This window comes from Psammomys obesus, unplaced genomic scaffold (genome assembly GCF_907164565.1).
Source record: "Psammomys obesus unplaced genomic scaffold, mPsaObe1.curated_primary_1811, whole genome shotgun sequence".
Lineage (NCBI taxonomy): Eukaryota > Metazoa > Chordata > Mammalia > Rodentia > Muridae > Psammomys > Psammomys obesus.
Window position 1 is genome coordinate 37,240,669 of NW_026596046.1, and position 71,227 is coordinate 37,311,895.

Below are 71,227 nucleotides of genomic sequence, written 5' to 3' on the forward strand. Positions count from 1 at the left end.
TGCCCAGCCAAATATGTGTGCACATGCCTCATGGACCTGCTTGCCTATAAGGAACCCAGAACACAAAATAATACCGGCATTAAGCGCCCTTGGGACAGTAAAACTGTGTGTGAAAATTAGACAGACTGGGGCCTCTGAAAGCCAGAAGAAAACAGGAAACAACCTTGGAACATGCCACAGAGGGCCTCTGAAAGCCTCTGCAGTATAGACTGTCAAAGCAGATGCTGAGCCTGATGGACAACTGATGGGCAGAGTGAATGGAATTTTATGTAAGAAGTGGGAAATAGTAAGAGCTTGAGGGGACGGGAACTCCACAAGCAGAGCAACAGAACAAGATAATTTGAACACAGGGAACTTCCCAGAGACTCATACTCCAACCAAGGACTATTCATGGAGATAACCTAGATCCCCTGCACAGATGTAGCCCATGGCAGTTCAGTGTCCAAGTGGGTTACATAGTAATGGGAAGAGGGACTGCCTCTGATATAATCTGATTGGCCTGCTCTTTGATCACCTCCCCCTGAGGGAGAGCAGCCTTACCAGGCCATGGTAGAGGACAATGCAGCCACTTTTGATGAGAACTGATAGACTAAGATGAGAAAGGAGAGGAGAACCTCCCCTATCAGTGGACTTGGGGAGTGGCATGCATGCAGAAAGGGGAGGGAGGGTGGGACTGGGAGGGGAGGAGGAGGGAGGGGCTTAAGGGGGGATACAAAATGAATAAAGTGTAATTAATAAAAAATTAAAAAAATATAAGAAATAGATACGGATGCAGAGACATACTCATTCCAACACTTGAGAAATCAATAAAAACATTAAATTGGAAGCAATAATATGTACTAAAGAACCTGTAGTGTAAAAAGAGAAAATATATAAAGAACATAACATAATAAAATAAAGATGGAAAATAAGATAAAATTTTAGAAAGCATTGACACAACATTAGGAAACAATGAACCTCCGACAATGTTGTTGAACTCATTTTCTGCTGGCCGTCTAGTTCAGAGCTCGAACCTACTGTTGAGAATAGTTTGCTTCCCCAGTGAGACTCCCTTGGCGAAAGCTAAATTTTCTTTTTTTAAGTGGTTATCAACTGGAGCTAGATTCTGTGTTAATGACAGGGGCTTGTGTCCTTTCAGCTCTAGGACCTTATCTAGCGCAGACCTGAGTAGACCCTGTGCATTTTGCCTCTGTCTCTGTGAATTCATACACATTTTGATCCTGTTGACTCAGCGGACCTTGTTTTCTTGGTGTTGTCAATCACCTCTGACTCTTACACTCTTTCTGCCTCCTCTTCTGCAGTCTTTGAGCCCTGGGGGGAGGAATTTCATGGTGATATACTCTTTTTAATTTTTTAATTTTCTTTTATTCATTACGCTTTATTCACTTTGTATCCCCCCATAAGCCCCTCCCTCCTCCCCTCCCAGTCCCACCCTCCCTCCCTCTACTTCATTCATGCCCCTCCCCAAGTCCACTGATAGGGAAGGTTCTCCTCTCCTTCCTTCTGATCTTAGTCTATCAGATCACTTCAGGAGCGGCTGCATTGTCCTCTTCTGTGGCCTGGTAAGGCTGCTCTCCCTCAGGGGGAGGTGATCAAAGAGCAGGCCAATCAGATTATGTCAGAGGCAGTCCCTCTTCCCATTACTATGGAACCCACTTGGACACTAAACTGCCATGGGCTACATCTGTGCAGGGGTTCTAGGTTATCTCCATGAACAGTCCTTGGTTGGAGTATGAGTCTCTGGGAAGACTCTTGTGTTCAGATTTTCTGGTTCTGTTGCTCTCCTTTTGGAGTTCCTGTCGTCTCCAGATCTTACTATTTCCCGCTTCTTTCACAAGATTCCATGCATTTTGCCCAACAGTTGGCCATAAGTCAGCATCTGCTTTGATATCTCAGGGCAGAGCCTTTCAGAGGCCCTCCATGGCAGGCTCCTCCACTGCTGGTGGGAATGTAAACTTGTACAACCACTCTGGAAAGCAATCTAGCGCTTTCTCAGACAACTAGGAATAGCGCTTCCTCAAGATCCAGCATACCACTCCTAGGCATATATCCAAAAGAGGCTCAAGTACACAATAAGGACATTTGCTCAACCATGTTTGTAGAAGCTTATTTGTAATAGCCAGAAGCTGGAACCAGCCCAGATGCCCCTCAACTGAAGAATGGATGCAGAAATTGTGGTACATCTACACAATGGAGTATTACTCAGCAATAAAAAATAAGGAAATCATGAAATTTGCAGGTAAATGGTGGGACCTGGAAAGGATCATCCTGAGTTAGCTGTCCCAGAAGCAGAAAGACACACACAGTATATACTCACTCATATAGACATATAACACAGGATAAACCTACTAAAATCTGTACATCTAAAGAAACTATCCAATAGAGAGGACCCTGACAAAAACGCTCAATCCCCATCCTGAAAGGCAAAGAGGAAGGACATCAGAAGAAGAAGAAAACAGGAAACAAGCTAGGAACCTGCCATAGAGGGTGATATACTCTTTTTAAGGTTGAAAGTTCCAAGGTATCTCAATCTCTGCATTCTCTGTTTGGCTGGGGGTCTCTATGCTTGTCTCCATCTGCTGCATGAAGGAGCTTCTCTGGTGATAGCTCAGCAAGGCACTGATCTGTGAGAATATCAGAAATTCATTAGGAGTCATTATATTGTTATTTGTTTTATTGGTATTGTTATCTTTTGTTTTTGAAAACAGTAGTATTTGGTTTTACCCTAGGTCCCTGGGCTTTTTGGTCTCAGTGTCTTGGTCACCCAAGCAATGTTGGGTATGAGTTCCATCTCTTGGACTGAGCCTTAAATCCAATCAATATTGTTAGGTTTTTCACAAGCTTTGCGTCACCACAGCACTGGCATATTTTTCAGTAAGGACGGAATTGTAGATTGAAGGCTTGGTGCATGCTTGGTGTTTATGTTTCTCTTTTGACAGTGTGCACAAGACCTTCCTGTTCAGAACCACTAACGCATAGGAGTGAAGGGCCTAAGAAGGCATTGGTTTGACTTCTCCGTATTTAATGAGCTGTGCAGGTTTCATCTTCAGCAATGGGGCCCTGCCTTCAGTCTGTGAAGAACAACCTGCAGACCTTGCAAGAGCCTAGATTGCCTGGGGTTCCCACGGAACCCTTTCGGCCAGTAACTGAATTGGATGCAACTCCTTCCTGGAATTTGAAGCTTTATTTGGTGACAAGAAATGCCTAGTCAGGGTTTTGTCTCTCCAGTTATTTGGGGGATTTCCTTTAGATCACCTTCATATATGCATATTTTATAAAGCCTCCACTGTATTGAGTTTTCATACTACCCCTCAAATGACCCATAATTATAGCCGTCACTCTCAGCATTTCCTCTCCCCAGTCTCCTTCCCACTTGATCCTCCCATTCCAGCCACCCATCCATCTGTAATTATCTATTCTATTTCCCTTTCCTGGGGAGATGTATTTGTTCCCCCAGTCCCTTCTCTATACCTAACTTCTGTGTTTCTATGGATTGTTGCTTTGTTATCATGGACTTAGCAACTAATTTCCACATATAAGGATATACATATCATAGCCATTTTTCTGGGTCTCAGTTATCTCACTCAGGATGATTTTTTTTCTAGTTCAACCATTTACCCGTGAATTTCTTTATCCATTCTTCTGTGGAGGGAGTGGGTTGTTTCCACTTTCAGGCTATTATGAATAGAGCTGCAGTGAACATGGTTGAGCAATTATCTCTGTGGAAGGATGAAACATCCTTTGAGGGACTGCCCAAGAGTGGTATAGCCATGTCTTCAGGTAGGTTGAGTGCCATCTCCTTGAGGAACTGCTACAGTGATTTACACAGTGATTGTATGAGTTTGTTCTCCTACCAGCAACAGATGGGTCTTTTTCTTATTCACATTCTTGTTAGCATGTGCTGTCAGTTTTTTTTTTAATTGATCTCAGCCATTCTGACAGGTGTAAGATGAAATCTCAAAGTAGTTTTGATTTGCATTTTTCTGGTGACTAAGGGTGTTGAACATTACTTTTAAGTGTTTCTCAGCCATTTGAGTTTCCTCTTTTGAGAACTGTGTTTAGACCTGTACTGTACTTTTTAAAATCGGGTTAGTTTTTTTTTTTTTTTTTTTTGATATCTAGTGTTTTGAATTTTTTATACATTTTGGCTATTAGCTCTCTATTTGATGTTCAGTTAGAAAAAATATCTTCCCATTCTGTAGGTTGCCACTTTGACCAGATGACAGTATACTTTGCCTTGTAGAAACCTTTAAGTTTTATGAGGTGGCATTTATTAATTGTTGATCTTAATGCCAGTGCAATTGGTATTCTGTTCAAAAAGGCTTCTTCTATGTTAATGAGTTTAAGGCTAATCCCTACCTTCTCTTCTATGAGGTTCAGTGTAGATGGTGTATGTTGAGGTCTTTGACCCAGTTGGATTGAGTTTTGTGCAGGCTGATAAATATGTATCTACTTGGACTGTTTTTTTTACATGCAGACATCCAGTTTGTTCAGCAGCATTTGTTGAAGATGCTGTCTTTCTTTTCCATTGTGTGTAGTTGTGCGCATTTGTGTTTGGGTCTTCAACTCTACTGAGTTGATCAGTGTGTCTGGTTTTGGACCAGAACCATGCTGTTTTCATTACTGTAGCTCTGTAGTACAAATTTAAGTTGGGGATGGTTTTACCTCCAGAAGTTCTTTCATTGTTTAGTATTGTTTTGATATCCTGGGTTTTCTGTGTTTCTATATGACACTGAGAACTATCCTGTCAACATCTGTGAAGAATTGTCTTGGAATATTGATGAGGATTTTGTTGAATCTTTAGATTGTTGGTAAGATGGGATATTTTCACTGTGTTAATCCTACTGAGCCATAAGCATGGGAAAATTTCCCATGTGTTATTCTTTTTCTTCAAAGTCTTCACAGCTTTTTCTTTCTTTTTTTTTTTGAATTTTATTTTTTTCTTAATAAAAATAAAAGCTACATTTTATTAACTCTGTATCCCAGCTGTGTCCTGATCCCTCATTCCCTCCCAGTCCCTCCCTCCCTCCCTCATCTCCACCGTGCCCCTTGCCAAGTCCACTGATAGGGGGGACCTCCTCCCCATTCATCTGATCCTGTTTTATTAGGTATTTTCAGGACTGGCTGCAAAGCTCTCCTCTGTGGCCTAACAGGACTACTCCTCCCTTGGGGGGTGGGGAGGCCAAAGAGCCAGTCATTGAGTTCCTGTTAGAAATAGTCCTTGTTCCCCTCACTATGGGAAACCAATTGGTTACTGAGCTACCACAGGCTACATCTGAGCAGAGGTTCTAGGTTATACTCATACATGGTCCTTGGTTGCATGTCAGTCTCAGAAAAGACCCTGTGCCCAGATATATTTAGACCTTGTGGAGCTCCTATCCTTTCCTCATCAGACTAACTCCCCTTCTTTCTTATGATTCCCTGTACTCTGCCAAAGGTTTGGTCATGAGTCTTTGCTTTGAAAACACTGCTAGTTAGAGTCTTTCAAATGCGCTCAGTAGACTCCTGTCATATGTTCAATGCACATCCCATCTGTCTTTCTAAACGAGGATTGATCATCTTACCCCATGTCTGCTCTCTTGATTATCTTTTTTAGGTGTATAGATTTCATTATGTTTATCATATCTTATAGGTCTATATAAGTGAGTATATACCGTGTTTGTCTTTCTCCTTCTGGGATATTTCACTCAGGATGATCTTTTCTAGATCCCACCATTTGCCTGCAAATTTCATGATTTCCTCCTTTTTGATTGCTGAGTGGTATTCCACTGTGTAAAAATACCACAATTTCTGTATCCATTCCTCCGTTGATGGACATCTGGGTTGTTTCCAGGTTCTGGCTATTACAAATAAAGCTGCTATAAACATGGTTGAGCAAATATCCCTTTTGTGTACTTGAGCAAACTTTGGGTATATACCTAGCAGTGGTATAGCTGGGTCTTGAGGAAGCACTATTCCTAATTGTCTGAGAAAGCGCCAGATAGATTTCTAGAGTGGTTGTACCAGTTTACATTCCCACCAGCAGTGGAGGAGGGTTCCCCTTTCTCCACAACCTCTCCAGCATGTGTTGTCCCTTGAGTTTTTCATCTTGGCCATTCTGATGGGTGTAAGGTGATATCTCAGGGTCGTTTTGATTTGCATTTCCCTGATGGCTAATGAGGATGAGCATTTCTTTAAGTGTTTCTCTGCCATTTGATATTCCTCTGTCGAGAATTCTCTGTTTAGCTCTGTTCCCCATTTTTTAAGTGGATTACTTGGTTTGCTGCTTTTCAGCTTCTTTAGTTCTTTGTATATATTCGATATTAGTCCTCTGTCAGATAAAGGGTTAGTGAAGATTCTTTCCCAATCTGTAGGCAGGCGTTTTGTTTTGATGACAGTGTCCTTTGCTTTACAGAAGCTTTTCAGTTTCATGAGGTCCCATTTATTGATTGTTGCTCTTAGAGCCTGTGCTGTTGGTGTTCTGTTCAGGAAGTTGTCTCCTGCGCCAATGAGTTCTAGGCTGTTCCCAACTTTTTCTTCTAACAGATTTAGAGTATCTGGTTTTATGTTGAGGTCTTTGATCCACTTTGACTTTAGTTTTGTGCAGGGTGATAAATATGGCTCTATTTTCATTTTTCTGTATGTGGACATCCAGTTGGACCAGCACCATTTTTTGAAGATGCTGTCTTTTTTCCATTGAATGGTTTTGGCATCTTTGTCAAAAATCGAGTATTCATAGGTGTGTGGGTTTATTTCTGGGTCTTCTATGCGGTTCCATTGATCCTCCTTTCTGTTTTTATGCCAATACCATGCAGTTTTTATTATCATTGCTCTGTAGTACAACTTGAGATCGGGGATAGAGATACCTCCAGATGATCTGTTGTTGTACAGGATTGTTTTGGAGATTCTGGGTTTTTTTGTTTCTCCATATGAAGCTGAGAATCTTTTTTTCAAGGTCTTTAAAGAATTGAGTTGGTATTTTGATGGGAATTGCATTGAATCTGTAGATTGCTTTTGGCAGGATGGCCATTTTCACAATGTTAATCCTACCAATCCATGAGCACGGGAGATCTTTCCATCTTCTGAGATCTTCTTCAATTTCTTTCTTCAGAGACTTGAAGTTTTTCTCAAACAGGTCTTTCATTTGCTTGGTTAGTGTCACCCCAAGGTACTTTATGTTATTAGTGGCTATTGTGAAAGGTGTTGTTTCCCTAATTTCTTTCTTGGCCCTTTTGTCTTTGGTATACAGGAGGGCTTCTGATTTTTTTGAGTTGATTTTGTATCCTGCCACTTTGCTGAAGGTGTTTATCAGCTGGAGAAGTTCTCTGGTTGAATTTTTGGGGTCTCTCATATATACTATCATATCATCTGCGAATAGTGACACTTTGACCTCTTCCTTTCCGATTTGTATCCCCTTGATCTCCTTTAGTTGTCTTATTGCTCTGGCTAGGACTTCAAGTACTATGTTGAAGAGGTAGGAAGAGAGCTTCACGGTTTTTTCATACAAGTCTTTTACCTGCTTGGTTAGAGTTACCCATGATTTATTAATATTTGAGGCTACTGTGAAAGGTATTGTTTCCTTACTTTTTTCAGCCCATTTGTAGTTTGCATTTGTAGTGGGCTACTACTTTATTAAGACATTTTGAAAATGTTTTCTTTCTTTTCTGAACTCAAATAACATTTATAAGCCTTATTTGAAACCTTACTATCCATGGGAAATAATACATTCGCATACAAATAGGAACTTTTCTTAAAATGTAGTATAAAAATTATTATTCTCTAGGTACTTCTATTGTGAGATAATCATGGATAATTATGCAAAGATTATAAAAATCTGGTTATAAAATTTTTAAAGAGAAAAAATCCATGGAAACTTAGCTATTATAAAGATTAATATTTTAGTACCAGCTATGGAAAGCTGAATCCTAATTAAAGTAGGTTGAAATCAGGAAATCTGTAGGATGGGTTAATTGAGAATAAAATATTGAAATCATATTTACCAATGATGTAGATAAAACAGTTTACTGAAGAGGGCGTTGTACCAGACTGAATAAGTTTTCCAGAACTTTTCAGTAATATATGCATTTAAATTTCAGTTCTATAATGTGCTGGCTTTTAGATAAAATTACTTAAAACATCAGATGGAAAGGGAGGAGGACCTCTCTTATCAGTGGACTGGGAGAGGGGCATGGATGGAGAAGAAGAAGGGAGAGTAGGATTGGGAAAAGACAAGAGAAGGGGCTACAGTTGAGATATGAAATGAATAAACTGTAATTGATAATAAATTAAGTAATTGAAAAATTACTCAAAACCTCCCCAGCTGTTAATTTCCTCAGCTGTGAATAAAAATTGAGGATACCACTTAACTTGTAGGATGATTGCGAATGCATATAACAATATATTTTAAAAGTATAATGTAGTTTCTGTATTTATCAAATATTAAATTGTTTATACTTAGGAGCTAAGTAGAAAGCAGGTGTGACTTAATTAGTATGGTTTCCCAGGAAGGGTTCTTGTATAAGAGGAAGGAAAAGGGACTTGTTGGTCAAGTATTAGAACCTGTTAGAGAAAAGGTATATTAGCATCATAATAGAGAAGCCTTGCTTTTTCTATCCCATCCCAATTCATATCTGACATTTAGGGAGCTTCTTCGGCTGAGAATCTGTTGCTCGGGGCTGGGTGAAGAGAAATGGATGCGGTTATCTGGCAAAGGGCGGCTGTTCTTTAGATGCCTGTTACAGGCGGCCTCCAGGGCCAGGCCTTTGCTTCCAGCTGTGATTGATGGGGCTTGTTTGAGCCTGAAAGCACTTGTGTCTGAGATGCTTTGGGGGAACATTTCTTATTGATCTCATCACTCTTGTTTTATCTAGTGTACTTCAGTAATCAAGATTACTGTCGCCTGGTGACTCTAGCAGACTCTCTATATAGTCCCCTCCTTGGGAACTGGTTTAATCTCTGCTATGTGAGGAGGCTCAAGAGATATGTCCAGGTAAGGGGAGTGTGTATAAGGGAAAGGATTGAAGGGGGAAGAATTAAAGAGTGAGAGATGTGAAGAGAACGATGGAAAAAATTAGGAAAATCTTGGAAGATGGTTAATATAGTTGAAGAAATAGAGGGGCATTATTAGATCCTCATAGTTATTGAGACAGACAGAGGACAGGTAGAAAAATATGAAAAAATGAAGGAAGAGTAAATGAGCTTGAAATCAGAACTTTCTTTTTTATGAGCATAATTATTCTGCAATCAATGTTATTAATCAAAGCTTTCATTTATTCCATCTTAAATCCCTAGTTAGCACTGAGAGATGTAAGCCATACATACCATCTGCATCAAGAAATTAACATTCCATATTGAAATGGTGCCACTTGCTTATACAATTCTCAGTCACTGCTGCCTATCATTGAGAATCTAATCAAATGCCCAAACGTCGTGTTCCCAAGATTTATCAGCAAAGGAGAACTTAATTTACCATGCTCTGGTGTTGTCAACATGTGCTGTGGATTGTGGAAAAAATGTAATACGGTATTGAAAACAAAACAAAACATAGTATCTGGGAACTGTAGAGGTTGGGCTCTGTCAGAGTTAGTGCTGGAAGCAGGGAAGTTAGCTTTTCAAGTACTAAAGAACAGAGCCCAGCGGCTCTCATCTTAGTCATTGAGGAGACAATGACTTGTAAGTGTCAGTGTAACCTCCAGTCTGGTTGGTCAGATGGAGACTTGTGCTGTAATCAGAAAGCACAATCTCTTTTTTTTCTGGTTAGTAGGACATGTGGGGAATAAAAATTCTTCTAAGATAATGCTAGGAATCTTGACGGGCTCCTAAAAACAGTACATGCTGGCAGTATGTGTGTTCAAAGTCACGTGACCTCAGAGGGACGGGATCAACAACAGCACAGAAGTGTAATTAGGAGGAAAGGCTGGAAGCTGGGTGGTTTAATAGGGCTGGGAAGCTGCACAGAGAGGCAGAACCAGAGCAGTGAGAGCATTTTACAAATGTGTGTGGTGGGAAAAGACTTATTGGAATTGTTAAAGTACAGGAAATGAAATAAAGAATCTATGAGACTAAAAATAGAGTAGGAGAGTATGAAGAGAGGGTGACCCACAGTTCAGATGCAAGGGGTCATCTTCACAGCCACGTCTTAAAACATGTGTTAACAGGGCATTTTGTGGTGGGTAGCGTCAGTGGCAGTGTGGTTCCAACGTGCTCTCGTACTATGAACAGCTCAGCCTAGTGACTCAGCGCAAAGTCCTATCAGGTTAAAACATGACTATTGTCGTTCATAGTCTCTGCTAGTGTGATATATGCCTAAAGGATTTTATTTCAAACAAGGACTGATCTGGAAAATAAGATAAGAATACAAGTAGGGAGACTAAGAAATAACTTATAAGGGGGAAGGCTCATTTCATCTTACGATTTCAGTCCACGGTACTTGTCTCGGTTGCTTATGCCTGTGGTGAGGCAGTATACCACGGTGGAAGCCCAAAGTAAACGAACATTGCTCATGTGATGGCAACTAGGGACAGAAAAAAAGAAGAGGCAGGGATTAAAATGCATCCTTCCCTGGCACGCCCTCAGTGACTAACTTCCTCAAGTAGATCCCATCACCTAAATTTTCCTAAACTTCCTCATATCCTATTAAGGTAAGTGGACTAATACAGCCATGTTTTTGGGGATTTTATCATTCAGTCACTTTCAAAAGCTGGGACCAAGAGTTTAACACATGAGCTTTTGAAGATATTTGGAGAGTAAAATGCAAGTGGCCGCTATAGCTAGAGAGTAGAGGCAAGAAGGTGGGGCTAGGCTCTAGCAAGAATGGTTTAAGGCTCTGCAGGAATTAGGTCAGAGGTTTTAATCCCTTTCTGTTATGGAGGTTGGGGGGTTTAAATACAGGATACAGTAGGGTAATTTGAGAAAGATGTGTAAAAACATTGGGGCTTATAAGAAGGACCCGATTTCAATGTTACTATTACTGCTGTTTTTTTTTTTTTTTTTTTTCAGAGTGTGTCTTCAACTTGCCATGCTGAACTTTAATAACACTACAGCCACCTCCTCCAGCTTCCTTCTTACTGCCTTCCCTGGCCTGGAACTTGCTCATGTCTGGATCTCCATCCCTGTTTGTGGTCTCTACGCCGTTGCACTCTTGGGAAACAGCATTATCTTATTTGTCATCATCATTGAACGGAGTCTCCACAAGCCAATGTACTATTTTCTCTCCATGCTCTCTGTTGTTGATCTAGGTCTGACCATCACAACCCTTCCCACAGTCCTCGGCGTCCTTTGGTTTCATGCCCAGGAGATCAGCATTAAAGCGTGCCTCATTCAAATGTTCTTTGTGCATAGCTTCTCCTTCCTGGAGTCTTCGGTGTTGGTGGCTATGGCCTTTGACCGCTACGTAGCCATCTGCAGCCCTCTGAAGTACGCTACTTACCTCACAGACATGATGAGCGTGGTGATTGCGCTGAGCATCTGCATAAGACAAGTGGTTTTCATGTTTCCCTCAATCATGGCGGTGAACAGCGTGTCCTTCCAGGGAGGCCAAGAGCTTTCCCACCCATTCTGCTTCCACCCAGATGTGATCAAATTCACACACACCAACCCATGGATCAGCAGTTTCTGGGGAATGTTTCTTCAGCTCTACCTGAATGGCACTGATTTATTGTTCATTCTTTTCTCCTACGTCCTGATCCTTCGTACTGTTCTCAGCATCGTGGCTCCTCAGAAGCAACAGAAAGCTCTCAGTACATGTATCTGTCACATCTGTGCTGTGACCATTTTCTATGTGCCAATGATCACCCTCTCTTTGGCACACCGTCTCCTTAGCACTACGCCCAGGGTGATCTGCAGTATTTTGGCCAATATGTATTTGCTCTTGCCTCCTGTGCTAAATCCAATCATTTACAGCTTGAAGACCAAGGTTATTCGCCAGGCTATATTCCGGCTTTTCCAGTTCAAGGGCTCAAGGGGCAAAAGTATGAGGAACCTCAGAGGAAGGTGGGATAGAAGAAGTCGATTTTCTAGTACATGAGTTATGGTTAAAGGGAAAGAAGATTGGTTAGTGTTTTCCCGGGCATGATGGTTAATAAGGAAATTTCAACTTGATTACTGGAGGGATAAGGACCACATGTTCTTGAGTCTATGAGAGCTTAAAAAACACTTTTCAAAGCCAATTTGTGAAATGATATTTAAAGCACTTACATAATCTTTCATATGCAAAATGATAATTTCACAGCCAGTGAGATGGCTCCATAGGTAGATGTACCTGCTGTTAGGTATGAAGACCTAGGTTTAGTTCCCTGGACCTACCCCAGGGAGGAGAGAACTAACTTCCCAGACCTACACCATGAAACATATGTACACACACACACACACACACACACACACACACAGACACACAGACACACACACACAACAAAAAAATCAACCCTGAAAATTCTTTCAGTGGATCTACTGTCTGACTGTAAAGCAGGAATAAGCTCTTCTTTTCCCTCACTAAAGGTCATATTCACCAGGGAGTGATGGAGTGTTCTTTTTCCACTAATATTGGCTAAAGGAAAGGTTACTTTATGTGCAAAGATACAGACACAGAAATGTGTAATTAAAAAGTCTAGAAAAATCTTACATGCCTGCTTTACTTAGAGTCAGAGTCCTGTTTTCTTGCACAAGTAACTTATGCTTCTTTTGCTAGTCACTTTTACTTTGCAATTTAAATTGCTTGTATATTTCTTTTTAGGACAATATATAAAGTTATATATTGCCTTCATTGTTGCTGCATAGATTGTTCTCATTCCCCAGCTCTTCCGTAGTGCAGGCTCTGCCTCAAGACAGTAGCCTTTGAAAGTGTCTTCTGCCTTCTACCAAGCTAGCTGCCGCCACCCTTTACTGCACTAGACACAGCGGGCTGGCAGTGACGTCAGGGCCAAGTGATGAGTAACTTTAGGCTGTGTATAATTAATAGTTTTGATGCAATTCTGACATATTGATACCACCTTAATTAAAATTTTTTTTTCTGTATCAAAGTAGCCCTGGATATGGTGTTGATAGGACATTAGAACTTTCTAAACTATTTTTCCACTCATGGAATTACAAAACTTTATTTCCACCTAGAATAAAACATGACTAAATACAGTAAAGCAACTGAGCCATATGCTTCTTTGGAAAGTAGGGAATACCAGCCCTAAACTTTTCTGTTTATCTCAGTTTCCTGGAAAACTCCACCATTCCGCAGAAACTCTGATGGCTTAGTGATTCCGCTTTGCTTTGCTCACATATATTTTCAGCTAATAATTACTGAGCGATGGTCACATTACTTATGATTAATATTATATGTATTGGTTTACTTGAGGCAAAACATTCAGTGTTTCAGTATTTAATGAGGTTCAGAATAAGCAATTTATTATTCATTTTCCACATTCAGTCAATACATTTAGTTATTGAATGTTCTTTCCAACACCAGACTGCAAGATGTTTGACAGCAGGCCCATATCTTTAGGTAATTCCGAACACTGAATTTAGTGGATATCACTTAGTTCATAGAGTGTGACATGTATTCAATCATAATTTATATTAGTAGTTACTACTTTTAATATTTTAATGAATCCCTATATAAATTGTTGCAAACATATATTTGATAAGATATCTTCTTCAATTCTTAAAAACAGAAATTTTAATTTTAGAAAGAAGCAAAATTGTTGAAAATCTGACATAGCATTTAAAGTTGTATGCTTTGGATCTATAGTGTCTGGGCTCAGATTCAATGTGTAAATATTTTAGAAATCTAGTTCTTTGAATGGCTTTTTAAAATTAGTTTTTAAGCTTTATCTTTTTCCTGTGGAGGAGGAATAAGCAATGAACTCTGCTTTCACGTGCTCACACTCTTGGCATTAATGGACTCACAGAGTCCAGTGCCTAAACCTGGTGACCATCAACCTTATCCCATAACCATCCATCGCTTCATCACAGTACATTAAAAGCTATTCATATAATTGATATTTTAAATTAAAAATACCATTTTCTTTTGCATTTTTGCATATTTTCTTATAAAACATATCCTATTTATGTTCATAACCTAAATAAAACATAGTCATCTCTGCAGTTGACTTAACATATTTTATTTTCATATGACAAACATATCAAAGCTACACTTACAACACTTAAGTAAATTTTCATTTGTTTCTCAGCATTATTTGACTAGTCACTTTATTTCCATCATGGGATATTTCTCAGTGTGTTAAGTTTCAGTAATGTATTAGAGTTCTATTCATTTATTTATTTATTAAGGAAAAACAGACATTTACAGCTTTTTAATAAATGCTATTATCATATTAAGCTTAACAGAGTTTCTATTTCTTTTTATTCTTTGTTCATCCTTACACATTTTTATCTTCAGAATTGCTATTGCAAGCTTGTTGGGAAATGTGTGGAGTCTAAGAAAGCGGAGGGGGTAAGACTTGTTTTAGCTTATTTACTCTTTTGGTGCAGAAATAGCTTATCTGATAGGGATTTGAATTTCTGAACACAGTTTAAAAATTAAGAGAGGCATAAACATTTTTTCTTGTTTCTTCTATGACAATGCATTTGCTTTATGATATAACAGAACATGTGACATATTTAGGTGCAAATTTATTGAGTTTAAGATTTAGCTACCCTCCAATCAATTATAATATCATTTTTCTAGGGTGTAGAATTAAAGACTCAGAAATTAGATGTAACAATTAGAGGCTGACCTGGGCTATTCAATGAAGTCAAGGGCAGCCTGAACCATGCTTAAACCATGCCTTAGAAAACCAAGGTGTGGGAGTGCAAACTTGTACAACCACTTTGGAAATCAATCTGGAGGTTTCTCAGAAAACTGAGAATAGATCTATCTAAACCCATATATACCACTTCTGGGCATATACCCAAAAGATGCTCCACCATATTACAAGGACACTTGCTCAACTATGTTTATTATGAATAAAGCTTATTCATAATAGCCAGAAACTGGAAACAAACTAGATGTCCCTCAACTGAAGAATGGATAGAAAAAAATGTGGTACATTTACACAATGAAATGATACTCAGCTATTGAAAACAAAGAAATTTTGCAAGTTTCAGGCAAATGGATGAAACTAGAAAAGATCATCCTGAGTGAGGTAACCCAGACCAGAAGGACACACATGGTATATACTCACTTATAAGTGAATATTAGCCGTAATGTACGGGATACCCATGCTGCAATCCACAGATCTAGAGAAGCCAAAGAGGGCCCAAGGGAGGAGGGCTTGAAGCTCACACAAAAGAGGAAATAAAATAGACATCTGAAGTAGATGGAGGGACGGAGCTTTGCGGGAGGTGGGGAGGGTAGTGGGGTGAGGATCAGGTGTGGGGAGAGGCATGGAGGGGGAAGTTGAGGGGATGACATGGAAAATGAAAATATGTGAGGGAACATCTCTACGACAAGGGAGTGAGCCTGTAGGGGTGACCCTGGCTGAGACTCCAAGCAGCTGGAGAGTATGGAGCCTGAAGTCCACACTTCCTGTAGCCAGTAGGGACTCCCAGTGGCTGGAGGGGGACACCACACATAAAGAGTTCAACCCCAAATGCCTCTTGCCTGCTAGAAGTGCAGGGGTTAAAGTTGGAGCAGAGTTTGAAGGAATGGCAAACCAGTGGCTGGCCCAACTTGAGAACCTTCCCACAGGAAAGAGCCAGCCCCTAACACTGTTAGTGATACTCTGCTACACTCTCAGACAGAAGCCTGGCATAACTGTCTTCTGAGCGGCTTCATCCAGCAGCTGATGGAGACAGATGCAGAGTCCCACAGCCAAACAATAGGCTGAGCTCTGGGAGTTTTGTGGAAGAGTGGGAGGATGGACTGAGGGATTCCAAAGGTCAAGGACAACACAGGAAGACCCATAGAGTAAACTAAGCTGGGTCCATAGGAGCTCATGAGACTGAACCACCAAGCAAGGTGCATGCACGGGACAGACTTAGACCCCCTACACATATGTAACAGATCTGCCGTGGTCATCATGTGGGTCCCCTAATATTGGAAGCAGAAGTTGTCTCTGACTCTGTTAACATGTGTTTGTGTCCTTAGCTGGGCTGCCTTATCTGGCCACAGTGAGAGGGGATGTGCGTATTCCTGCTGTGATTTGTATGCCACGGTGGGCTGGTACCCTTAGGGGCCTCTCCTTCTCTGAGAGGGAGAGAGGGGAAGGAGGAGAGGAGGTGGTGTGAGGGTGGGACTAAGAGGAGGGGAGGGGGCTGGCATCAGGCTTAAAGTGACTAAATAAAAAAGAAAGGGAAACCAAGATGTGAGGAGGGAGGTCAGTGATAAATGTTCATCGCGAATCCACGAGGCCCTCGGTTTGACCTCCACCACAATATATAAAGAATCGATATTCTCTGCCTTTGTGTCTCTTTTACTCTAGCTGATTAAGAGTTGCCCCAACTGTTGGAGCTACAGTAGTAGATATGGCTTGGTCTAACTCTTTAATTAAAACAAAATACAGATTAGAAAGATGAAGTTAAGTATTCCTACTTAACTGGAGAATGTTTGGAAGCACAGGGGAGGAACTGAGCAATGAAATCTAGGAAGAGGCAGACAAGGTTTTGTCCCAGTGATGCTAGGAGTCCCAGTCATGTTCAGACACCCTACAAAAACAATTCGAGTAAACTTACATGGGGTATAAAACCAGGCATATTTAAACATATAAATATAACTTTATCAAAATGATTCTTTAGAACATAAATTATTTGCAAATTCAACCTTAGTAGAAAAACATTGAAATTTATCGACAATTATTTTCTTCCAATTCATATACAAAATTTAAGTGCTGAATTATCTTAAATATTACTTTTTATACTTTGTTTAGTAGCTCATATTCACAAATAAGATCAGAATGGGAAACAAGAAAATTATTGGAGAGGCCAGTCATCTTTAATTAGCTGCTTATTTTGTTTTAATATGAAACTATATATGTATAGTTCACACACACACATACATGCACACACGCATGAATTTCTTCTACTAACATACAAATATTTTCAATTATTTGAAAATAATTTCTAGTTCATTGGGTTACTTGACTATATCATAATTTCAAACACAAAGTATTTTTAAAAACCCACAAAATCTCTTATTTTAATAGACTTTAGACCAGTTAATAGAAATACCAATTGTTAAAAAATTATATATTTGTTTATGTTTTTATAATTCTTATGAACAATGCAGTCTTCCATCTTTATTCATATTTTGGCTATTATTGACAGAAGTTCAGAAATAATGTAGAGAAAAAGATATTTTTCTTAAAGAATAATATATTAGAGAGAAGAAACATAATATAAAATAAAATCTTAAAGTGAATTAAATTAAACTCTATAATTCTCAACTATTCTGATAATCAATATTTGCAAGGGGACAGTAACTACTTCATGCTGTAACCAGTAAAGCCAAGAATATCATATAAACTTGTGAACTCATTTTCAATCATATCATATAACTATTCTCTACTCATGTCAATACCCATGTGAATCTTATGTTCACATAGTATTATAAAAAATCATTAAGAAAGATAATGTGAGCTTATACCCAGACAGACTGCCCCGAGTTCACTTTTACTTGGTAGCTAGAATATTTGTCCTGCTTAGAACTTGAATAAGAAAATGGTACTGATGAATCCTTGAAAATCCTTTGCTTAGAAAGCAATTATCTTCTTTTTTTTTCAAGTTAAAACTTCATTTTCTTTTTTTTTAACAACGATTTTTTTTTAATTTTAATTTTTTTTTTTAGTTACAATTTGTTAACTCCTTGTCCCAGCTGTATCACGCTCCCTCATTCCCTCCCCCTCCCCAACTCCCTCCCTGGTCTCCTCCCTGCCCCTTTCCAAGTCCACTGATAGGGGAAGACCTCCTCCCCTTTCATTTGTCCCTGTTTTATCAGGTATCTTCAAGGCTGGCTGCAAAGTCCTCCTCTGTGGCCTAACAGGACTGCTCCTCCCCTCGGGGGTGGGGGGAGGTCAAAGAGCCTGCCCTTGAGATCCTGTTAGAAATAGTCCTTGTTCCCCTTACTTTGGAAAACTACTTGGTTACTGAGCTACCAAGGGCCACATCCGAGCAGAAGTTCTAGGTTATATCCATAGATGGTCCTTGGTTGAGTGTCAGTCTCAGAAAAGACCCTGTGCCCAGATATATTTGGTCCTTGTAGAGCTCTTATCCTTTCCATATCATACTAACTCCCCTTCTTTCATATGATTCCCTGCACTCTGCCGAGGGTTTGGTTATGAGTCTTAGTGTCTGTTTTGAAACACTGCTAGGTAGAGTCTTTCAGATGCCTTTTGTGGTAGATTCCTGTCATACGTTCAATGCACATCCCATTTGTCTTTCTAAATGAGGATTGATCATCTTCACCCATGTCCACTTTCTAGATTATCTTCTTTAGGTGTGTAGATTTTATTATGTTTATCATATCTTGTAGGTCTATATAAGCGAGTATATACCAAGTTTGTCTTTCTCCTTCTGTGATACTTCACTCAGAATGATCTTTTCTAGATCCCACCATTTGCCTGTAAATTTCATGATTTCCTCCTTTTTGATTGCTGAGTAGTATTCCATTGTGTAAAAAATACCACAATTTCTGTATCCATTCTTCCGTTGATGGACATCTGGGTTGTTTCCAGGTTCTGGCTATTACAAATAAAGCTGCTACAAACATGGTTGAACAAATGTCCTTGTTGTGTACTTGAGCAAATTTTGGGTATATACCTAGGAGTGGTATAGCTGGGTCTTGAGGTAGCACTACTCCTAATTGTCTGAGAAAGTGCCAGATTGACTTCCAAAGTGGTTGTACCAGTTTACATTCCCACCAGCAATGGAGGAAGGTTCCCCTTTCTCCACAACCTCTCCAGCATATGTTGTCCCTTGAGTTTTTCAGCTTGGCCATTCTGATGGGTGTAAGGTGAAATCTCAGGGTTGTTTCGATTTGCATTTCCCTAATGGCTAATGAGGTTGAGCATTTCTTTAAGTGTTTCTCTGACATTTGATGTTCCTCTTTCGAGAATTCTCTGTTTAGCTCCGTTCCCCATTTTTTAAGTGGATTACTTGGTTTGCTGCTTTTCTGCTTCTTTAGTTCTTTATATATACTGGATATTAGCCCTCTGTCAGATAGAGGGTTGGTGAAGATTCTTTCCCAATCTGTAGGCAGTCGTTTTGTTTTGATGACTGTGTCTTTTGCTTTACAGAAGCTTTTCAGTTTCATGAGGTCCCATTTATTGATTGTTGCTCTTAGAGCCTGTGCTGTTGGTGTTCTGTTCAGGAAGTTGTCTCCTGTGCCAATGAGTTCTAGGCTATTCCCCACTTTTTCTTCTAACAGATTTAGAGTATCTGGTTTTATGTTGAGGTCCTTGATCCACTTTGACTTTAGTTTTGTGCAGGGTGATAAATATGGATCTATTTTTATTTTTCTGCATGTGGACATCCAGTTGGACCAGCACCATTTGTTGAAGATGCTGTCTTTTTTCCATTGAACGGATTTGGCTTCTTTGTCAAATACCGAGTATTCATAGGTGTGTGGGTTTATGTCTGGGTCTTCTATTCGGTTCCATTGATCCTCCTTTCTGTTTCTATGCCAATACCATGCAGTTTTTATTACTGTTGCCCTATAGTACAGCTTGAGATAGCAATTATCTTCTCAGTGATCCTGACTATCTCTGACCCAAGTTTCTGCCCTCACCATATTCTTATTTTAGACCTAATATCCCTAGAACTTTTTCACGGATTTGCCGTGTCTTTACACAGTATACAATGGGGTTCATCAGAGGTGGCACTAACCAGAAGATATCAGCAATGAGGATCATGGCCATGGGTGACCTGTGCTTGCCAAAGCGGTGCATCGATGTCAAAGCAATGATGGGCACATAGAAGATGAGCACAGCACATATGTGGGAGACACAGGTATTGAGGGCCTTGAGGCGCTCTTTATGGGATCCAATTCCCATCACGGTCTTCAGGATGAACACATACGAGACAGCAAGGAACATACTGTTAGACATCATGCAGAGTGCAACAAAGAAACCACAGAAAAAATTGACTGTGTTGTCCGAGCAGGCCAGCTTCATGACATCCTGATGGAGACAATAGGAGCGAGAAAGGAGGCTTTTCCTGCAATATGCCAGCCTTTTCAGAGTGAATGGAAATGGGAGCACTAGGAGCATGCTTTTAATGAGAATCACCAAACCCGTTTTGGCAACTCTTACACTGGTGAGAATAGAGCTGTATCTAAGCAGGTTGCGTATGGCCAAAAAGCGGTCGAAAGACATGATCAGGAGCACTGAGGACTCCATGTCTGTGAAGCCGTGGATAAAGGACTCGAGCAAAGCAAGCATTTGGGGAGATTCCTGTGGCATTGAAGACAAAGATCTGGAGCATGGTGGGGAGGGAGGAGAGAGACAGGCCTAAGTCAGAGATAGCCAGATGGAGAGGAAATAGTGCATGGGTACATGGAGCGAGGGCTCAGCCCTGATCACAGAGAGGATGGTACAGTTTCCAGGATGGCCACCGGGCACATGAGGCAGATCGGAATGGATAGCCACACATGAGCCTGCTCCAGGCCTGGGGTTCCAATCAGGAAGAAGGTAGTGATCCCAACTTCAGAAGAATTGAGAATGGGCACGATGGAAGACTTCACAAGCATCTATCTAGAGATCGGTAGTGACACTTCAAACATGAGTGTGTGCTGCCTGTCTTTCCCCTTTTACCATATATGCTGGTGAGAGAAAAAGGGAGGAAATGCAGCTAAAAACAGCAACAACAAGTAGTTTAGTGAGTACAAAGGTTAGAGACAAAGTACTGAGGATGAAGGGGGTGATGTTTTCAGTACTCAACTTATTTTCTGACACCATAAAAATAGCAGATCTCTTGAGCTGTAGAACATTTTCAAAGGCAACTGAATTAACAACGTATTTATAAGATATTTTCTCTTTTTAAGAATTATTATTGTTATTATTTACAATTTATTCTCTTTGTGTCCTAGCTGTAGGTAATCTCCTCCCTCATCTCCTCCCCATCCCACCTTCCCTCTGTCTTCCACCCCTGTACCCCTCCCCCAGTCCACTGATAGGGGAGGTCCTCCTCTCCTACTATCTGACCCGAGCCCATCAGGTCTCATCCAGACTGTCTGGATCCTCTTTCCCTATGGCCTCTTAAGGGCACCTCACCAGGGGGAGGTGATCAAAAAGAGCAGGTAACTGAGTTCATGCTAGAGACAGCTCCTGCTCCCCTTACTAGGGAACCCACATGGAGATTGAGCTGCCATGGGCTACATCAGAGCAAGGGTCTAGGTCCTTTCCAGGCATGGTTCTTGGTTGATTCATCAGTCTCTGCAGGCCCTTCTAGGCCCAGATTTTTTGGCTCTGCTGGTCTCCTTGTGGAGCTCCTGTCCCCTCCAGGTCTTTCTGTCTCCCCCTTCTTCTGATTTAAGTTCATCAAGGGAAATAAATCTCCAAGACACATAGAACAGATAATTTTCCTTTTGGCCTAAAGGAAGCAAGGGCCTCTTTGAGTTATTAGTCTTTGTATTGGGCTCATGAAAACTAAGAGCAGATCTCAAGATTTCATATTGCTCCTTCTCCATAGTGCGTAACTGAGTGCATACGAATCCTCATCCAGGAGATCTGAGCTACTATCCAAAGTAGAGGATACCCCATGATGTGGATATTAGGACAGTGTAACAGCTCCTCAGCACTACAGAGGGAGGAGCTCAGGAGTGGGCTTGCTCATGAAAGCCTTTGCTCTTGATTACTCCAACTGCCGCTCACACTATATCTGTATTACAGCACCTCACCTGTCTTGTGATTATTGTGTCTGTTTTCCACAGCAGACTGGCGCTTAAAGAACAGTTGTTACCGAAGTGATTGTGACATTTTCATGACTCAGGAGCTGTTCCTGGTAAATATATATCCGATTATACTGGGTAGTATACATTCCAACTCATTGAATGGGACACATCGCACTTCATCAAATAACTAAATGGTATTGATTTTCATTTCTTGGAAATTATCTCCTGGCTCTGAGTGGGCAAAGATCAGTCATCATTTCCTTGGGTTTAGCTAAAATTATTATTTATAAAATATTAAAATAAATGAGTTTGTAGATATACAATTATATAAGCAAATAAAATAAATATAAAACTATAATTCTAAGATTGTTAGCTTATCGTAGCATATAAAAGGTATAAATGCATAAGCAGTTAAATACTGTTATTTATGTCTTCCTAGATTCTAGAGCTTGGAAAGAGGAAGAAATGTACTTAAAGAGATGCTTGGAGAGCACAAATGTTAGACACTGATGGCTATGACCTTGCTCCGCATATGGGCTGCTATAAATCTGGCATCTCATTCAGCCTGCACACCACAGCATCATTTCTCGTGTAAAATGTAAAAACTGAAGCCAAAATCAACCAATTTCTCAATATATTATTGCAAACATATATGAGAATAACATGCTGTTTGAATATGAGCTTTGCAAATTAGGTCATAATTTCCATTTCATCTTAGGTAATCTACTAAAGTTACTTAGGTTGCAAAGAAATAGGTTCTATTCCTGGATACGTAAATATTGATGCTGCTATAAAGAATGTGTCAAGAAAGGCTGTTATCTGGAGTTTGGGGTGTCTTGTGGGGGGAAAGACTGAAGGGCTTGGAGAATACAGAATCCCCCAAGAAGACCGACAGAGAAAACTAACCGAGACTGAAGGGGCTCACAGAGACTGAGGCACCAACTAAGAAGCATGTGTGGTCTGGACTTGGGCTCCCTGCACATATGTGGCCAATGGGTTGCTTGTTCTTCATGAGGGTGGCTTGGGAGGTGGAGCTGGGCACAGCTGCTGAGGAGAATGCTTTTAACTATGCAAAGTGGATACATAAATAAGCTTAAAAAAAGAAAAAGAAAGGCAGCTGTCTTTATTTTTATTATGGACAAGTTATACATTGTCCTCCATAGCTGTCCTAGTTGGCACACATCATTTCAATATAAGTCTGACTAAAAAGGGTCAAGTTACATAACACCAGTTGAGATTGTTGGTAGAAAACCCACCAAGCAGTGCCCACTCTGAACAGTAACACAAACAGTAACACATATCATAAATTTCTGCCTAGAAAGACCAGAGGCAAGCAAGGGCTTTTGTTCTGAGAGTGTAGAAAAAAGAGGGTGTAGATTTTTTTAAATTATACTTTGTTTACTTTGTATCCCCCCTCTAGTTCCCTTCCTCCTCCCTTCCCAATCTCTCCCTTCCTCTCCCTTCTCCACACACTCCCCTCCCCAAGTCCACTGGTAGGGGAGAGTTTCTTTTTCTTCCTTCTGATGCTAGTCTGTTAGGTCTCATCAGGAGTGGCTGCATTGTCTTCCTCTGTGGCCTGGTAAGGCTGCTCCCCACTCAGGGAGAGGTGATCAAAGAGCAGGCCAATCAGTTCATGTCAGAGACAGTCCCTGTTCCCATTACTATGGAACCCACTTGGACACTGAACTGCCATGGGCTACATCTGTGCAGGAGTTCTAGGTTATCTCCATGTATAGTACTTGGTTGGAGTATGAGTCTCAGGAAAGACCCCTGTGCTCAAATTTTTTGGTTTTGTTGCTCTCCTTGTGGACCTCCTGTCCTTTCCAGATCTTACTATTATTTCCCACTTCTTTCATAAGATTCCCTGCATTCTGCCCAAAGTTTGGCCATAAGTCTCAACATCTGCTTTGATAGTCTGCAGGGCAGAGCCTTTCAGAGGCCCTCTGTGGGAGGCTCCTAACTTGTTTCCTGTTTTCTTCTTCTTCTGGTGTCCATCCTCTTTGCCTTTCAGTGTGAGGATTGAGCATTTTAGCCAGAGTCCTCCCTCTTGATTAGTTTCTTTAGGTGTACAGATTTTAATAGGTTTATCCTTACACCCATCAGAATGGCTAAGATCAAAACCTCAAGTGACAACACATGCTGGAGAGGTTGTGGGGAAAGGGGAAACCTCCTCCACTGCTGGTGGGAATGTAAACTTGTACAACCACTCTGGAAAGCAATCTGGCGCTTTCTCAGACAACAAGGAATAGCGCTTCCTCAAGATCCAGCTATACCACTCCTAGGCATATATCCAAAAGAGGCTCAAGTACACACTAAGGACATTTGCTCAACTATGTTTGTAGCAGCTTTATTTGTAATAGCCAGAAGCTGGAAACAACTTAGATGCCCCTCAACTGAAGAATGGATACAGAAATTGTGGTACATCTACACAATGGAATATTACTCAGCAATGAAAAACAAGGAAATCATGAAATTTGCAGGTAAATGGTGGGATCTGGAAAGGATCATTCTGAGTGAGCTATCCCAGAAGCAGAAAGACACACACGGTATATACTTACTCATATAAACATATAATATATGTGTAGATATTTTTAAAATGCATACACACACAGAGGACAGAGAAGAAGAAACAGGAAGAATATACATATTGACTTCTCTTATAACATGGTAGATAATTTGTAATTTTTACATTCAAGGTTTGCTTTCTAATAAGTTTGTAATGCTTTTTTTTTATGAACTTAAAAACATATATTTATCTAAGACCCTCACAGTCTGGTGAGCAGGAAATATCACAATAACACATTTACTCTAAGGATGTTCAATAAATTTGGCAAAGTCCTACATTAATCTAAAATATAATAGACTTCCCATTGGCCTTATTTATAACCAGAGTGCTACAGTGTATTTCTAAGTTCTGTATAGAAAAAAAATGTGAATACTAAAAAAAACCTTGACATTCTTGAAAGAATGTCTTAAATTTTATTTTAGCAAGACTGAAAACTCAGGTACCTTTTTCTTAGATAATGCTCTGAGCTCTTTGCATCTATCATTTTATTTAGTTACATGAGAACTATGAATCATGCGCTATCATTAATTCTTTTATTAATTGGGAAGGAAATAAGTAACAAGGGTCACACAACTGCAGTGCAACCCGTCTCTCTCTTACGCCCCTGCTGAAGGCCCAGCACATCCCTGCAGCCCTTCCCTTCTAATTGCTTAAAGTGCATTGGCATCACTGCTATTCTTGCCTTTCAACATCGGCCTTTCAACAATTTGATACTCTGCACTTATCTCACTTGTCACTTCTTTCAACAATGGAGCTTTTCTCCGTAACTCCAGTGTAGCGATATGGATTCTGTTGTGACAATCTGAATTCTGTATTTTGGGACATCTGCCTTAGGTAAATGAATGTCATCCTTTTGTACATGAACTTCGCTGTCTTCCAATCCCTACACCAGAGTTCTGCACACAGCCCACATTTTGTCTAATTGGAAATGAGTGACTGCATGGCTGATGAGGCCATCTCTCTAGACAAAAAAGTGACCATTACTCACATCAAGGAACATCTAAAAGGAATTTCTTCTTGGTTTGATTCTCATGATGGTGTTTCCACGCTCAAGTTAAATTCTTAGGCAAACAGCTTAAAGCAAGGTCTTTTCATTTCATCTCCTGCTTATGTTTGATTTTTGTTTTCTTTGCCTCTGAGGGATTCTCATAGTGAAATCGGAAGCTTCTGCTATTGTCACTTTTATTTACAGACTCCTCTGAGTTCTGGTTCTTGCAGCACCATTGATTCAAGTGTGCCACAGGCCTTAAGAGCACATTCCAACACAGTGTGATGTTATGATCACTCACCGTTCAACCAAACAGCAAAGTAAAATGAGTTTAGACCAGAGTCCTCTCAGCCTGCTGTCCGTGACCTGCCAGCCAAGGCTCATAAATACACACTGTGTGCGTCTAGAGGTGCCTCTGGGCTTTGCTCTCACGGGACACGTATTACATCAACTATACTGCCTTCCCAAAGCAAATTATTTCTCTTACCAATGCAAAAGAACAGAGGATCTGGAAATAAAATGGCAAATCTATGCTCACTTTATTTTGTCAAAGGAGGCAAAAGCATAGAAAATAAAAATATAGCTCATTTAACAAATGGTGCTGGCAAAACTGGTTGTTTAACTGCAGGAGAATGAAATTAGATTTGTATCATTTATTTTGTATAAAAATCAATTAAACTGGATCAAAGACTTTAATTTAAAACACAGTGAGATGGAGACCAGCTTGGGCTATGTGAGACTATAAAAATACATTAACTACAGTTATTAAGAACCTTATTTCCAGAGAGTGGTGCTGCATACCTCTAATCCCAGCTCTTGGGAGGCAGAGATTGGCAGAGTTCTGTGATTTCAGGGCCAGCCTGGTCTACAGAGCTAGTTCCAGGATACCCCAGGATCCCCACACACACAAAGAGAGAGAGAGAGAGAGAGAGAGAGGAAGAGAGAGAAAGAGAGAGAGAAAAAAAAACACTGCCATTGCCAGATGGTAATGTGCATGTCATATCAGCACCAAGGTGCTCACTTCAGCCTGTGATCTTCAGGGAGAACGTCTTGTAGCAGGACACTGTCATCAGAACAAAAGGACAGCCTATGGCCTGAGAAAGGATCTTCACCTACCCTATATCTGACAGGGCTAATATCAAGAATATATAAAGAACTCAAGAAGTTAAAAAGCAATAAATCAAGTAATTCAATTAAAATGGGGTACAGAGCTAAACAGAGAATTTTCAATATCGAATAAATATCTAATGGTGGGGAAACACTTAAAGAAATGCTCAATGTCCTTAGTCATCAGGGAAATGCAAATTAAAACAACCCTGAGATTTCACCTTACACCCATCAGAATGGTTAAGATCAAAAACTCAAGTGACAACACACGTTGAAGCGGATGTGGAGAAAGGGGAACCCTCCTCCACTGCTGGTGGGAATGTAAACTTGTACAACCACTCTGGAAATCAATCTGGCGCTTTCTCAGACAACTAGGAATAGCGCTTCCTCAAGATACAGCCATACCACTCCTAGGCATACACCCAAAAGAGGCTCAAGTACACAGGGACATTGTTCAACCATGTTCGTAGCAGCTTTATTTGTAATAGACTAGGATTAGAAGGAAGAAGAGGAGGACCTCCCCTATCAGTGGACTGGGGGAGAGAGTGTACAAATGGGAGGGGCGAGGGAGGAGGCTACAGCATGGATACCAATTGAATAAACTATAATTTATAAAAATATAAATAAGTTTTGAAAAGTGAAAAAATTACATGTGCTTCACTGTTTAACAACAGTGAATTAGTGAAAAAACATTTGGGGACTTGTAAATTGGTTTCAGAAATGTTTGTTTTTTTGTGTATCACTTACTAGTTTATGAATGATGAAACTAACCTGAAAGTTCAGTAGTATGCCTTGGAGTTTGAATTAGAATATTTGATTAAACCAAGTCCATTATTATTTTTTAATATCTTAAAAATTTAATTTATGTTTATTAATTAGTTTATTAACTTTGTATCCTAGCTGTAGTCCCCTCCCCCTCCAAACCTATGTAAATGTCGCATTTCAAGCTTCATTTTATTTTATTTTTTATTTTTGGTGTCCTTTTTATTATTTTTATTAGTTCTTTAAGAATTTTGTACAATTAATTTGATCGCATCCACCTTCTTTACCCCATTCCTACCCAGATCCACCCTGTTTCCTTATCCACCCAATATTTTATGCTGCCTGTATATTCTTTCCCCTTCCATGGGATTATGACCAACCTACCTGGAGTCACATGAATATCGACTCTTCCCCCTGCTGCTCTCAATTGCCTATAGCTCCTTGGTTAAGGATGGGAATTCACATCCACTCCCTTCTTCATGCTCACATTGTGTGTAGCTAGAGTTTGCCCAGGTTTTGTGTATACTGCCATAACCACTGAGGTCTTATGTGCAGCTGCCCTGCCATGTTTAGGAAAGTTTTAATTGTTTTTTTTTAAATTAAATAATTTATTAATTTAATTATAATTTGTAGCTAATTTAATATACTTTTAAAAAACTTTTATTAATTACTCTTTATTCACTTTGTATCCCCCCATAAACCCCTCCCTCCTCCCCTAATCCCACCTTCTCTCCCCCTTCTTCACGCATGCCCCTCCCCAAGTCCACTGATAGGGGAGGTCCTCCTCTCCTTCCTTCTGATCTTAGTCTATCAGACCTCATCAGGAGTGGCTGCATTGTCATCTTCTGTGGCCTGGTAAGGCTGCTTCCCCCTCAGGGGGAAGTGATCAACGAGCAGGCCAATCAGATTATGTCAGAGGCAGTCCCTGTTCTCATTACTATGGAACCCACTTGGACACTGAACTGCCATGGGCTACACCTGTGCAGAGAGAGGTTCCAGGTCATCTCCACGAATAGTCCTTGGTTGGAGTATGAGTCTCTGGGAAGTTCCCTGTGTTCAAGTTTTCTGGTTCTGTTGCTCTCCTTGTGGAGTTCCCGTCCTCTCCAGCTCTTACTATTTCCCACTTCTTACATAAGATTCCATAAAAAAATATTTATTTATTTATTATTTATTTATTACCATTTATTCACTTTGTATCCACACTGCAGCCTCGTCTCTCATCTTCTTCCAGTCCCACCCACCTTCCCTCTCCCCCCCATTCCCTTTCCTTAGTCCCCTGATAGAGGAGGACCCCCTCCTTTTCTCTCTGACCCTAACTTACCAGGTCTCATCAAGGCTAGCTGCATTGTCTTCCTCTGGTAAGGCTGCATCCACCAGGGGGACGTGATCAAAGAGCCTCCACTGAGTTCATGTCAGAGACAGCCCCTGTACCTCTTAGTAGGGAACCCACTTGGAAACTGAGTAGCTAATGGGGTTCCTTTGAACAGGGGGTCTAGGTCCTCTCCATGCATGGTCCTTTGTTGGGAGTATCTATCGTTCTCTGCAGATCCCCCTGGGCCCAGATATTCTGGCTGTTGTTCTCCTTATGAAGTTTCTCTCCTCCAGCTCTTTCTGTCTCCCTCTTCTTCCATAAGGATTCCAGTACTCTGGCCAAAGTTTGGCTATGACTCAGTATCTTTTTTGATACCCTGTTGGGTAGAGTCTTTTAGAGGTTCTCTCTCAAGCGTCATTTTAATTTCCACTGTTTTCCTCTCACACAGGTACTCATCAGTTGTTAACCTGTGTCTGGCTCCTGCTGATACCTGGGCACTGAGGAGTTAACTCACAGACCGACCATGTTCTTTTTAAGTTTACTGTCAGAACGCCCAGGAGACTTCCCTCAACTCCCAGAGGGCTATACTACCCAGAAACAGAAGAGACTGATCTAGATAAAGAAGAGGGCACAGTAGAAGGCTCTTGCACTTAGCTTTCAGGGACTCCTACTTCTGGTAAGGACAAGGAGCTGAACCTTTCATTGTAGACTTAAAATTAAAGCTTTTCTAAGTGGATTATGTTTGAATATATAATTATGCAAAGAAAGAGGAAGCAGCTTTGGACTGTGCCTGTCTAGGAAAATTTGTGTGTGTTCATGTGTGTGGGTGGTTGGTGGGTTCATGCATGTTTGCAAGTCCAGGTGTTTGTTTTGTATTAGCGTGTGTGTGTGTGTGTGTGTGTGTGTGTGTGTGTGTGTTGAATGATCTGATGGTTAAACAAGGTAAGTACCAGCCTATTTGCCAATATTCTAACATTCATAGCATCTCATTCACTTGATTAAAATATCAAGTATATTTTTATTTAAAATATAAAATACCAAATATAAAATATCAAATTTATTGTGATCAGTAAAATGCAGCTATCTGACCAGTCTCGCATGTGATCAGCCAATTTTCCATGAATTATTTGTGAAAGTAGCTCCTGCTACTGATTAGCGGCACGTGAGAGGCCACATCACGCGTCTAAGGTAGCTCAGGGGCAGAGACTCTGATTCACAATGTTTAAGGAAAGAGATAATATATTTGCTGTCTTAGAATTCCAGAGAGTGAGCTGTCTGGCTGGTCATTTTGTCCAGATGTTCATGCAATCATGCAAGGTCTTGTTTCTTAGCTAAACTATAGATATTCTAAGTGCTCTGGGAAATGCGTGATTGCGTACTATCCTCAAATCATTCTTCCAACTGTTTCCAGCACATGACATTCTCAAAAATCTTGCAGCTCCTAAGGTTATACAAGATTCAAATTTATATTTTGTACATTTTTCCACCTTGGCCATCTCATTTGTTCTTACAGTCCTAGGCACCAACTATTATATCAATGATTCTAATGATCTATTGTTTTGAGTTTTATAAAAATAGTCTATAGCAATCCTGATATAAGCACTTATTAAATGAAGTTATTAGCAAGTTATTTACTAACTTGTTCTTGTAGCTATGCCCTTTTCTTGGTTCTTCTTCATTGTTACAAATTTGGATATATTTAAATTTCAAATTAGCTTGATAATTTTTGTTAACTTAAATATTTATTCAGATATAGTTTTAAAGATAGAATAGTTTATGTTAACTATGTTTTATATTTGCGTTACTTTGAATATTTTAACACTGGATTATCTTGAATCTAAAAAATATAAATTTCAAGATTATATATTGGATCTGAAAATCAAATAACAAACTTTTGGTTAGTGACCCCAAGAATACAATAAGGTTTTAGTTTGTAATGTGGGTGCATCTTTAATATTTATATTTCAAAGGGAAATTACATGGTTTGGATTTGTTTCTGAAATTAGATAATTTTATCTAATCAATCATAGTGATCAGAATAAAATAGTCCAATCAGGTCTGTTACGGTGAGTGGAGTGTATTCATCAAATGACAGCACCGTTCAAATTGCCTTCGAAATAGTAAGATGAAAACCTGAAGTGTGACCCAAAGAAGCTTAAGTTAGGAAATAAGAAAAGCTTTCAGAGTTATTTACCACATCGTGTTAGAAACTAGTGTGTAAGCAATGCTAATATTTTAAAATATTTGTAAAGTGATGTTTTTATATACGTATTTGAATCTTCACGAGTATCTGTAGCATAAAAATCTACTGATTGAATAAACTTTACTGATATAAAATGAGCCTCAGGTCAGTCAGGCAGAGCAGATCAATTAAGACAAATCAAAGAAGAGGTACACCTGCTTGAACAACCTTTGTTGTTTTTATTTTTATAAAATTACTGATAAATATATTAATATACAGATATAGACATATAATATAGATAAGATAAAATATGCATGATGAAACTTGCCTCTTAAGAGTAAGACATTCAAGACAAGACTAAGACATTAATCGCTCACACTTGCTTTCCAAACTATTTTCAGTGATCTCTGAGCATTTTAGTAGACTACTGTTTCAGACTTTCTTCTGTCAAGTTCAGGAACTTGTGGTAAAGTCAACATGGAAATTGCTTAAGGTTGTGTGGGGAAATTAGTGCTTAAGGAAATGTGGGGAATCTTTCAACTGATCCAACAAAAGGAGTTGAACTGTCAGCAATTTAGAAAAGTTGTTAGAGGTGTATTTAGCAAATTGGAGGATGTTAACATGCTGATCGACTTACAGTAGCTTTGGAAGAATGTACTAGCTGCGTATGCTAAATGTGTTTTGTTGCAAAGTACAAAACTCATTCCTGTAAAACGGAATATCGCTTACAAGAATGACTGTCTTTTTCTCACACAGTTTCAGATACAGCTAAGGAGCTCTCATTCCCACACATGTCTGTCTTCAACAACTCCGAGGTCAAGTATTTTCTTCTAATTGGGATCCCGGGACTAGAACATGCACACGCATGGCTCTCCTTCCCCATCTTTCTCATGTACCTCACTGCCATCATGGGTAACTGCATTATCACCTTTGTCATCAAGACGGAGCCCTCCCTTCATGAACCCATGCATTATTTCCTTACTATGTTGGCTGTCTCCTATGTGGGTCTGTCCTTCTCTTCTCTTCCTACCATGTTTAGGATCTTCTTTTTCAATGCCATGGTAATCTCGCCCAATGCCTGCTTTGCTCAAGAGTTCTTTATCCATGGGTTCACTGTCATGGAATCCTCTGTGTTTCTAATTATGTCTTTTGACCGCTTTCTTGCCATTCACAAACCCTTAAGATACAGTTCTATCCTCACTGGCAGCAGAGTTGCTAAAATGGGGCTAATTTTAGCCTTCAGGAGCACAATTTTAGTGCTTCCATTTCCTTTCACTCTAAGGAGATTGAAATACTGTCAAAAGAATCTCCTCTCTCACTCATACTGCCTTCATCAGGATGTCATGAAACTGGCCTGCTTTGACAACAGGATCAACTTCATCTACGGCTTCTTTGTGACACTCTGTACCATGCTGGACTTTGCCCTGATTCTTTTGTTTTACATGCTAATCTTGAAGACAGTACTGAGCATCGCATTTCTGGCAGAAAGGCTTAAGGCCCTGAATACCTGCGTCTCGCACATCTGTGCTGTGCTCATCTTCTACATGCCCATCATCACCCTGGCTGCCATACATCGCTTTGCCAAGAACAAAAGCCCCTTCCTGTAATCCTTATTCAGATATGTTCTTGCTGGTGCAACCCCTGATGAACCCCACCGGGTACCGTAAATACTCGACAAATCCGGGAGAAGGTCCTGGGGACATTGGTTAAATTATGTGTGAGATAAGGACTGGATGATAAAAGTAATAGATCATCTGTCAGTAGGGACTAGCACCAGCTGTTTCAGTCATGGTGGTTATTATCCAGGGAAGGACTGGAGTGAGACACTGAAATTCTGTCATGTACAGAATTTATAACAGCACTGAGAACGTTCTGCATAACTGTAGAAGAAAGAGCTGAGAAATGTGGCATGATTTAGATTAGCATTTTAAAAGGAGTTTAAGTAAAACAGTTATTTAATAACTATGACTAAGCAGTTAAGTCAGTATTTAAAGAAGTGATAACATTTGAGTAGAAATTTCATCTTTCAATTAATATTTATGAGATGTTTCTGTAAAACATAATATTTATACCATTAAGGAAAAAGCAAATTAACAAAGCACATAGTGGTAATTTGGCAAATATTGAGTGAGAGTTTTGGATGAAATGATTAAACTGGGTTTAGGAATATCTAAAAGGAGTTGAACCTTAGAAACATTTGAAAGTCTTTTGGGCTGAAGGGTAGCATCTAGGATCCATGTTCAAGATAGACTAAATCTGGGAGAGACGAGGGGATGTCTCAGCACCCCTGCTGTCAACTTTACTGATATAAAATGAGCCTTCATACATCTCGGGTGGGCAGAGAGAGGTCAGAAGTGTGCGGTTGTTTGCTTGTTATTTTTATTGCTGTAAAATAAAAATGTAATTGATAGAAAGTTACCACATTCTAGAAAGTACTTAAGAGATAGCTTTAAACCCTGTGGTGTTACTGTTTAGGCTTTTATCTATAGCATTTGTGATATTCACATAAAATATAGCTCTTAAAATTATGTTTCTACAGGTCACTGAATTGAGTATCAAGATATTTTTTCATCAAAATTTACTTACTAACATTCTTCATGAAAATAACTATTTTAAGGAGGAAATAAAAGGTAGAGTTTATAGTTGAAAGTGCAGTTAGAAGAAAATCTAGGTGTTAAGGCCATAATGAAATTCTATCTAGGGTGCTGAGACAGCAATCTTGCTCTAAACACATACAAACTTTTCAAAGACAGTAGAAGCTTAGGTGATGGGTCTAATTCTTTTTGAGAATTTGTCTCAGGTGACTGCATACTAAGCACAGCGTCATGGAGAAAGACTGAAACAGGAAGCCAGCAGGCTGTTTACTAATCAAAGGTAAGTTGAAGGATGACAACACTTGTGTGGGTGAATTATACCTGTGTGTAAGTTTGTACTTTACACAAGGTTCAGTCATCAAACTGTGAGGCTCTCTCCTTTACAGACATGCAGCTCTAATGCGCATCATGCATTGATACCCACTGCTATGCTCTTGGTTTATGTTTAAAGTTAGCCCTCATTTAAGATCTTAGACTAGCTCTCAGTAACTGATACTAGAATTCCTGTCTCCACACATTCATCTGCATCATTTATGGATGCTCTGCTCTAGATCAACATTTCTGTCTTGTACTTTGGGCAACATGAATATGCCATTATGCTTGTTAACTTACGTCTTAGCCTCTGGTCTGGTAGACTCTGCAGGGTTAAATTTGTTTTCTAGTACATCAAAAACAATCATACATCACATGGCTAAATGCAATAGACATATTTTCACCCTCTAGTCACTTATCCTAAAACACATAAGCTGAACAGGGCTAAATCAAAGAGCAGACACACCCAGGTTTCTTTCTGAGGTCACTGAGAAAAAGTTCTTCCTCACCTTTCCCAGCTTCTAGACATCATCTGCATTTCAGAACATATGGACGACACTTCCTCTAGCCTCAAAACAAACGGCACTGCACCTCAGCGTGCCTTCAACACAGCCCGTAGCTGCGTTTCCAACACTGGCCGCTGTCAGAAAACCTCTTAAGGATTTGTATTAATCAAGATCCTGTTCCACGCTCAAGATGTGCTGCTGTAATTGTATCTGCAGAGTAGCTTCTGCAGCATGCAGCAACATATTAATTACTCTAGGAGCTAAGACGTGGGGGTTATTGCATAGTGTTTTTTCTCTTCTTACTCTAAATGTATTGCCTTGGCCTCTTTTTCTACCTTTCAAAGCTTTAGTAGGGGATCATAGTCATGGTTATGATATTCAAATTGAAACTAACACTAAATATGGGTTGGTGAATTTGTGAAAATCATGATAATAAATTAATATTAATGTGCATGACACCTTTCTGAAGGTAACACAGTGATATGAAACTAAAAGAACTTATTGAAAAGGTAAGGGTCATCTTTTTTTTACAAATTGCATTATTTTTTTTCAAGCTTAATATAAGAAAGGTGGAATACCAAATGATGCTAAACATGTATTTGATTTATTGCAATAGTGTATTTTGGAAAACCTCAGAAAGTGTGACCGAACTCCAATGAAAATTTAAACAAATAAAAATCTTAGCTATCTTTATACCATTACAAAACAACAACAACAACCAAAACAAAGAAACACCACCACCACCAACAAAACAACAACAACAACTGTGATTTCAGAACCTCTCAGGAACAACCCCGGAATTCCATAAAACTTTGAGAACTTCTTGTTTCCTAAGTGAATCCAAAGCTTATGAAAGAAATAAAAGAGATTCATGGGTACATAGACAAAAGAGATATTAGTCTCATCTCTCAAGACAATCCACATTATCATAGCAGGAGACAGGAGCTGGCCATCCATTCAGTCATGAGTTTATAGTAGAACTGAGCTGAGGCTCTCAAGGTGATTGTGAGACACAGGCAGGAATTAAAACATCACATCTTCTTATGTGCATGTTTTTGTTTGCTTGTTTTTGCTTTTTGTTTATTTTTTTTGCCTGCATATGATGTCACAAGTTAAAAGTACCCACTCATTCCTCCCAGACAAGTAAGAATGACTTCTAATTACTTAGATAGCTTTCACCAAGCATGATCATTATAAAGCAGTTAGTTGTTTATGACCTAGAAATGAATTCTATGTTTAAAAACAAACAAAAAACAAACAAAAAACAAAGCAGGGCTTGAGATAGTCTTCATTCCTTTCACTCTCTTTCTTCCTTCATGTTCATTTTTTCCTTCTAGGAACCATAGAGATCCTTGTACACGGCTTAATAAATCACAATATTCCTCCACAATGGTGTGTAAACTTTATTAGTCTTATTATATTTTGTTTGTTTTTTTTTTTTTTACAATTTATTGATTTTTATATCCTGTTTTGATGTATAAACCCTTTAATGTCAATTTTCAACTAAATTTCATTGTGCCTACTTGGAAGATATAACCATTTACTTCCATTTCTATTATTACCCTTTGCTCCCAACCAGCACCTTTTCTTTCCAGGATTATTACAATAACCGTTAACTTATTTTCCCTTGCTTCCTCCTATAATCAATTCTATATATACTCTATCCATGGCAGCAATTTTCCAATGATTTTCCACCTCATTTTACTTGAAATGCTAAATTGATCAATGACCTACCTACGTGACATAGAAACAGTACCTCTCTTTCTTGATTTTCTCTTCATTCTAAAGGTATTACATGCATGGCATTGTTCATACAAACCCACTCTAGCTCCAGATTTTCCACATAATCTTCTGTACATTTAGAACCTGTACCCCTTCACAATAGCTTCCTGCCATGTGCCACATATCCTTAAATATTTCCTTCTCAGTGAAGATTTCCTCGTTCTTTACAAAATTCAACCTTCTAGAGCATTTCTTACTCAACTTTTAACATTTCTACCGTTGTTTGCTTTTTTTATTAAGATTCATGTTTATTGGTTACCTAACCCTATCAGACGCTCTCAAGGGTAGAGTCTTGTCTGCTTTGTCCACTACTTATTCATAAATCCAGGAAAACTGGTTGGTGTGAGTAGACACTTAATATGTGTTAAACGAGCTACCAAATCTATGCAGCCCTTCAAGTGCTCGTTCCCACGAACTCCTGGCTGTTCCTCCAGGCCTCCTCCTCCTTTCAGCCTACCACTTTATCACACCTGCAGAACTTTTCCGCATTCTTTCTGTAGTATTTAAGGCCTTGCTCCTGCTAAGGAAAGACTGCCACTGAGATAAAAGCCCAGCCCTGAGTAGTTCTTAGCAAGAATTATATTATAATTAAGTTATAAAATTTTATAAATATATAAAATAATATAATCTTATTTATAATATAAATAACAAAATTTATTGCATTTTGACATTTCTTGCTTTGCTTAGAATACAACACCTCTTCCATTTTACCTGGATCATATCAGCATAATGTACAAAACTCAGCTAAAGATCATTCTTTTTTTCATTTTTTAAATTTTTTTTTAAATTCTTTATTAATACACTTTATTCACTTTGTATCCCCCTTGTGGTTCCCTCCCTCCTCCTGTCCCAATCACTCCCTTCCTCCACCTTCTGCACGCATGCCCCTCCCCAAGTCCACTGATAGGGGAGGTCTTCTTTTCCCTTCTTCTGATCCTAGTCAATTAGGTCTCATCAGGAGTGTCTGCAGTGTCTTCTTCTGTGGCCTGGTAAGGCTGCTTCCCCCTCAGGGGGAGGTAATTAAAGAGCAGGCCAATAAGTTCATGTCAGAGACAGTCCCTGTTCCTATTACAATGGAACCCACTTGGATATTGAACTGCCATGGGCTACATCTGTGCAGGGGTCTTAGGTTATCTCCATTCATAATCCTTGGCTGGAGTATCAGTATCAGGAAAGACCCCTGGGCTCAGATATTTTGGTTCTGTTGCTCTCCTTGTGGAGTTCCTGTCTTCTCCAGATCTTACTATTTCCCACTTCTTTCATAAGATTCCCTGCACTCTGCCCAAAGGTTGCCCATAAGTCTCAGCATCTACATTGATAGTCTGCAGGGCAGAGCCTTTCAGAGGTCCTCTGTGTCAGAGGACCTGACTTGTTCCCTCTTTTCTCCTTCTTCTGATGTCCATCCTCTTTGCCTTTCTGGATAGGAACTGAGCATTTTAGCAAGAGCCCTCCCTCTTGATTAGTTTCTATAGATGTACAGATTTTTTGTAGGTTTATCCTATATTATATGTCTATATGAGTGAGTATATACCGTGTGCATCTTTCTGCTTCTGGGTTAGCTCACTCAGGATGATGTTTTCCAGATCCCACCATTTACCTGCAAATTTCATGATTTCCTTGTTTTTTATTGCTGTGTAATATTCCATTGTGTAAATGTACCACAATTTGTGCATCCATTCTTCCACTGAGGGGCATCTGGGCTGTTTCCAGCTTCTGGCTATTACAAATAAGGCTGCTACAAACATGGTTGAGCAAATGTCCTTATTGTGTACTTGAGCCTCTTTTGGATATATGCCTAGGAGTGGTAAGGCTGGATCTTGAGGAAGCGCTATTCCTAATTGTCTGAGAAAGCGCCAGATTGCTTTCCAGAGTGGTTGTACAAGTTTACATTCCCACCAGCAGTGGAGGAGGGTTCCCCTTTCTCCACAACCTCTTCAGCATGTGTTGTCTTTTGAGTTTTTGATCTTTGCCATTCTGATGGGTGTAAGGTGAAATCTTAGGGTCGTTTTAATTTGTATTTCCCTGATGGCTAATGAGCTTGAGCATTTCTTTAAGTGTTTCTCTGCCGTTCGATATTCCTCTATTGCGAATCCCCTGTTTAGCTCTGTACTCCATTTTTTATGTTTCAGATAGTCCCACCCATCTACAAATGCCTATCTAGAAAGCCAGCCTTGACCCTTGACCCTCAGGGCCATTCCAACCTGTCTTATTTGCTTATCATACATTTTCCATGTTATGTTTGACTTTATGCTTCCATGGTTTTTGTTTGCTTAATAAATGAAAGAAACTGAAATTTATTGTAAGTAGAAAAAAATCTGCTAAGAATTTCCTTTGGAACTTTTTTTTTAAGTTGTAAATTTAGAAACCTCAGTGTGCCCCAATCCTTTTATTTTTCTAGTTGGAAGATAAAAATTATACATATTTAGCACATTGGTATTATTTTAAAGAGTGCATACATTGTGAAATAGCTAAATTTAACATGCATTGATTTGCCTATGTTTTTGTTAAGAACACTCAGTATCTATTCTTAGAAATTGTCATGTAAATGTAGACAGCTTTGCAAGATGGAAATTTTTAGCTACAATTAGATCAAATAAGCCTACTGTAATTACCCAAGTCATACAGAAGCCTGAGCCTTCTGAACACACAGCTCTTTAATTCATTGTAAGGTATCAGAGGGTGTAGTTCATTGTACTTGTGGTACTGGAATCACAAATCCAAATACAAGTCTTCATAAACATAGAGTTGCATTGTGGAACGACATCAAGCCTCAGAAATTTCAATTGCTTCATGTTCCTGTGAAGTTGTGTGTTTCCTGACACATATAATACAAAGCACTTACAGTGTTCCATCCCAGATGAGGGAGAGGAAACTGCCATCGCGATGTAAAGTAAGTAAATAAATAAAATTTAAAATAATCTCACATTTCATACTGTTTTCTATACACTGATGTTCTTGGCTTTCTCACATGCTTAAATTACATATATGGAAGTTATTGTAGAAGAGGCTTTTTCATGATAGAAAAGATGAGGCTCTGGTGGTGAGTGCCGTGTGCGTGTGTGTGTGTGACCAGTGTGAGAGAAACGTCCCCCACACACCTCTCACAGGGAGCTCTGTGTTTAGGGGTCATTATTTGAATTCTGTATTATGTACTGATGTGTAGGAGCATGTCATACCCATGCTTTCCTTTAGGTGCTCTAAAATCCCCTTCGCAGCTTCGTATAAGTTCCATTTTTCTCCATAAATATCTCCAATCGAAATCCACAAATATTCTATTAATATATATATATATATTTTTTTTCAGAAAATAGCTTCTAATCTCTAGCAATGCATTGGCAGAATCATGGTGCACCAATCAAAGGACATAATAAATAGTTTTTATTTGTTCATTTAATTTTGACCATTCTGATGTCCTCTATGACTGATCTTTTTCCACTTACCTTTCCTTGTTCTGAACTTTTCCCAGACATACAAGGGAACAGCACCAGCAGCAACAACAATGACAAAAAAAACATACCTCAGACCTGGAGGGACGTCTCAGCGATAAACAGCACTCACAACTTAATTCAGATCCCAACACCCAAGTAAGAAGAGGAGCGTCTCATGAACAGCCTCAACTGCAGCTCTGAGGGACTTGATGCCCTTTGTACATGCAGGAACATACACGTGCATGCACACTCTCACTGTCTATCTCACACAGATAAATATATATAAAATTTAAAAGTTAAAACGAATTAATTCCCTGGATACACTGTTATTTTTCATCTCTTCTCAGCTTCGCACAAGCTGTTCCAGCAACTCAGAATATTAGCCTCTCCCTTCCACAATCTTAATAGCCAAACTATCACATGTCGTCTAAGGTGATTATTATGTCACTGTAAAGAGAGCTTTCTTTATCCTCTCTTTCCTGAAGTGGCCCCTGATTGAAGAACATTTCTCTTTACTGCTATTCATCCTAGTTACATTTTACTTTAAGCAACAAAATTAAAAACTGATCCAAACTTTAGTGTCTTATAATTTTCTTTTGTTTACAAATATGCATTAGGATTAGACTCACACTAGAATTGATTCCTTTACTGATTGCTTACTGGAAAGGCTAGAAAGATGAGGGCTGGAATGATATGAATTACTGTAACTCACGGGTGTGGATTGATTTAATTAATGCTCTCATATGAGCTGGGCGTTTTGGACAGAAATTCTACATATGGTTTCTTCATGGAATTTAGTCTTCTCTGTGTGGTGGTTGGGTTCCACAAGCAGACATTAAGCAGAACATTTACAAATAAAGTTAGAAATGAATGAATAAAAGAAGAGAACAAGTGGACCTTTTGTCTTGATGTTAAGAAATTTCATTTCTTGAACAGAAAGTAACATTAGCCATATTCTGCTGAAAATTTTTGGAAATTATGATTTACCATACTATTCTGTATTATATCCTTCCATATTCATCTGTGAAAACGTTAACTATGTAATCAATTTGTTTAACCTTCTATATCTGTGGAGGAAACAAATAATTATCTCCTCTACTTAAGCATTGGCAGAGATGGCAAATTTATGAACTGATCTAGTTACAAAAAGCATGGGTTACCCTATCCCGGATCTGTTTGGTTTTGACACTGTAGACAATGGGGTTCATCACAGGAGGGAAGAGAAGATACACAAAGCCCATGACCACCTGAACCAGATGGGGTGCCTGCTTCCCAAAGCGGTGGATTACAGACAAGCCGATCATGGGCGTGTAGAACAGAAGCACAGCACAGATGTGTGAAACACACGTATTGAGAGCTTTGAGCCTTTCCGCCCGAGAGGCAATAGACAGCACAGTGCGCAGGATGAGTGCATAGGAGAAGAGGATGAGCAGAGAGTCCACCCCCACTGTAGAAACAATGACGAACATGCCGTAGACGCTGTTTGCCTTGATGTCTGCACAGGCCAATTTCATCACTTCTTGGTGGAGACAATAGGAATGTGAGAGAACTAGGGAGCCACAGTAAGGGAATCGTTTGAGCATAAAAGGCAATGGGAAAATGAGCGCAACGCTACGTCCCAGAGAAGCCAGACCTATTCTCCCTATTACCGTGTGGGTAAGAATGGAAGCGTAATGCAGCGGGCGACAGATGGCCACAAAGCGATCAAAGGCCATAGAGAGAAGCACAGAGGACTCCAAAAAGGACAAGCAGTGAATGAAAAAAAGCTGGGCAAAGCAAGCATCATGACTAATGTCTCGTGCTCCCACCCAAAAGATGCCCAGCACGGTAGGAAGGGTGCAAAGAGAGAGACCCAGGTCTGTCAGAGCGAGCATGGACAGGAAGAGGTACATAGGCTCGTGGAGTGAGGGCTCTGTCTTAATGATGAAGAGAACTGTGCAGTTACCCAGGATGGAAACCAGGTACATCAGGCACAGGGGGAGGGAGACCCAGATGTGCATGTGTTCCAGCCCTGGGATACCACTCAGCAAGAAAGTGGAGGACATGCTTCCATTTCCCAAGGGTCCTGGTGTCATGGTACGTGGAGACGACTCCTGAAACGAATCATAGAAATGTTAGTGACGGATTGAAACTGGCAAAACTGAAATACAAAACCAGAGAGATTAGAAGCAAATAATCCTAGAATGTGTTCAATCTTCTTCATTTGTTGAATAAACAAATAATTACCTCCTCTATTCAAAGCATTGGCAGAGAGCAAATTTATGAACTGATCTAGTTACAAAAGACATGGGTTGCCCATGGGACCTGTATAGTTCCCTCAAAAAATTAGAGATTATTTTAGTCTTTTTTTTTTTTTCTGATTTCCTCTTTTTATTGAAACAGGGTCTCATGTGTGCCAGGCTAGCCTCAAACTTTCTACATAGCTGATGATGACTTTGACTAATTCATAATTTTGCCTCACCTCTGCAGTTCTGAAATTATGGGCATGAACCACATTGCTCTTTTAATTAATGTCTTTTTGAAAATAATATTTTGCAGTCTCACAGTTTCAGTGAGTAGCAAAGACACAGTAGTAAAAGGGCTTTTTATGAACCTGTACAACTTCTAAGAGCTGAAGTAGAGAAGTTATATTGTTGATGAAGTTCCTTTCCCCTTTCACTCTGCTCTGGTTTTCAGACTGGCCTTTTTAACCCATGGATTTTTACTTCTCGAACCTATGAACTATTGCTATATTCTTAGACTAGTTGGTCTTGGCTCTTGAGGTGAAGCAATCCTATTTCTTTGAGTTCATGATTGAAAGTTAAAACTGGAATGTAGCTTCTTAAAGACGCTAAACAACAAGGAGGACCCTAAGGAAGATGCTTAATCCTCATTCAGAAGGGCAAAAAGGATAGACATCAGAAGTAGGAGAAGACAAGGAACAGGACAGGAGCCTTCCACAGAGGACATCTGAAAGACTCTACCCACCAGGGTATCAAAGGAGATACTGAGATTCATAGCCAAACTTCGGTCAGAGTGCCAGAAACCTTAGGGAAGAAGAGGGAGATAGAAAGACCTGAGAAATAAGGATCTCCACAAGGAGATCAACAGAGCCAAAATACCTAGGTCCAGGGGAACCTGCAGGGACCCATACTCCAACCAAGGACCATGCATGGAGAGGATCTAGACCCCTTGTTCAACGGAAGCCCATTGGCTCTCAGTTTCCAAGTGGATTCTCTAATAAGGGGCACAGGGACTGTTTCTGACATGAACTCAGTGGCAGGCTTTTTGATCACCTCCCCCTGTGGGGGAGTGCAGCTTTGCCAGGCCACTGAAGAAGACAATGCAGGTAGCCTTAATGAGACCTGATAAGCTAAGGTCAGACAGAAGGGGAGGAGGTCCTTCCCTTTCAGTGGACTAGGGAAAGGAGAAGAGGGAGGATGGGTGGGACTGGGGGGAGATGAGGGAGGGGGCTGCAGTGCGGATACAAAGTGAATAAATTGCAATAAATAAATACATAAGTAAAATAAAATTAAAAAAGAAAACATGGAATGTGGCATCATCTTTTCTTGGTTCTGAATAGCTGTAATACTTTTCTGTCACATAAATGATAATTTAGTGACAGACATCAGTAGTTAGCATAAAACAGAAGACCTGCTAGACCTTTAAAAATACTGCATCTTTATCAAATCTAACAAACTGATGCTGAAGTTATCAGTTTGGAGCCACTGTGCTATGTTCTCCAGACTTTGCTACTACACAATTAGTTCACATTATACATTAAAGTTAACTTAGAAAAACAGCAGCATAAACTTACTTGTCAGGGACAATAACCCTTCAGTTCCTGAAGCTTTGTTAGTTGAAGCCTGTTGAGGCAGATTGAGTTGATGCTTTTCATGAAAGTGGCCCCTGTTAGGCAGCTCATGCTCCAACAGATGTCTCTATAAGCACGTGTACAAAGAGCATTGATTAGATTCAAATGGACTATGATGAAAAGAAATCAAGAAGATGGGAGGAAGATGTGGCCAAGAAAGGAGGAGATGGATTGGATAAAAGTCCTGAAGCTTCTTTTCCTACTTTTGCAATTCAAGGCAGTAACACTTTCTTGCAAAGCTTTCTAAAATTGTGTTGTGATTATTTGTAGATGGTTCTGGACAAATACTAGTTGTTCATCAGGGATTATATTTACTTCTTTTTCATTCTGCTTCATTTTATCTCCAAAAATATATATTGCTTGTTTCTAATTTTTTAGTTTTGGGTTTTCCTCACTCAGAATTTTTAAGCCATTCATTTTTTTGAAAAGCACATACATGTATATAACGTGTTAATGATCATATCAACTCCTATATCACATATCTGCCCAGCAATAGAGCTCAAATTAAAACTTAAATCCCCAGATCAAAAATGTACATAATAAAAACTGAAAAATATATCAGAGAACATATTCCGGTAGCTGTGCAGCAGCTCAGAATGGGTTGAGGACAAATAAAAGAACAAAACAAACAAAAAAAAAACCCCATACAAATATCATAAGTTTTCCATTCCTACCTTTTATTTGTTGCAAGCTGAAGTCAGATACTCTTTGGAGTTAGAAACTGTTCTTGCTGAAAATGGAGAGGGGGTGGGTCTGTAGAGAAAGGAAGTGTGGGGTAGGAGTGGGGGAAGGGAACCTTGTTGGAACGTACTGTAGGAGAGAAGAATCTATTTGCAATTAAAAATGTTCCTGTCATTGTAAATGCGTAGCACTGAATAGAAATAAGCAAACATGATAGAGGTAAGTTGGAATGGGGGAATAGAAATAAAATAAAAAGGTCAAGATACATTAACTTTAGAATGAATGTCTTTTAGCTTGGTGTTCAGTGGGGACTGGGACCTTAGTAAGGCAAATTAGAATCTCATGGGACCGTTGTCAGAGTGTGCATTTTTCATCTAAGGTGGGGGGGGGTTTCATTGCTTGATTATTTCTAAAATTGTTGCTATAGTTAAGGTTAGAGATTTCTTTCTGATGAAATTTAGCAACTTGAAAGGCTTCTATCATTGCTACTCTGTGTCTGCTCAACGAGTAATCATTTCATGTCACAGAAAAGATTTTTCTTTCAGGAGGCCGTAAGTGTCTTTACTGTTACAAGAGAGAAGGCAACTTCTTGAGCAGAAACTAAGGGAGAGGACGGAGTGTTATCTGCTTTCTGAGCTAGCGTTTGAGATCATAAATGGGATTTCACAGTTATGAAGACCTGGCTACAGCAGCTATCATCTTCAGCAGACATCCTTGCATGCTTTTTGTGGTCAAACCCCTGTTTTCTGCCTCTCCAAACCCCAAGGTGAGTTTTCCATGGTCTCTTCTTAGTGATGCAACCAAACACTAACCACATATCTACTGGACTGACTCATCACGTACCAATGTTTGGTCCAGAGGCTGCAGACCTCCCACCAAGGAAGAAGCAGCTGAAACTAGGGGCCATGAACTTAGAGACTTGAGGCTGCATATGGAAATCTCTGATTTTAAGTAACTGAGCTGCTACTGAGACAACTTCAATTGCCTTTAATCAACTTCCCACTGATACTGGGTTCTTGGGCCTCATTTTCTCAGACTTTGGAAGGGAAAGAAAAGTGAGCAGTGAATGGAGGGTTCTTATGATGTGAGCATCTCAGTGTGTGCCAGACACTTGGACCTGACCCTCTAGGATGTTGAGAAAGTTTTGCACATTCTCCACATTTCCAGCAAAGCAACGTAGGTGTTGCTGATAATACTTTATGCATGAAAGGGCGCACTGCAACTTGGATACATGGAATATGGTAATGGGTGTGTGCTAAGGATAGGTATGCACATGGGATATCTATAAAGGACAGGGTTGCTATAAAGAGGAAGAGTAGGAGAGAGACTTAACCGGAGAAGGGTAAAGGGTAACACAGAAGAGGAGTCAGGCAGGAATGATAAAAACATTAAGGATGTTTGGAAAGGGGTAAACATTTTATAAGCTTATTTACAACTATATTATTCACATAAAATGGAGTTATTCCACACGTGGAGATAATGTTTCACTCAAGAGTCATGAACTAACAAATACCCAGTGCCAGAAAAGGAAAGCTCCATTCAGTTGTTGGTCAGAGGGGTCTAAGGCACACGGAACTACACGGGCTATTGCCATTTCTCATGGTTGGTAAGTCCCTATTGCTGAGACTCCACAAATGCTGGACAAAGGTCTTGGGGAAACTGCACTTGCCCTGAACTGGAAGACTTCCTTGAGGACTACCTTTTTATGAACGAGAAGATGCTATACAAGTTGTCAACAGAAAAATAATCAATAGTCATGTCAAGTGGTAAAGTCCCTATAAACCATAATAATGACCACCCAGGAAGAGACTCTCAATGGTGCAATAGCGACTCTAACATCTTGGAGCTAAACAACAGCTATCTAAATGCACCAAATGTCTGTTAAGTGCTCATGCCTGGCACTGGGTACTGTAAACTGAGCCAACTACCCATGCCTGGGGAGGTCATAGACCCTAGAGGAGAGCCTACTACTGCCATTTTCCTAAATAAATGTATAGTTTCTAACTGGATTCTAATTATCTATCTTTCTACTTACATATAAGTACAGCTCCCACTTCTCATCAAAAGAGCATCCGTTGAACTGCTTTTGAAGCAGTTGGAGGCTACTACAAAGAACTATAACTACTCAAAACGTAGAGAACAAATGACTGAAATGTCTAGCCCCATCTGCTAATTCAACCTGTCAATCTGGAACCTGGGGTCTGCATCTCCTCTGTAGGGAATCCAGGCACTGATGCATTCAGGTGCAGGACACAAAGGAATGAAGGTCAGCCAGGCAGGTGGGTTTGCAGGATCTCAGTCCAGTGGTGAAGGCCCAGAGAGAGAAAGCCTTCTCTGATACAGATCTTTTAGCATCTCAGCTCTTTTACAGCCCTTTGAGTGTCACAGCTCTCCTGGGGATACAGCAACAAAGCTTTTCCAGTGATGTGGCAGCACTTTCTTGGATGAAATAAGGGCTATATAAATCTTGGGGAGGTGGGTAGGGGAGTTCAGGGAGTGAACATTATTGGCTGCAGCTGAGGTGCTGGGAATGCTTCATTTGCATGGAGAGGAATTCCAGGTGCTATGCTTCTTCCTGATTACCTTGAGAATTGTGAGGGTGGGGGCCACATGCCCTGTGTGGCCAGGGCATGCAGGCACAGAACAGGGAGGGAGCCATTCTTACTTTTACTGGTCTCAAGATTGAGATTTTTCAGGGTTTGGACCTCATTCTAGCTCCATACTGGTTAGTCTGGTAACACCGTTCATATTCCCCCAAACAACCCTCCTATCTAAGGCTCAGAGAACAGTGTGGAAGAAAGGGATAGAAAGATTCTAAGAGACAAAAGATGCTTTTTGCTAGATTGTGTCTTGTAGACCTGAGAGAGATGATGAACCCAGACAATATCGATGACATATTTGCAGAGGGTTAGATATAAAGATCGTGGCCAGAGGGCATGCACAGCATGCACATAGACGGGTCCCATCTCCAGAGCTATTAAAAAGAAGAAGAGGAGAAATAAGGTAAATATACGAAACACGTGTGCATGAAGTCAGCGGGACTTCATATGTCATGCAGGACACTCTGAGCAAGAATGCAGGAGGTGAGAATGAGGATGGCATACATTCCAAGCATGCAGCCCAAGTTACAGGGACTTTACTGGAACTGAGAGTTTCAGAGTTGCCTACGTTCATGTGAATTTGGTGTAGGCAGAGAGAAGGGTGTTTTCTTGTAAGAAAGGGATTACTTTATATTAGGGAGGACAACATAAGCTTTGGACTCTAAGCAGCCTTATCTCTGGAATTCTGGCAACAATGAGCATGGAGTATGTCTCAAATGGTGGGAAGTGATCACTTGATGGTCTTAGGTCATTATGAAAAGTGAAGAACCAGGTAGCACAGATAAAGAAAAACTCATTCATCAGGCATTTGCAGTAATTACATGCGGATTGAGCAGAAGGCAGTTGGGTGGAATCCATCAGGCTGTGTATTCACAGGAATCTAGATATTTTAAGTGCTTAGCTCTACCTTTGTCTTTGCTGCTGCCTGTGCCTGTGTTTACCATGTAAACATGATTTGATTACTCTCATAGTTTTCTCTTTTGTTGCCTTCTGAACGTGGAGAAACTTAAACTCAAAACTGATCCCGTTTTAAATGCAGTGAACCTTGTAGAATTGCTAGTTTTCTCTCCTTTCTCCTCATAGTAAAATGTGACATCTTTCTGTTTATCTCATAACAGCTTCTTTTTTTTTTATACCCAGAATTATACTAATACCACTAGACAGAAAGAGAAAGTTAACCAAACCGTTTTGGTTCTCATGACTTTAACTGAAGTACTAGGAGATGAAAATTTGTCCTGTGTCAGAATATGAAGTGTCATAGTTGGTGCTTATGTGTTTGGACAAACATGATAATAGACAAACTATTTCACACAAACCGGACAACAGGGACACAAGTAACAGAGGCTAAGAAGAACAGTAGTGTGCACGTATGTTTGAGAGAGAGAGAGGTAAAGAGAGAGTATCACTGATTTGGCTAGATTCGGAGGATAGACATATCTTCCAGAGAACAAAAATGTTTATTTTCAACTGCTCATCTTTGTTGTACTTTCACTGGCTAAAGGTAGAAGTCAAGTTGCTTGAGTATTTACTTACCGTGAGGGATAAGCCCTTGTTTCCAGGACCTCATCTGAAGATCACCCGTGAACAGATCTTACACTGATTTAACTTGTTATCTTTCCTCAAGATTTGAGGGTATCTGTACTCTTGCTTAATTTGGTGCATGCGTGCATGTACCTGTATGTGTATGTATAAGAAGTATCCTAATGATTGGTCATCACTGTGGGTATGGATACAAACACGTACAAATGAATAAAATTTATCATCATAAGGAGACAGTAAAATATGTAAAAATGTAAATTTAAGAAGAACCATTAATTAAATTCCATAGCCAAGAAAGGATTAAAAGAGGAAACATGTATGCTAATTTGGATTTTCTCAAATTATAAACATTGGTATGCATTGAGACTTATTGTCAGACACAGTGCTAGATATTTCCATGAATATTCTCATTTGATCTTTGCTACATTCCCATAGGAAAGGAAGGTATTATATTTATTTTATGTTCTTTCGATTGTGAAAACTTAAGATCTAGAGAGGCAGGTAACTCCCTCAAGGTCACACAGACTCTCAGTTGCACACTAACTATTTTTATTGTTCTTAATAAGTGAGAGCATAATATTTTCCCACCGCAGAGCTGGAGCAATGATGGCCTATATGGCCAAACTTACCCTGCAAGTTACCCTATTTCTACTCAAAACACCTAGGTGACTTTACAAACTCAAACTTTTTGATGATACGCTGGCGTATTTGCTTGGTCTTGATGCTGTAGACAATGGGGTTCATGAGAGGTGGTACCAACAGATACACATAAGACATCAGAAGGTGCACCATGCGGGGAAGGTGCTCCCCGAAGCGATGCACAAGGGACAAACCAATCATGGGGATGTAGAAGAGCAGCACGGCACAGATGTGGGAGATACAGGTATTGAGGGCGCGAAGGCGCTCCTGACGGGAGGCTTTGCCCAGCACAGCGTGAAGGATAAGGCTGTAGGAGAGGAAGATGAGCAGGGAGTCCACACCCACCGTGCAGGCCACAACAAAGAGCCCGTAGATGTGATTGACAATGATGCTGGAGCAGGCTAGTTTCATGATCTCCAGATGCAGGCAGTAGGCGTGGGCTAGCACGTGCGAGCGGCAGTAGCGGAAACGTTTAAGTAGGAATGGCAGTGGGAGAATGAGGAGCGCGCTTCTCAGCGCCGAGCCCAGCCCCATCTTCACGATTCTTCTGGGTGTCAGGATCGTAGAATACCGCAGTGGGTTGCAAATTGCCACATAGCGGTCAAAGGACATAGACAGCAGAACCGATGACTCCACTAAGGACAAGGTGTGGATGAAGAAGAGCTGAGTAAAGCAGGCAGGGATGCTGATCTCCCTGGCATCAAACCAGAAGATGCCCAGCACAGTGGGCAGCGTGGAGAGGCAAAGGCCCAAGTCTGTGACGGCCAGCATGGCCAGGAAATAGTACATGGGTTCATGGAGGGTGGCATCCGTTCGGATGACATGGAGAATGGTGAGGTTCCCCCAAATAACTGTCAAGTAGATGGAGCAGAAGGGAATGGAGATCCAGCCATGGAGCTCTTCCAGACCTTGAAAGCCTGTTAGGAAGAAAGTGGCTTTCTGGAGGCTGCTATTGTGAAGGACGATCATGGCTTTATAATCTTAGATTCACCAACCTGAGGCATAAAACATACTCCTCATTAGTGAGGGTCAGACTGAAATTTCTCTCATCTAAACGTTCAGGACTAGGGTGTCAAGAAGAGTTTGCAGAGGGGGGACTTCAACTTTTACTTTTTCTAGAGCAGCAGGTGGATGAGCATAACAGATGCTATAGTCTATGGACTCTATGGGCTGTAGCTTTACGTTAGCATGCCCTCTAGTGTTGGTCCAAGATTCAGTGAGATAACCTTATATCTCACTATTTCGGTTTTTATTTTATTATTGTTATTTACAGTTATTCATTTTGTATCCCAGTTGTAGCTCCCTCCCACATCTACTCCCGGTTCCACCCTCCCTCCCTCTTCCTTCCCTATCCTTCTCCCCTAGTCCACTGATAGATGAAGTTCTCCCCTACTGTCTAACTCTAACCTATCAGGTCCCATCAGGACTGCCTGCATCGTCATCCTCTGTGGGCTGACTAGCTCACCCCACCAGGGAGATGTGATCAAGGAGCATGCAACAGAGTTCATGTCAGAGACTGTCTTTTCTCCTCTTACCAAGGGAGCTCACATGGAGACTGAGTTGTCTATAGGCTACATCTGAGCAGGTGGTGTAGGTCCTATGTATGTATGGGGTTTGGTCGATGCATCAGTCTTTGCAGTACACCCCTGGGCCCTCCTCCTTTTAAAATAATTAATTATATATATATTTTTATTTTGGCTTTGTTGGTCTCCTCGTGTGGTTCATGTCCCCTCTGGGTCCTTTTATATCCTGCCTGCCACTCCTGGGCATTTATCCAAAGGATGTTCAGCCATACAACAAGGACATTTGCTCAGCTGTGTTCATAACAGCTTTATTCGTAACAGCCAGAATCTGGAAACAACTTAGATGTCCCTCAGATAAAGAATGGATACAGAAATAGTATACATTTACACAATGGAATATTATTCAGCAATTACAAACAAGGAAATCATGAAATTTGCAGTTAAATGGTGGGAACTAGAAAAGATCATTCTGAGTGAGGTAACCATGCATGAGAGACATGCATGGTATTTACCACTTATAGGTGGATGCTAGACATATCATATAGGATAAACATATTAAAACCTACAGACCTAAAGAAGCTAGGACAAAGGGGATCCTAGGGAAAATGCTTAATTCTCATTCAAAAAGGAAAAACAGGGAAGACACTGCAAGCGGTGGAAGAGAGGAAACAGGACTGGAGCCTACCACAGATGTCCCCTAAAAGACTCCAACCAGCAGGGAGTCTAAGCAGATGCAGAGAGTCACAGCCAAATTTATATATCACTTTGTGTTGTGTTTTTTAAAATAAACGTTTCTATTTAATAACTGGAACATTGACAATTACCTCATATGCACAATGAAAACAGGATGCAGAGATATCTTCTAGGGTTAGCTGTTCTCAATGTGTCTTTATATATGTTAACTTGCCTGAGTGCTTCGCCTCATTCCAAGTTTCCTAGACGACTAAATCTAAAGTAGTGTTTAGATGATGTCTGTTGGCCTCCCTGAACTTGAAGCTTGTCCACATGCAACTGGACAGAATTACATGCACCTTAGGTCTGGAGAGTTCAGTCTTAATCTCCTGTGAGGTCCCAGTGGCCTTCTCCTGACTCTTTGCACAAGGAAATTTTAACGGGCTTGATCTTATAAAGAGGTCTTGCAGGTAAGTATGGTATACTGTGATTTCAAGATGGTCATTGCTTGTCATGCCTGGCGGTAGCTTTCCACAACAGTGGGTAAGGAGGCCTACAGTAGTATATAAATATGAAGCTTACAACTGACTCCCACCTTAGAAGCCAAGGCCTCAGAAATTATCTTAGGAGAGAGAGTTAGTTCTTAGAGGTACCAGGAGAGATTAACTCCAGAATCAGAATGGATAAACCAGTTTTGATGTAGAAACAATTAAGGAAAGTTAAGCATCAACTCTGATGCACACTGTCTCACACACACACACACACACACACACACACACACACACATGCAAACAAACCCAAACAAACAAACAAACAAACAAACAAACAAACAAACAAAGGAAAGACATCTGACCAAACCAGAGGAAGTCTCTGATCTATTGCCTAGAATGAAGAAACTCAGCTCAGAGTGAGCTATGCCTCTTGGGCTTGGATTGACAGGACATTTTGGCATAGTTGTCTATAACATCTGAACAAGGTTGTTTTGTTCTTTCTTCAGAACCAACCACACTGTAAAACAGTCAGTTTTGTCCCATGCACACAAGTGTGGAGTGACTAGCTATTATCCATCACGGGAATACAAAGCTAATGAAATGTTTGCCAAATGGCATTTTACTAGATGCATGCCATTCGACTATGACACAGAAGTTCTATTCTTAGGCACCTAATGCATGTCGGGAAACAGTGACAGGAGCCAAAATGATCTGGGTAAATTTATTGATCAGGAAGGAACTGAGCATGGAATCTTAGCCATAATTACACCCACAGTTAATGTTGGTTTAAATTGATATTGCTGTTGCACAAGAAAATTGGTTGTTAAAAAAGCAGGCAATTCACACATTGCCAAACATTGGGCAGAATTCAGGGAATCTTATGAAAGAAGGGGGAGATAGAAAGAACTGGAGGGGACAGAAGCTCCACAAGGAGAGCAATAGAACCAAAAACTCTGGGCACAGGGGTCTTTTCTGAGACTGATATTCCAACCAAGGACCATACATGGAGATAACCTAGAACCCCTGCACAGATGTAGCCCATGGCAGCTCAGTCTCTAAGTGAGTTCCCTAGTAAGGGGAACAGGGACTGTCTCTGACAAGAATTCAGTGGCTGGTTCTTTGATCACCTGCCCCTGGAGAGGGCAGCCTTAGAGGCCACAGAGGAAGACAATGCAGCCAGTCTTGATGAGACCTGATAGTCTAGGATCAGATAGAAGGGGAGGACCTCTCCTATTAGTGGACTTGGAGAGGGGCATGGGAGGAGATGAGGGAGGAAGGATGGGATTGGGAAGGCATGGAAGGAGACGAGGGCGGGAGCTACAGCTGGGATACAAAGTGAATAAACTATAATTAATAAAAAATCAGGTAATTCAAAATTAAATTTAATGCCTAGTAATTTCCCTACCTTGGATTATTCTCTCTATGGCAGCTGGTAACTTTTATCAAACAAGTAACTATCACTGAACTGAGACGTAAGTGAGGAAACACATTTATGCGATGCAGTTAAGTCGGAGGCACATTTAATTAAAAATTAAAAAGGAATGAATAAAGTGTAATTAATAAAAAATTAAAATAACAATAATAATAAAAAAATTAAAAAAAAGGAATTACTCACAGGGCATATGAGTGTATGTGTGTGTTTGGTTTGGGTGAGAGAGTTTGTAATATAGGGCACCTGTCATCTCTATGGAAAAATTGCTAGGAGATTACAGTGTGGAAAGTGGAGTTTGGGGCATAGATCATAGCTCTAGAGATGTTAACATTAAGATCAGCATGAAATTACGTTAATAAAGATGGGAGTAAAGAATCATAAGGAGGGGGGCAGAGCCAAGATGGCGACTAGCACACACAGTTTCCGAGCTGTGGAAGAGATAAAGTTCTGAGTTGATGAGTGGAAGAACTTCTGAAGCCAGGGAAACAACGGAGAGACTTTCTAAACAACAGGGAACATCGCAGGAGGTGAAAACCTTGGTCTCGAGTCACCCAGGGACTTGTTTGGGGAAGGTGAGAAACGATCCTTTGATCTCTCGGCATTCCCCTCCCCCAGACCTCCCTCCTCCTCCTCGGCACAGCGGACTCGCCTTTCTCAGCACAGACCTAACTGCCTGGGGCCTGCAGCCACTGAGGCGGAGCCCCAAGCCCTTTATCGGCAAAGGCCAGCAGTACTGTGTCTCGGAGCCCCAGATTCACGCGCGGCGGCTGCACCATCCTCCCAGGGCCCGAGTCTGCTAGACGCCATACTAGCTCCGCAGGAGCACCATCACTGACGGTACGGCCCGCCCAATCCCACAGTGACAGAGAATACGCTATATACTCACCAAACCCAGACAGAAACGCCATACACCTAGACACACCAGGTGCTGGGCCTCCGAAGCTTGGAGAGCACAGTGAAGAGACCCCAGGACTTCCCAGAAAGCATCTGGACTAGCAACCCAGTCTCCAGTTACAGCGGGACTTTCTAACCTGGCGGCGGAGCAGCACTGAGCTGGCGGGGCACATCAGCCCTCCAGTTTAAGACTAACCGGGGCCAAACCAGAGAACAGAAAGGCTGGTTACCCCGATTCCCACTGACGTGACCACCCTGAAATCTCCAGCTGCAGCAAGACCTCATAACCTGGCAGTGACAGCAGCATGGAACTGGCGGAGCACATCAAAGAAGCAGGGCCAAACCAGAGAGCAGAGAGCCCAGATACGCCGATCTCTGCCAAGTGTCCTGCCTGTAAGTGAGTGCACCCTTGAGAATCTGCAGTTCCACTGATCCTGGGTTCTTCTAAAACAGAAGCCAGGCATCGAACCCCCTCCCACCCATATACCCACTTTGGGAAACAGAGGGGCACTTGGAACATTGAAGTTCCTGCTCTGTGGGTCTAATTGAGGAGTTAAGGCAGTTAATGCCAGAAATCGCACTGCGATCATCACTAGCGCCTGCGACATATACATTGCAGAGCCCCTCCCACACACTCAAGGGTTCAACATTAGCCATCACTCTGTCCCTCGAGACACACGCCCACACCCACTTACACACACACACACATATACACATGCACGCACGCACGCACGCTTGCATTTGCCTCTGTTTGCGCCTGCGTACTTTCCTCCCACAGGTACAGCTAGTCCTCAGCATACGCTAAGGACACGGGACCTCTCTCAACTTCCTGAAGAATTCTCCAGACTCGAGAGAGAGACAGTACCAGTCTGATCAGCAGAATCCAAAAACAAACAGGGAAGGTCTCAGATAAGCCAATGGCCAGGGGTAGGCGAAAGAACACTTCCAACATAAATCAGGACATCATGACTTCACCAGCAAACCCCAAAATCGATGGATACTCCAATTCATCAGAAACACAGGAAAATGACCTTAAAGCCATGCTTGCTCAAGTATTTGAGGCTCATAAGGAGGAAATGAACAAATCTTTCAAAGAGTTGGCCAGTCAATTGGAGGTAAAGAAAGAAGAAATAGACAAAACCCTTAAAGAAACACAGGCAAACATAGCCAAACAAATAGAGGCACAAGTAGAGAAAAAATTAGTGGCATACAAAAAGGAAATGAACAAAGAAATAGAGTCCATCGTAGAGAGACAGGAATCCAAATTCAAACACATAAAAGAAATGGTGCAAGGCATGAAAACAGAATTAGAATCAATAAAGAAAACACAAAATGAGAAAACTCTTGAGCTGGAGAACTTGGAGAAAAGATCAGGAACCACAAAAGAAAGCATCACCAACAGAATACAAGAGATGGAAGAGAGAATCTCTGGAGCTGAAGACACACTTGCAGAAATTGATACTTCTCTCAAAGAAAAAGTAAAATCAAAAAAATTCCAATCACAAAATATCCAAGAAATCAAGGATGCTATGAAAAGACAAAATCTAAGAATAATAGGAATTGATGAAAAAGAAGACTCCAGGCTCCAAGGTCCAGAAAATATTTTCAAAAAAATCATAGAAGAAAATTTTCCCAACTTAAAGAAAGAGATGTCCATAAATATACAAGAGGCTTACAGAACACCAAATAGACTAGACCAGAAAAGAAACACATCACGTCACATCATAGTCAAAACACTAAATCTACAGAACAAAGAAAAGATATTAAAAGCAGCAAGGGAAAAAGGCCAAGTAACATATGAAGGTAGACCTATCAGAATCACACCAGACTTCTCATCAGAAACTATGAAAGCCAGAAGGGCCTGGGCAAGCATCATGGAGACTCTAAGAGATCACAAATGTCAACCGAGACTACTATACCCTGCAAAGCTTTCAATCAACATAGATGGAGAAAACAAAATATTCCATGACAAAACTAAATTTACGCAATATCTATACAGCAAACCAACCCTACAGAAGATACTAGAAGGAAAACTCCAATCCAACGAAAACGAATTCACCCAAGAAAACAGGACATACAGATAATATCCCAACAAAAAGGAAAAGAAAACAAGCAATGAAACAAGGTAAGATCATCGACTCCATTACAAAAGGAACTAACATGCATTGGTCAATATTATCTATCAGTATTAATGGACTCAACTCACCAATAAAAAGACACAGGCTAACAGAATGGTTATGGAAACAGGACCCAACATTCTGTTGCATCCAAGAAACACACCTATGCAACAAAGATAAACACTACCTCAGAGTAAAGGGCTGGAAAAATGTTTTTCAAGCAAATGGTTCCAGAAAACAAGCTGGATAGCCATCCTAATATCTAATAAAATAGACTTTCAACCCAAGTTAATCAAAAGAGATAAGGAGGGCCACTATATTCTCATCAAAGGAAAAATCCAACAAGAGGACATCACAATTTTGAATATCTATGCCCCAAATACAAGAGCACCTACATTCGTAAATGAAACAATATTAAAGCTTAAATCATACATTGATCCTAATACCTTAATAGTGGGAGACTTCAACACCCCACTCTCATCAAGGGACAGATCAACCAGACAGACACCAAATAGAGAAATAAAAGCACTCACAGAATCCCTAAATCAAATGGACCTTATAGATGTCTACAGATCTTTTCACCCAAACTCAAAAGAGTACACCTTCTTTTAAGCACCACATGGAACCTTCTCCAAAATAGACCATATAGTTGGTCACAAAGCAAGCCTCAACAGATACAAAAGGATTGAAATAATCCCTTGTATACTATCTGACCACCATGGACTAAAGCTGGACATCAACAACAACAGAAACAACAAAAAGCCGACACGCACATGGAAACTGAACAACTTACTACTCAATGACAGCTGGGTCAAGGAAGAAATAAAGAAAGAAATTAAAGACTTTCTAGAATTCAATGAAAATGAAGGCACAACATACCCAAATTTATGGGACACATTGAAAGCAGTGCTCAGAGGAACATTTATAGCACTAAGTGCCTACAAGAAGAAATCTGTAACATCACATACAAACAACTTAATGGCCCAACTGAAAAACCTAGAAAAAAAAGAAGCAGATACACCCAAGAGGAGCAGATGGCTGGAAATAATCAAACTAAGGGCAGAAATCAATCAATTAGAAACAAATAAAATTATCCAAAGAATCAATGAAACAAAAAGCTGGTTCTTTGAGAAAATCAACAAGATAGACAAACCCTTAGCCAAACTAACTAAAAAGCAGAGAGAAACCATACAAATCAGCAAAATCAGAAAGGAAAATGGGGACATAACTACAGACACTGAGGAAATCCAAACGATTATTAGGTCATACTACAAAAGCCTATATGGCACAAAATTTGAAAATCTAAATGAAATGGATAACTTGCTTGACAGATTCCATCTACCAAAATTAAGTCAAGATCAGGTAGAAAGACTGAATAGTCCTATATCTCCCAAGGAAATTGAAGCAGTCATTAACAGTCTCCCCTCCAATAAAAGCCCTGGACCAGATGGCTTCAGCGCAGAATTCTACAAGACCTTCAAAGAAGTATTAACACCAATTCTCCTCAAACTATTCCATAAAATAGAAACAGAAGGAACACTACCAAACTCATTCTATGAAGCCACAGTCACTTTGATACCTAAACCACACAAAGATCCAACCAAAAAAGAGAACTTCAGACCTATCTCTCTTATGAACATTGATGCAAAAATACTCAATAAAATACTTGCAAATCGAATCCAAGAACACATCAAAGATATCATCCACAATGACCAAGTAGGCTTCATCCCAGGCATGCAAGGGTGGTTCAACATACGGAAATCCATCAATGTAATCCACCACATAAACAAAATGAAGGAGAAAAACCACATGATCATCTCCTTAGATGCTGAAAAAGCATTTGACAAAGTCCAACACCCATTTATGTTTAAAGTCTTGGAGAGATCAGGGATACAAGGCACATACCTAAACATAGTAAAGGCAATATACAGAAAGCCTATAGCCAACATCAAACTCAATGGAGAGAAACTTAAATCAATCCCACTGAAATCAGGGACAAGACAAGGCTGCCCACTCTCTCCATATCTCTTTAACATTGTACTTGAAGTCCTAGCCAGAGCAATAAGACAACTAAAGGAGATCAAGGGGATACAAATCGGAAAGGAAGAGGTCAAAGTGTCACTATTCGCAGATGATATGATAGTATACATGAGCGAACCCAAAGATTCAACCAGAGAACTTCAGCTGATAAACACCTTCAGCAAAGTGGCAGGATACAAAATCAACTCAAAAAAATCAGAAGCCCTCTTGTATACCAAAGACAAAAAGGCTGAGAAAGAAATTAGGGAAACAACACCCTTCACAATAGCCACTAATAACATAAAGTACCTTGGTGTGACTCTAACCAAGCAAGTGAAAGACCTGTTTGAGAAAAACTTCAAGTCTTTGAAGAAAGAAATTGAAGAAGATCTCAGAGGATGGAAAGATCTCCCGTGCTCATGGATTGGTAGGATTAGCATTGTGAAAATGGCCATCCTGCCAAAAGCAATCTACAGATTCAATGCAATTCCCATCAAAATACCAACTCAATTCTTTACAGACCTTGAAAAAAAGATTCTCAGCTTCAGATGGAGAAACAAAACACCCAGAATCTCCAAAACAATCCTGTACAACAACAGATCATCTGGAGGTATCTCCATTCCCGATCTCAAGCTGTACTACAGGGCAACTGTAATAAAAACTGCATGGTATTGGCATAGAAACAGAAAGGAGGATCAATGGAATCACATAGAAGACCCAGAAATAAACCCACACACCTATGAATACTCAATATTTGACAAAGAAGCCAAATCCATTCAATGGAAAAAAGACAGCATCTTCAACAAATGGTGCTGGACCAACTGGATGTCTACATGCAGAAAAATGAAAATAGATCCATATTTATCACCCTGCACAAAACTAAAGTCCTAGTGGATCAAGGACCTCAACATAAAACCAGATACTCTAAATCAGCTGGGAAAAAAAGTGGGAAACAGCCTAGAACTCATTGGCACAGGAGACAACTTCCTGAACAGAACACCAACAGCACAGGCTCTAAGAGCAACAATCAATAAATGGGACCTCATGAAACTGAAAAGCTTCTGTAAAGCAAAAGACACTGTCATCAAAACAAATAGACAGCCTACAGATTGGGAAAGAATCTTCACCAACCCTTTATCTGACAGAGGGCTAATATCAAGTATATATAAAGAACTAAAGAAGCAGAAAAGCAGCAAACCAAGTAATCCACTTAAAAAATGGGGAACAGAGCTAAACAGAGAATTCTCGAAAGAGGAACATCGAATGGCAGAGAAACACTTAAAGAAATGCTCAACCTCATTAGCCATTAGGGAAATGCAAATCAAAACGACCCTGAGATTTCACCTTACACCCATCAGAATGGCCAAGATGAAAAACTCAAGTGATAGCACATGCTGGAGAGGTTGTGGAGAAAAGGGAACCCTCCTCCATTGCTGGTGGGAATGTAAACTGGTTCAACCACTCTGGAAGTCAATCTGGCGCTTTCTCAGACAACTAGGAGTAGTGCTACCTCAAGACCCAGCTATACCACTCCTAGGTATATACCCAAAATTTGCTCAAGTACACAACAAGGACATTTGTTCAACCATGTTCGTAGCAGCTTTATTTGTAATAGCCAGAACTTGGAAACAACCCAGATGTCCATCAACGGAGGAATGGATACAGAAATTGTGGTATTTTTACACAATGGAATACTACTCAGCAATCAAAAAGGAGGAAATCATGAAATTTGCAGGCAAGTGGTGGGATCTAGAAAAGATCATTCTGAGTGAAGTATCCCAGAAGGAGAAAGAGAAACTTGGTATATACTCGCTTATATAGACCTACAAGAAATGATAAACATAATGAAATCTACACACCTAAAGAAGATAATCAAGAAAGTGGACACAGACGAAGGTGATTAATCCTCATTTAGAAAGACAAATGGGATGTGCATTGAACTTATGACAGGAGTCTACCACAAAAGGCATCTGAAAGACTCTACCTAGCAGTGTTTCAAAGCAGACACTAAGACTCATAACCAAACCCTCGGCAGAGTGCAGGGAATCATATGAAAGAAGGGAAGTTAGTATGATATGGAAAGGATAGGAGCTCTACAAGGACCAAATATATCTGGGCACAGGGTCTTTTCTGAGACTGACACTCAACCAAGGACCATCTATGGATATAACCTAGAACTTCTGCTCGGATGTGGCCCGTGGTAGCTCAGTAACCAAGTAGTTTTCCAAAGTAAGGGGAACAAGGACTATTTCTAACAGGATCTCAAGGGCAGGCTGTTTGACCCCCCCCCCCAGGGGAGGAGCAGTCTATTAGGCTACAGAGGAGGACTTTGCAGCCAGCGCTGAAGATACCTGATAAAACAGGGTCAAATGAAAGGGGAGGAGGTCCTCCCCTATCAGGGGACTTGGAAAGGGGCAGGGAGGAGACCAGGGAGGGAGTGTGGGGTTGGGGAGGGAATGAGGGAGCGGGATACAGCTGGGACACAGAGTTAACAAAATGTAACTAAAAAGAAAAATTAAAAAAAAAAAAAAGAGTTAGCTGACTCCAGCACACGGAGCCATTAGACTATTTATAATACCTACCCACTATATTAGTGTGGCAATATACCATGGGATTTATAATTACTCTTTCATATTGGACATACAGAGTGCTTCAAGCTTTTACCATGTTAAAAAATGCTGTAAAGAACATTCATATATATATATATATATATATATATATATATAAAGAATCATAAGGAAAAATAGTACAATATAAATAAAATTTAGTTATCAGTGTTAATTGCATACAAAATGAAGAAGGATGATTTAAAAATCACTGTAGTGTGTGGTCCTACTGATTCAAGGAAAGTTTTTCATAAACTAGGGATAGTTAAATAAATTATTCTTGTTGAACATTGGCTAATAAGTGAAAAGCAAATATTCTGAATGATTTTTCCTTAAAAGAAAATCTATAGGTTGGTGCAAATATCATAAACATTTTAAGAAAAACCTATAGGGAGTTAAAGATAGTCTCACATTCTCATAATGTAAAGAGACTCAGAAAAAATTTTAAAGGTATATAATTTTCTTTTCAGTTTTGTAACACATACTATAAATTAAAAGAATCAATGATGAAAAAGTCAATTTGATAATAGCTCCCTTATATCACAGCTCTTAAAGAAAAACAAGAGATCGTTATAAAGAAAGAAAGCTAGGGTAAATGGGGTGAATCCAAGAGAGAAGTGGAGGCTTGGAAAGGGAGGAGATGAGGAACACAAACACGAATAGGGGATTTGGAGAGCTTAGTGGCTGTTCAATGGTGCAGGATCATCCTGAGACTCAGAACGCCGATCGAGAGAGAACATGGTCGAAGGGAAATCTGTCATCAGTTGGAGGGAGTAAAGAGAGAGGCATCTGTGCGGCTTGCAGCAGCTTCCCAGGGAAGCTTGTTTTCAGCCATCCCGCTCTGATTCATTTAAGCGTTTGAGAAATAAGAGACATCAAGTGATCATCTTTATCAGCCCCCTGTCTTCAGACACAGAAAGACCATCCTGCCTGATGAATGACAAGTTTCATTCATGGCTTTACAGTCTATCTATAATCTTGATTTCCAAACATTTTCCTTGCAATGATTCATTTTTGTTATTAGCTGCAGGTAACTGCACAGGGAGAGCAGGGAGCAAAATAGGAGAGCAATCTGGGTTCACACCAGAGGACAGGTTTGCTATGTCATTGGGGCTCTCACCTCTGGCACAGGCAAGGAAACTAGTTATAGACTTGCTGTATAAATGTGGGAGTGATGGATGAGGAAGATGGGACACACTGAAAGCAAAATACAACAGTTCTTGTGCTTTCCACTCGTACTTCTGATCAATGAGTGAACTGATGTCCTTAATTCACTCCTACAGAAGGATGCCATCCATGTCTGTATCAGAGCCTGACTTTATCTGAAATGAATTCTTTGTATCTCTACATGTAAATAGATTCATTTAAAAATTTTTAACTTAATGCCACATTTTATTAGTTATAGCATATTGTTTTTGGTCTTTGCTTTGTCATCTATCAGTTGACTCTCTCTCATTATTATCCTTTTAATAATATCGTCTCTGGATTTCCAGCGTGATTCTGCCCTCATTTAATTTGAAGTAGAAGGAGCTGTTAAACAAGTGATATGCTTTCATCCTACCTTGGCAGCTGGGTCACAGGGGGGTAGGTGATATGTGCAAGGCTGTCTGTGTTAGTTTTCAGTCTCTCTCTCCCTGTCTGTCTCTCTCCCTCTCCTTCTTCCCCTTCTCTGCTTCCTCTCCTATTCGTGCTTCTCATTCATCTCCTCTCATTTACTCGTTTTCATTCATTCTTCCTTAGCATCTGCCATATTTGACCTGAAAGAACTTAGAGAATTTCTCCCAAGGAAGACCATCACCTTGTACTAGCGTGGAACTAGAATGTTGCAAGTTGCTGCAAACTTCACTGTAGTAATTAACTATCACAATAGAAGTTTGAGTAGGAAAGGTAGAGATTTCAGTTCCAACTTTAATGCTCAAGAAGTACATTCTGAGAAGAGCGATTAAACAGAAAATGATCATTACTCTTATAGAGCATACAAAGTGACTGAGCTGGGACTACATCTCCTGTCCTATGTCCACATATCTTCTCTAACATGGTGTGGGGAGTGGCTAGGAGGGAGAGAGCTGTATATGCCTTAGGCATCCAGTCTTCTCTGCTTGTAACGTACCTGAGCAATGAGAGCTGGAGAGAAAAGAGCTTGGATGGCATGCTTCAACTCAGAAACCAAGTTCGACGGCAGATTTTCCACAAGAAGAGGAAGCCGTTCATGTTTGAAATGCCTGGTCCTTTTAAATTGTCTAAAGCTTCTCCCTGGGGACCTCAGCTGTAACTGATAATCCCCCAAACGGTTCTTATGCTGTTAGCAGCCCACTCAGGGAGCTGCTGAAATAAGCATCAAAGAAATGAGGTTAACGTGGAAGGGACACATCTATCTTGCCTCTGGGAAAAAGTTAGGCTCATGATGTCAGCATGATTCAAGTTTTAATACTGACTATGAAATCCAGACCTACTGAAAGCAAGAAGAATATCTCTCTTCTTCTTTTAGTGTAACTTGGTTCCATAAAACATTTTTATTTCAGTGTAAACTGGCAGGACAGAGTGAGTGATTCTGGATTTAAAGTTCACACTGCAGAGGCCATATGCTGAACAGACACATTAATGCCCCTCCTTCCTGATACTAGACAGTCAGATTATTGCTACTTTTATTAGAAAAATTTACATATTTAACAGGAAAACAGGAGTCTGGAGCTGAAACTGATACATGACCAGAAGCAAAAGGCTTCTGTTATTATTATTATTTTTTTCTGTATTAGACCATTATTATTTGCTTTTACTGTAGGTCTTTGGGCTATCAAGTCTCAGATTCTTGGTCACCTAAGTGGTATTGAGAATGTCTTCATTTCACAGAATGGGCCTTAAGTCAAATTAGCTATCGTTTGTTTACCCCCATAATCTTGTTCCACCATTGCCCTGGCATATCTTACAGGCCGGACACCATCGCAGGTAAAGGGTTGTGGCTGACTTGTGCTTACGCTTCTCTTCTGAGAGCGTCAAGGCCTTCCTGTACTGACAGTGATGGGATGTGGCGGTGAAAGCACAAGCGGGACATCTACACGTTCAGCAAGTGCTGTCTTCAGCAGCGGGTCTAGCTGTAAATTTGCAGAGAGCAGCCTGGAGTCGTGGCAGCAGCTCGGGCTGCTTGGGGATTCCCGCCGGGCTCCTCTCCTCCGGCCGACCTCGGCTGCTGTGAGGAGGAATCTAAGGGTCTGTGTGTCCTCGAGAGGAGACATGCCTCTTGAAGGATACTTCCTGGGTGTTTACCTCGAAGCACGCAGGGAATTCTTAAATGTGCTAGGGCAGAGATACTTTCTCTTGCAATTCACAGCACAGACTCTAAGAGGACCAGCAGACACCTGGTCAAACATCTATGTCACATTGTCAAATCGTACTGTGAAAGCAAGACAAGAACAAATGAGAAGGTTGTGGCTGGCATCTTCATCAATTAGCTGTTTCTTTCTGCTATTGTCAACTACCTTGGACCTAGTCTCTAACAATTTACACAATATTTTGACCTCACGGAAAACTCCTGGTCAAGGTATACAACTGTATGGATTTCATTCATTTCAAAGAAGAATACTCAACATTGTCATGCCCCATTTTTCATGAGAGATCTTAAATCACACGATTATATTTTACTTTAATAAAAATAGTAAAGAAAGAAAAGTTTGGGAAGAAAAGAAAAAAATTGGTAGGTTATACTGTTTATTCAAAATTATTTTATACCTTTCTATCCATGTCCACGTGTTTCTATCAGGGTAACAGCTTAAACAGTGGTAGATGGATCCCCATATTTTAGGAAGCGAGTACCTTTATCCCTGTGTACACAGAATATTCTAAACTAGCTAACACTTCATAAAATTTCTCAGTATTAGCAGATAAATTACTAATTAAAACACAGATTTTTTTCTTCTTTGGATTGAGTTGATATACACTTCCAAAAATTGTGTCTTATTTTCTCTGCACATGTAAACTGGTTTCAGAAAATAACTCCTTTATAGTCTGCCTTTCTTTTAAGCCGATTAATATCTGCTCAGTATTATAATAACAGCAAAGTAACATGAGCATACTGTTAATGACAAGAAGAGTAGGTAGGAGCTAGCTGTAGTTCCGTATTTCTTTATTTAATTAACTATGTTGATATAAAATAAAAGTCATAATTAAATCTGTTGCTATTATGTCAAATTTCATTCATTATATCAAAACAAAAACAAACAAGCCAGATATGAGATCTATGCTTCCTTTTAGATTATTCTGAACTCCCCAAGCAAGAATAACATTACCTTCCTTTTACCAAACCAGATTGCATCTCCTTTACTGTTTCTTCAGAAGGTGACCATATTTCCTGAAGTCATTCCTTCTGTGGGATTTGTGTTTTATTTTCATGGAGAGATACAGTACTTTACGAATTTATCTTCCTTCCTCTGTGGAAAGACTTTGGCAACTGATGTTAGCCATTGTCTTCAAACCTGCATTTTTTAAAATAAGTTAGTTTCCATTAAGGCTTGATTTAAAAGTACAAGACAAACATCGCAAACTGTTATTAGCAGCATTTAACTTTTAAGTCAAATTACAACATCCTCCAAGTGACTATAATTTTTATCATTCATATTGTTACACTATTATTTTTCTTATCCATACATAAGAAAATAAAGTCTTACAGAGAGGGCAGTTAGTTTTCCCAGGGCATGTGTCTCCTGACAGACACCCAGAAGAATTACCATGTGACAGCTGTAGTGAATTCTTCTCACAAACAGCATCTGGATAGGGCATGTCTAAGACCTCTGGACTCACATGCCTATTGCCACGGGCCCTTTCATTCTCCTTGTTAGTTCTTTAGTATTCTCAGTTTCCATGGGAATCTACTGGTTTACTTCTACTGGTGTTTCATTTAGTGTAACCTCTCAGGATCCAGATTAAAAAATGGACAGCCTGGGAATTTTTCTTACCAAAAAAACAAAACAAAACAAAAAAAACCACCACCACCACCACCAACAACAACAAAACAAACAACAACAACAAAAACCAACCAGCAAACAAAAAACCTTCAATGGGACATTTTACCACAAAGTCAGTGGTGGTGTGAAGCTGGGAATTCTTTAAGCTTCCAGTTTCCCACCTAAAGAGATGCTCAACATCCTGAGCCATCAGAGAGATGCAGATCAAAATGACCCTGAGATTTCACCTTACACCCATAAAAATGGCTAAAATAAAAAACTCAAATGACAACACATGCTGGAGAGGTTGTGGAGAAAGGGGAACCCTCCTCCACTGCTGGTGGGAATGTAAACTGGTACAACCACTTTGGAAGTCAATCTGGCACTTTTTCAGACAATTAGGAATAGCGTGTCCTCAAGATGCAGCTATACCACTACTAGGCATATAGTCAAAAGATGCTCAAGTGCACAACAAGGACATTTGCTCAGCCATGTTTGTAGCAGCTTTATTTGTAACATCCAGAACCTGGATACAACCCAGATGTCTCTCAAAGGAGGAATGGATACAGAAATTGTGATATTTTTACACAATGGAATACTACTCAGCAATCAAAAACGAGGAAATCATGAAATTTGCAGGCAAATGGTGGAATATAGAAAATATCATTCTGAGTAAGGTATCTCAAAAGCAGAAAGACACACATGGTATATACTCACTTATATAGACCTATCAGATATGATAAACATACTGAAATCTATACACATAAAGAAGATAAACAAGAAAGAGGACCCAGGGTAAGATGATCAATCCTCACTTAGAAAGACAAATGGGATGGACATTGGATGTAGGAGAAAACAAGGAACAGGACAGGAGCCTACCGCAGAGGGCCTCTGAAAGACTCTACCTAGCAGTGTATCAAAGCAGATACTAAGACTCATAGCCAAACCTTGGGCAGAATGCAGGGAATCATATGAAAGAAGGGGAAGTTAGTATGACCTGGAGAGGACAGGAGCTCCACAAGGACCAAATATATCTGGGCACAGGGGTCTTTTCTGAGCCTGTTTCTCCAACCAAGGACCATGTATGGAGATAACCTAGAACCTCTGCTCAGATGTAGTCCATGGTGGGTACCCTAATAAGGGGAACAAGGACTATTTCTGACAGGAACTCAATAGTAGGCTCTTTGACCTCCCCACCCCCCAAGGGAGGAACAGTCCTGCTAGGCCACAGAAGAGGACTTTGCAGCCAGTCCTGAAGATACGATAAAACAGGGCCAGATGAAAGGGGAGGAGCTCCTCCCCATCAGTGGACTTGGAAAGGGGCAGGGAGGAGATGAGGGAGGGAGGGTGGGGTTGGGAGGGAATGAGGAAGCGGGATACAGCTGGGATATAGAGTTAACAAAATTTAACTAATATTAAAAATAATAAAAACAATTTTAAAAAGATTTGAAAAACACAAAAACATTTTTTAAAAAATGCTTCCAGTTTCCCGTGTTACCTTCAGTTTTATTAAACCAAGAGAGTTCTCTGGGGATGCCTACATGCAAAATATGTCCACGCCTCATGAAAATCTAATAGGGACATACATGAAGAACAGACTTAAAACATAGGATTAGAAAAAAAAGAAAGTGCTTTTTTTATTAATTACACTTTATTCGTTTTGTATCCCCCCATAAGCCCCTCCCTCCTCCCCTCCCGGTCCCACCCTCCCCCCCCTTTCTGCATGCATGCCACTCCCCAAGTCCACTGATAGGGGAGGTCCTCCTCTCCTTCTTTCTGATCTTAGTCTATCAGTTCTCATCAGAAGTGGCTGCATTGTCAGGGTTCTAGGTTATCTCCATGGATAGTCCTTGGGTGGAGTATGAGTCTGCTGTTTTTAAGTGTCTGGTGGACCTCTTCAGATTCAGCCTTTACTCTTCACTCTTTTTCTTTTTCTCCTAGATTTGATTTCCCTGAACATAACGAGGCAGGGCAGACAACTGTTGTCCTGCTTGTCATTTGTTTGTTTTTGTGCATTTGACACAAGCTAGAGTTCTCTGTGAAGAGGAACCTCAACTGACAAAATGCTTCTATCAGATTGCTTGTAGGGAAGTCTGTAGTGCAATATCATGATTAATATTTGATGTGGGTGGACCCAGATTATGGGGTTACTATGGAAGGGCAGCGACATCCCCGGGCACGTGGTCCTGACTTGTAAAAAAAAGCAGGCTGAGCAAGTCATGAGTAACAATCCATGGCCTCTGCTTCCAGGTTTCTGCCTTGACTTCTCTTGGTGATGAACTGTGTCCTGATAGTTGTAAGCAGAAATAAAAATTTTACTGTTCAAGTTGGTTTGGGTCGTATATTTTATCACAGCAATACAAACTCTAAGTAGGACCATTGCTTTAGAGAAGCTCATTTTTAAAGACATCAGACCATCAATAGTACATGCTAATTTTCTTCCAACTCATATATATGCTTATTATGCATTTTTATTTTTTTGTAATGTACCTAATAAAAACACTTGTATTAGGGTTCTCTAGAACAGAACTTACAGAATTAATATATATTTATTAATAATATACAATTCTGATAAATCCACATATATACATACATATACTTATATACATAGATTATATATACATGTATGTATATATAAATATATACATGTATATAAATTAGAATGGCTTACCGGTTGTGCCAGCTAGTCCAACAATGGTTATCTACCACAGAAAGTCCATGGCAGCTCAGTGTCCAAGTGGGTTCCCTAGTAAGGGGAACAGGGGCTGTCTCTGACATGAACTCAGTGGCTGGCTCTTTGATCACCTCCCCCTGAGTGGGGATCAGCCTTACCAGGCCACAGAGGAAGACAATGCAGCCAGTCCTGATGAGAACAGATAGGCTAGGATCAGATGGAAGGGGAGGTCCTTCAGTGGACTTGGAGAGGGACATGGGATGAGATGAGGGAGGGAGGGTGGTGTTGGGAAGGAATGAGGGAGGAGGCTACTGCTGGAATACAATGTGAATAAAATGTAATTAATAAAAATAAATTAATTTGAAAAAAAGAAAATCCAAGAATCCAGTAGTTGCTCAGTCCTCAAGACTGGATGTCTCAGCTGGTCTTCAGAATACAAGAGAATCCTAAAGACGTAGAATCTAATGCCAGTGAAAAAACGGAATTCCTAGGGAGAGCAAGAACAAGTGGGCAAAGAGAGCGAGATTCCTTTGTCCATGTTCTTTATGTTTGTAGACTGCCAGTGGAAGGTATGGCCCAGGTTTAAGGTGGCTCTTCCCCTTCAGAAGATCTGGATTAAGGGTGGATTTTCTCAGTTTAAAGATCCAGATTAGAAGTGGATCTTCTCACTTCAAATGGTTTAATTAAGGAAAAAATTCTTATAGGTATATCCAGTCCTTCGGGTTTTAGTCAATTCTGGATGTAGTCAAGAAGACAATAAAGAATAGCTATTATAACATTTTATCTATTTTATGTTGAAATAAGTGTATTTTCCACATGTATTTGTAAGAATATATACGTATATATATGACACATTACTTATCTGTGATAAGTTAGTTTTAGGTTACATTTGCTATTTATTCTTCACCTTGCTACTACCTCTTTAGTCCTTTAATCAGTCCTATTTACTCAGTGAATGGAATAATCATGGACAGGTATATAGATTTATATTGAAATGACAGCAAAGTCCTGAATCAAATGTGAGCAAAACAAAGGCCAGCAACCACAGGAAGCCAGTCTGACTTTTCATTGTAAATATATAATATTTACAATATTATATATTGTAAATATATATTATATATTATATATAATATTTACAATATTATATATAATTTGTAAATATATAAATTGTAAATACATATTTGTAAATATATGATTTATCAATCATATTAACTTCATAATTGGACTAGAAATATGGAAAGTAGAAAAATAACATTTTATAATGTTTTTTCATGTTTTCCTATAATCCTTTTATATGTTCCCCCAGCAATCCTGGATGCTTTAGTTCGGTGCACAAAGGAATCCTCTGGAAGGTTGATTAAAATACATATTTTTAGTCAGCTATTTTAAAATAAGTCATAAGTTACTGTATTTTTGGAAAGGTTGAGGGTAATATTTATGCTCATAAAACAGATAACTACAGTTTAAGATTTACTTTTTGCAGCCAGTCCTGATGAGACCTGATAGGCCAGGGTAACATAGAAGGGAAGGAGGTCCTCCCATATTAGTGGATTAGGGGAGAGGCATAGGGGGAGAAGAGGGAGGAAAGGAGGAATTGGAAGGAGATGAGGGAGGAGGTCACAGCCAGAATACAAAGTGAATAAATTTTAATAAATAATAATAATTAATAAAAAATGAAAAAAAAGACTTAATGCTTCAGTAGTCTTTTCTGTGGTTTTGACAGGTGGAAGGAAGGAATCTTCAATATATTTTATTGTTTGGAAATGATTTATTTTGTTAGAGAAGAAAAAATATCAACAAAATGTGCACTTGCTACAATTATGTTAAAAATAAAATCCTGATAAGACTATCCTCAATAATGGGAGTATTGCTGGTGAAACTTCACTGGTTAAATTAGTCTTCCTGACTAATTTACACATTCTCTACACTAGGAAATCATTGTGTCACTTTACCCTTTAAGGTATTTTATCCTTTACACACTGTTTTCCCTTTAATCTTAACATACTCAATGTCCAGTAGAATTTCAAAATGAAAAACATGGAAAATAACAGCAAATCTTACCATTCTCTAAATGAAACAAATGAGAAATACACAAAACTTATATCTCCTGGTAACATGCATTGCCGCCTTTTCATTTCTATTTTTATTTGTTATTTATTTATTTATTTATTTATTTATTTATTTATTTATTTATTTATTTATCTCAAGTTATTCACTTTATTCACTTTGTATTCCAACTGTGGCCCCCTCCCTCTTCCTCTCCCAATCTCACCCTCCCTCCCTCTTCTCCCATGTCCCTCCCCCAGTTCACTGATGGGGAGGTCCTCCTCCCCTTCTACGTTACCCTAGCCTATCAGGTCTCATCAGGACTGGCTGCATTGTCTTCTTCTGTGGACTGGCAAGGGTGCACCTCCCAGGTGGAGGTGATCAAAGAGCCAGCCACTGAGTTCATGTCAAGAAAGACCCTGTTCCCCTTACTAGGGAACGCTGGGTAAGATGATCAGAAAGGCAAACAGGATAGACATCTGAAGAGGGAGAAAACAGGGAACAGGACAGGAGCCTACCACAGAGGGCCTTTGAAATACTCTGCTCAGCAGGGTATCGAAGCAGATGCTGAGACTCATAGTAAAACTTTGGGCAGAGTGCAGGGAATCTAGTGAAAGAAGGGGGAGATGAAAGACCTGGAAGGGGCAGGAGCTCCACAAGGAGAGCAACAGAACCAAAAACTCTGGGCACAGGGGTCTTTTCTGAGACTGATACTCCAACCAAGGACTATTCATGGAGATGGCCTGGAACCCCTGCAAAGATGTCGCCCATGGCAGCTTAGTCACCTTTTCATTTCTTAAACAGAATCTTTTCCTGTCTTAGAAATGCCCATTGGCTGCCTTTGCAGGAAACTCTAGTGGGAGGTTGCCCTTAGGTTCTTTGTAACCTAGGTCATATGGGTAATTATTTGCCATTTCACAGCTATATTTAAACTCATTTTTTATTGCCTCAACATTGTTGACTGGGTACCTCTGAGGGTGAACATGCGATCTTGAATCTGACAATTAAAACACAGTCAACCTAGAAGTACTTCAGCAAATGTCTGCATCCTACCTCTTGACCTACTGTCTGTGAGAGGCTCATTCAATCAGTACTCACAACTTTAGTTTCTTAAACTGAATAAGTTGAGAGGAATGGTATATGAAAAGTTGACTCACTGTGAGAATCAAAAGAGA

At 40.1% G+C, this 71,227-nt stretch overlaps 4 protein-coding genes and 1 pseudogene across 4 annotated transcripts; 2 read left to right on the plus strand and 3 right to left on the minus strand.

The window, feature by feature from the left end:
* Positions 1 to 10,975: 10,975 nt before the first annotated feature.
* Positions 10,976 to 12,004, plus strand: LOC129688292 (olfactory receptor 51T1). The gene has a single exon (XM_055623039.1). It carries the CDS (start codon positions 10,997 to 10,999, stop codon positions 12,002 to 12,004), a length of 1,008 nt encoding a protein of 335 aa, XP_055479014.1. The 5' UTR covers positions 10,976 to 10,996.
* A 7,690-nt stretch (positions 12,005 to 19,694) lies between these two features.
* On the minus strand, positions 19,695 to 20,647 carry LOC129688652 (olfactory receptor 51A7-like; annotated as a pseudogene).
* Positions 20,648 to 31,498: 10,851 nt separating this feature from the next.
* LOC129688639 (olfactory receptor 51A7-like) lies at positions 31,499 to 32,314 on the plus strand. Its single transcript, XM_055623586.1, has one exon. The coding sequence runs from the start codon at positions 31,499 to 31,501 to the stop codon at positions 32,312 to 32,314; it is 816 nt and encodes a 271-aa protein (XP_055479561.1).
* An 8,151-nt stretch (positions 32,315 to 40,465) lies between these two features.
* LOC129688504 (olfactory receptor 51G2) lies at positions 40,466 to 41,404 on the minus strand. Its single transcript, XM_055623371.1, has one exon. It carries the CDS (start codon positions 41,402 to 41,404, stop codon positions 40,466 to 40,468), a length of 939 nt encoding a protein of 312 aa, XP_055479346.1.
* A 7,246-nt stretch (positions 41,405 to 48,650) lies between these two features.
* LOC129688725 (olfactory receptor 51G1) lies at positions 48,651 to 49,610 on the minus strand. Its single transcript, XM_055623689.1, has one exon. The coding sequence runs from the start codon at positions 49,608 to 49,610 to the stop codon at positions 48,651 to 48,653; it is 960 nt and encodes a 319-aa protein (XP_055479664.1).
* Positions 49,611 to 71,227: the final 21,617 nt, after the last annotated feature.

Excerpts from the sequence above, each read along its gene's own strand:
- LOC129688639 (XM_055623586.1), top strand. The coding sequence starts at position 31,499 with ATGTCTGTCTTCAACAACTCCGAGGTCAAGTATTTTCTTCTAATTGGG.
- LOC129688292 (XM_055623039.1), top strand. The coding sequence starts at position 10,997 with ATGCTGAACTTTAATAACACTACAGCCACCTCCTCCAGCTTCCTTCTT.
- LOC129688725 (XM_055623689.1), bottom strand. The coding sequence starts at position 49,610 with ATGATCGTCCTTCACAATAGCAGCCTCCAGAAAGCCACTTTCTTCCTA.
- LOC129688504 (XM_055623371.1), bottom strand. The coding sequence starts at position 41,404 with ATGACACCAGGACCCTTGGGAAATGGAAGCATGTCCTCCACTTTCTTG.